The 72,089-nt window shown below is 38.0% G+C and overlaps 2 protein-coding genes and 1 long non-coding RNA gene across 7 annotated transcripts; all 3 read left to right on the top strand.

Annotated features, from left to right (window-relative positions):
- The first annotated feature begins 6,227 nt into the window (after window positions 1-6,227).
- On the top strand, window positions 6,228-7,551 carry LOC127075385 (uncharacterized). The gene is made up of 3 exons (XR_007786422.1): window positions 6,228-6,565; window positions 6,650-6,726; window positions 7,174-7,551. It is a non-coding gene; the product is annotated as an uncharacterized LOC127075385 (long non-coding RNA).
- Window positions 7,552-25,839: 18,288 nt separating this feature from the next.
- Window positions 25,840-59,724, top strand: LOC127075384 (uncharacterized). Of its 5 annotated transcripts, XM_051016859.1 has the most exons (5): window positions 25,845-26,265; window positions 58,761-59,050; window positions 59,155-59,367; window positions 59,444-59,536; window positions 59,637-59,724. In XM_051016859.1, exons 2-5 carry the CDS (start codon window positions 58,766-58,768, stop codon window positions 59,637-59,639), a joined length of 594 nt encoding a protein of 197 aa, XP_050872816.1. In that variant the 5' UTR covers window positions 25,845-26,265; window positions 58,761-58,765; the 3' UTR covers window positions 59,640-59,724. The 5 variants fall into 5 exon arrangements, 3 of the variants coding, with proteins under 3 accessions (XP_050872816.1, XP_050872814.1, XP_050872815.1); XM_051016857.1 differs by having other exon boundaries at window positions 59,444-59,710; XM_051016858.1 differs by lacking the exon at window positions 25,845-26,265 and adding an exon at window positions 58,021-58,382 and having other exon boundaries at window positions 59,444-59,710.
- LOC127137338 (uncharacterized) lies at window positions 32,029-33,246 on the top strand. The gene is made up of 3 exons (XM_051063809.1): window positions 32,029-32,567; window positions 32,916-33,115; window positions 33,161-33,246. The coding sequence occupies exons 1-3, from the start codon at window positions 32,029-32,031 to the stop codon at window positions 33,244-33,246; spliced, it is 825 nt and encodes a 274-aa protein (XP_050919766.1).
- Window positions 59,725-72,089: the final 12,365 nt, after the last annotated feature.

Genomic DNA, 72,089 nt, shown 5'->3' with positions numbered 1-72,089 from the left:
GGTCCTTATCAGATTTTGGAGAGGATAGGGGAGGTAGCCTATCGTGTCGCTTTACCGCCGTCGCTTGCGAATTTGCATGAGGTTTTTCATGTGTCTCAGTTGAGGAGGTACATCCATGATCCGTCGCATGTAGTCCAAGTAGATGATGTACAGGTGAGAGATAACCTGACTGTTGAAACATCACCTATGAGGATCGAGGATCGAGAGTCGAAGCAGTTGCGGGGTAAAGAGATTGCCTTGGTGAAGGTAGCTTGGGGAGGACCAGCAGGTGGCAACGTGACTTGGGAACTGGAGAGTAAGATGAAGGAGTCTTACCCAGAGTTGTTCGCTTGAGGTATGTTTTCGAGGACGAAAACTCTTTTAGTGGGGGAGAGTTGTAACACCCCGATGATAATAAAATAATTATTTGAATTGAGTTAATAATTTATTTATTAATTTAATTAAATAATTGGAAATTTTATTATTATTATTATTGGATTATTATTATTATTTGGAAAATATATATATGTTGGAAATAAGAGAAAGAATCCCATTTGGTAAAAAGAAAGTTTCACGTGAAACAGAGAAACGATCGTGAAAGAGGAAAAGGGCAAAGAGACAGAGCAAGGGCTGAAGGTTGAAGAGAGAAAAGCTTGGAGCTCAAAGATTTGCCGGATTAATCAGGTAAGGGGGGTTTATCGTCGATTAATGGGTATTATGGGATAATATGTAATGGGTAGTGATAAGCCGTTGATTTGACCCTAATTGGGATTGTTGATGCTGAAGAATTGAATTGGATAAATTGTATTTAGACTGTAATTGAATCTGTGTTTGGGTTAGTTGTGAAATTCCGAACGTATAGCTTTTTACGGAATCGGAATCGGAGGTCCGGAAGTCCTCCAACGGCGGAAAATGCGGAGAATTCTGCATTCTGCTTTGAGTTAGCGCAGGAACAGCTTCTGTCTTGCGTTAACCGGTTAACCCAGGGTGTTAACCGGTTAACACTGTTTTGAATTGTGAAAATTTGTTGTTTTGTCTGCGTTAACCGGTTAACCCAGGGTGTTAACCGGTTAACACTGTTGTGATTGCTGAAATATTGCTGTTTGTGCTGCGTTAACCGGTTAACCCAGGGCGTTAACCGGTTAACACTGTTAAGTTTTGGGACAGGAAGCGTGTTGTGCTGCGTTAACCGGTTAACCCAGGGCGTTAACCGGTTAACGCTGTTGCAGAGTGGAAAAATGTTAATTTAAAATGTTGTGTGCCTAATTGGTGGTTGCCTATATCGGTGTGTGATATAGTAGGGATTATTTCCCGCTGTTTTGAGCAGTATAGGTATTAGTAGAGTGTGCTAATACTGTGTTTAATTATTTGACATGATATGATGTGTTAATACATGTGTTGGTGATGTATGATGAAATGCATAATGCTGTGAATGTATATATTATGCATGTAATTGTGAATGGACTGTTTTATGGCTTAGAGTGTGAGCATATGTCCATTGTGGATTTTGTTGTGATGTTGCATTGCTAGATGATTAGCATGCATATTGTGGCCTTTATGGTGGTAGCTAATTCCCGTGGTGAGGAATTAGTGATGTTAGTCGTTTTGGACTGTTGTTGATGTTTGCATGCTAGGTGAATTAGCGTGCATAGCATGGCCCTTGGGGTGGTAGCTAATTCCCATAGTGAGGAATTAGTGATGTGAGTCACTAGGTCTCAAATGAGTGGGACTAGTGAGCTTGGTAGCCGTACCTAGATTGGTCGGTGAAGTTGAACTATATGTTCAAGAATAGTCGGTACCGCATGCATGGAGTATCATTGCATAAATTTGGTATGGCGTATAATATGAATGGATGTATTCCAGTATTATACGTGTGTTGTGTGTTTGTGTTGGCATTGAGTATGAATATGAAGTGTGTTGGTGTTGAATATGGTATTTGAGTTGATGTGTCGTTACTGAATAAGTGATATGATTAGGGTGATTAATGTGTTATTTACTTAACAATACATGAGATTCTATAATGCTTATTATATTGATTGAGGAACTCACCCTTACAACTATTTTTCAGGTAACGAGAAATGAGTTGAGTAGAAGCGAATGCTTGGAGTCTAGTGTAGTCTCCTTAGTGGGTCGTGCTCTGATAGATGTAACATCGGGATGGGATGTTTTATGTTGTTGAATAATTTACATGTGAATGTTACATGTTTTACATGATTGAGGAGATCTCTATCCGCTGCGTTTTATGCAAATGTTTATGTTTTGAATTAATAAAAGAGCATGACCGTTATATTGTTGAATGGTGTGAATAATTATGTGACACCCTTGAATGGCATAATTACTCTGATTGTTATATGTTTATTATTTTTAATTAAATATTTGGGGTATTTTAGAAGGGTGTTACACGACACACCCAAAATCTATAAGCTCAACGATGTATCAGCTTCAACGCATTTAACTAAAATGTGCTTACGACATCGAAGAACCAGAACTCCGAGACCTTCAACTTCTGGAATGGACTCAACGTTCATCCTTAATGATTCACATCCTCTTCTCCAACGAATTCAAAACGAAAGCAACTCAACTCGGTTCATCCTCGCGTGTACACCAAAAATGAAAAAACAGAAACGACATTGAGGCAATAAATTCACCGAAGCGGATCTTCGATGCAAGCAGGTATGATTCTCCTTTTTCTCTGATTCGATTCTCCTTCTTCCTCTGCACTAGTCTTCGTCTCACTTCTTCCGTTGAATTCGCGCGTGAGAGAGAGATGAAGGAGAGTGATTGAAATTCATGAATCTTGCTGTGGAGAACTGATGAATTCTGAGATTGCAGAGTGATGGAGGATGAGTTGTGAGGTTGAGAGACAACTTATGATTTCTGATACGTAATGCTTGAATGATTGAAAAGCTTCTCTCATGTAGCATAACCCTAACCCAACAGAGAGTATAACAGATAATATCCAATATAAACAATATTTAAAGCAATAAAGAATGTGATAAATAAAGAAAGTAAAGCATAAATACAAACACCTAAAGCAAGCTAAAACAACCAAATCTAGGCTCGACTCCTTCTAGCGACTAGGAAACACTCCAAGTGGCAGAGTCTCTCAAGCAGAGTCTCCAGCTGAAGCTAGCGGAAATATACCCGAACATATCCAATGCTCAAACATACAACAGAGTCTCCATCGAACTTTATTTATTCCTGAAGGAAAGGGAAAACATCAATAAAACCCAGGGGAAAGAGAATATAGGTAAGGAAGTCGGTTATGCAAGGGGAAGGTATTAGCACCCATAACATCCATGATACTCCATGGGAACCGTTTTGATTGTTCTTAGCTCGAATGAGTGTTATATCTAAAGATTACTCGCAAAAGAATAAGGGGAAAAGAAGAAGAAATAGATAAAGTGCTTGGTGAGGATTGGGACCCTCATGCCTACGTATCCTTATAGTGCAATAAGGAATTCAGAGCTCCGTAGTTCATAGAACTAGTGATGGGAGGTGAAAAGAAGTTGTGATAAAGGTATGGTCTAAACCAAAGGATTATAAGATTTGAACTCCAAAAAGGGATGAAATCTGAACCCAAGAGTAAAACTAGTATATACTAAGACGTGGAGGAAACTAGGCATACTCACCATATTGTCATAACTGAAAATAAGGAATTAAGTGTTTGGTTCCAAAGCAAACATCTCTTACCCCAAAGGTGGACAAGTGTCCTAAAAGGTTATATATGGAATTCCAAAGAAAAGTGGTATTTGGTTCCAAAGAAAGGAAGTATGTCACTGAGGTGAATGATTATGATTGAAGGTCGATGATATGGATCATGAAAGATATAGATGGTTCCCTAAGGCAAAAGGAATAATTAGGATTATGCTCGCCAAGGATTCACATCCTCATGCCTGTGTATTCTCATCATGCAATGAGAAAGTCGGGACATTCGTAGTTTGTGGAACCACGAAAACAACGGAAAAGACAAGGAAGTGTTTGCCTAAGCAACTAGGACTAACAAGATAAACAACTTTAAGGGTATGATTGCAGTGATGAATAGTATAACTTGTACCAACAGAATGGTAACATGGGAAACCATAAAGGAAAACGCTTTGAACCAAGAGTAAAGAGGTACAGACTAAGATGCAAATGAAACTAGGCATACTAATTGTATTTTCATGACCGAAAACAATGAATTAAGTGTTTGATTCCAAAGCAAACATCTCTTGGTTCATAAGGTGGACAAATGTCCTAAAAGGATTGGTATGAGACCCAAAGGAGAATGATGATTGGTACAAGGAATAATATATCTCTATAGGGAAAAAATAATTTGAAACCAAAGAAGAATGGTATATTAGATCCATGAAGGAATAAACTCTGAACAAAAGAGTAAAAGAGGTACATACTAAAATATGGAGGAAACTAGGCATACCTAATCTATTGTCATAACCATAAACAAAGAGAATTAAGTGTTTGATTCCAAAGCAAACATCTTTTGTTCAAAGAAATGCATTGGTTATGGAATCCAAAGTGATAAAGTGTTTGATTTCAAAAAGATGCTATTGATTGATGAGAATTATAAATAAGGTTGCTCACAGAGAATCTGAATCCTCGTGCCTATGTATTCTCACCGTGCAATGAGAAAGCCAGAGCTTTCGTAGTTCAGCCTACTAGGGTTGATAACAAGAGACTGATGAGGAAAGACGTATGATATATTGATTGTCAGGGTACACAACCCTTCGAGGAAGAAAAAGGAGTGCAAGGTTCACAACCTGCTAGGCAAGGAATCATTACTAGAGTTTATAACTTCTAGTGACAATGAACTGAACTGCCAAGGTCAATAGCCCAAAACGCAAAAAGAAAGGATGCTAGAGTCCGTAGCTCTCAAGGAAAAGGAAAGTATTGCCAAGGTCCATAACCTGATAAGAAAGGGGATTTCCAAGAGTCCATAACTCTATAAGGCTACTCAGAGGGATTGTCAATGTCTATAACCAAGTGCCAAAGTCCATAACTCCATAGGCACAAAAAGAGCTTGTCAAGGTCCACCACCTCATGGGGAAAAGAAAGATTGTCAAGGTCTATCACCTCAAAGGCAAGAAAGATTGAATTGCCTGAGTCCATAACCCTACAAGGCAAGTGGAATGCCAAGGTCTATCACCTCATAGGCAAGAAAAGGTTGCCAAGGTCTATCACCTTATAAGACAGGAAGAATTGCCAAGGTCCAAAACCTAACATGCCAAAAAGATTGCCAAGGTCCAAAACCTAACAGGCAAAGGAGTTAATTGATTGAAAGAGGGTGTACAACCACAAGGTGATGATAGCAAAAGTTCTTCATCATGGAAGTGTTGAAGGATTAATGCTTGTTTGAAGAAGACTAGTCAATTGATGATTCAAATTGCACTAAAGTCTATGAGAAAAGGCGTATAACTTGAGCAACTGGGTCATTCGTCCCGTACCCAAGGATACCATAGACAAGGATATGAATTCTCCACTCTCATCATTCTTTGTTTCTTAAGGCTCATGGCGTATAACTTGAATCAATAATTGACAAGTTGTTGATAGGAGATCCTAAGTGTTGATACTGATGTAGAAGAAGACTTGACAATCACATAATTTGAATTATGCTAAAGTCTATGAATAGAGTTGAATACGATGAGCAACTGGGTCATTCGTCATGTACCCAAAGATATTCAGAATGAGTTAATGGAATTCTCCAATCTCATTCATTCTCTATTTCTTAAGGCTCGTGCCACACAATATGAATTATGACTGACAAGTGTTGACCTTTTTTGTGCTTGAGAAGTAGTCCACTTTGTTAGCTATGCTTGATTGATATTAACTTGAAAGTCTTGATCTTGCATTTGAACCTTGAGGTCTTGAGGTCTTGAGCTCCTGAGATTTACTATATCCAACATAGCTTGAAATCGATGAACTTGCCATATCAAGTGATCAAGGGTCTTTTGATCACTTGAATATGTATGGGGATTATAGCACAATACAAAGGATTTGGTTGACCAAAGTGACCTTGGGTCAACACTAATCTGCGGGATTATAAATAATAGTTGAACTAGGTACACAATTAACCTATTGAATTAATCAACTAAAAAAATCAGACAAATCTAATTGAAGCCCTAAGTTAAGGGATCATACAAAAAAATAGAATTTCTTAGCCTTAAGGGTAAAATGGTCATTATGTACAAATTGATTAAATGGAAAGAAAATTCTATGATTCGATTCTCCTTCTTCCTCTGCGCTATTTAGCCTCTTCTTCGTCTCACTTCTTCTGTTGAATTCGCGTGTGAGAGAGAGAGAGAGAGACGAATGAGAGTGATAGAAATTCGTGAATCTTGTTGTGGAGAATTGATGAATTCTGATATTGCAGAGTGATGGAGGTCGAGTTGTGAGGTTGAGAGAGAGCTTGTGATTTCTGATACGTAATGCTTGAATGATTGAAAAGCTTCTGAGTTTATTCATTTGCAGAATGATGTGTGATATATATAGATCGAAGAACTCACAACGTTAATACTCTGTTAATCTTTTGTAGTTCAAGACAGTTGGAGATCCGATTCCGTTAGTGACTCTGTTAGCATGAAGCGGTTAGGTTAGTTAGTGTTGATAGCAATTCTCTGTGGTGTATTAGATAGTTACTATCGACTCTCATGTGTGGTCTGTTGAATTTCTGCAGGTTGGATGTGTTATGACTTTCTGTCAGCCTTTAGTTACCGATAGTTAGTTAAACTTTGAACTGCTAAACCATTACAGGTTAGTTGATCTGTTACAGTTAGTTAATTTTTCTGTCAAGTGGATTTTACTGTCATTTAGGTTATCACCTATTAATCAAGATCAATTAGTTATCCCTTTTGTTATGAATAATAAAAAAGTTGAAGAAATTTCTTGTGTTAATGTTATAGATGTTAGTTCGTTGTTGGTTATGTGACAGTAACAAAAAGTGTCAGTTTTTTTATATAAGAGGTTGTTAGTAAAATTTGAAATGAGGATTGTGATTTGTGTCAATCTTGTGAGTTGTTAGATGACACAGGTGAAGCTGAATTTTCCTATTGAAACAGTTTGGATTTTATGGCTTATTAGGTAACTGGTAGCAATGTTTTTCTACTGCTGCTAGTTTAAATACAATGCCAACTTGTTATAATCCTTGCTAATGTTTAGTTTTGTCTATTGGAATAACTTGGCTCTGTTTTGAACTTGCAGGATAGTATTAATTCTACAGGTTAAAATTTGATGCAGCTTGGTTGCAGGACGGTGCGGCCGGATTGTGTGATGGATGAAAGAAAACAAGTCTATTTGAATGTAAAATTAGGAGTTAGGATTTGGGAATTGAATTTGTTAGAAGTATTGATGTATAAATTTTGAACAAGTTATATATCATAGAAAAATTGAATGTAAAAAATTGGGTTGTGACATGAATACAATTTGAATAGAAACTTTATTAAAAATATGAAAATGGATTGAAATGGTTGAATGTTTTGATTTGGAAAAAGAACCTGAGTTATGGTTGGATTATGTAATGAATTAATGTTGTATGGAGAGTTAATTATGAATGAAAGTTTGAATGGTGTATTGATTGTATGGAATGTGGGATGTAATGAATTGAATTGTTTGGATTAATGTGGAAAAAAATAATTGAATGTCATGTTATTTTTTTCTTCTGAATATTGGATTATGGACAAGTTGATTGTGCATAGATTTTGAGTGAGAGATTGAGAAATAAAAGCAATGTTAAGTAAGGTTAAAAAAGTTAGTCATGGAAAAAAACAAATGAAATGTTTTGGCTTGTTAAACATGGTGTGGGTTGAACCAAAAGAGAGCTTGAAGATCACTACGGGGCTTAGGGAAAATGGTTGACTTTGGTCAATTAGTTGACCAAAAAGTCAATAGTTGACCAAAGTCAGTTGTAGATTTTAGACTAAGTTTTTATTGTTTGTGGAATGGATTTGTAAAATGCCTTGTAATGTAAAAGTTCTTGAATAAAACTTGTTTTCTATTTAAATGGAATTATGACTTGCATGACTTGTTTAAAACTTCAAACGTCCAATGAATGCAATTGAATCAAAAGAACCAATGTACACATATGACTCAAGAGTGAATAGCCTATAATGCCTTATGAATCTCAAATGGACCAAATGAAAACTCAAACATCAAAAGATCAATGTACCAATGCAAATATGGACTATGGATGGATGCCTGAAAAAAACCTTGAACTAGATGAAATTCCAAGCATAGATGCATCTAGAAACCTTTTCCCAATGAACTAGGGTTTCAGATGCATAAGTGAAAGCTCATGAGGTCAATGAACAGTAAAGTCAAGAATTAGGGTTTTGAATGCATAAATGAATGTCATCATTGTAATCTTCTTGAACCAAGTCCAAGAGAGCATAAAATTAGAGTTTATGCATAATGAATACCATGATGCAATCTCCTAGAGCTCAAACACCAAGAATTAGGGTTTGATGCCATGGTATGTCAAGATGTCTCCTTGAACCAAAGATCAAGGATCAAGGAAATAGGGTTTCTATGAAGCATAAGGTGACAAGTCAAGCCACAAGGAAAATTAGGACCAAAACTCCCCTGATTAGGGTTTTATGAGGCATGTCCCTTGATCAGGTCCTCTGGATGGGTAAAGGTGCTTTGTAAGCAAGTCTCCAATGTCTGAGCTCCTAACTAGGGTTTAGGTAACCAAAACAAGGGCCAAAGGGTATCCACAAGGGCTCATAACCACATCAACAAGAATTAGGGTTTCACCCCCAATAATCAGATGAAAGGCCAAATCATGTTCTAGGAGTTTTACCCATGCACAAACCCTAGCCTTGCAAGCCACCGAGCTTTGAATATATAGATTTGTTGGTTCTATATGTTGGCATCAATTTTGGTAAAACTTAGTGTTATCACAAGATGTCACACGTGTTGTCTTGACATGTGATATCAGCTTCCTGCAGGTTGTTTAAATATGGTTGTTGATCGCGACTTTATGAGTCGATTGGGGTACTAACTGCAAGTGCACAGTTATATCGCGTAGTTTAAAAAGATATCGATCCCACAGGGACTTATGAATCGATATATCGTTTTCTAAGGTTACTTCGTAAAGCTAAGACGGATGATACTTTGATTGTTTGGGGGAAAAGTTAAGACTAAAATAAGATCTAGGTTAAATATCAATTAAGCGGATATCGGTATGTAGTTCGTCGTAATTAGGGAATCAAGTCTTCGTTGGTTTCTTGGTTTTAAAACAAATCTTTTCAGTGGACACCATTGATTAAAAGTCTTCTCTCAAACTCTCGCTCTGTTGAATAGACCATGACTTTAAACTAACGTAGCTGTCACTTATTAGTTAAGTCCAAAATCACTTTTTGAAAAAAATAGAATCTATAGAAACTCTTTTTAAGAAAATACTAATCGTTTAAACACCCTCGTCTCAAACTCTCGCTCTGTTGACTTAGATTATATAATTAAATTCAAATGCTTAACTCTCGTCCTCACATTTAACTTTTAAAAATACTTTTTGAAAAAGATTAGAATTTAATTAACTCTAAAAATTGCTCTCGCCCTGATTTAGAATTAATGTCCAATTTACATTGTCCAGTCAAAAACTCAAACTTTCGCTCTATTGATTTTAACTTCTTTAGTCTTTTACTCTCGTACAAAAACCTTGGTATTAAACCTGTAAATTGAGACCATAAAAAGAGTGATTTTATTTTTAAACGTAATTAAACCAGCTTAGTTTTGATTCCTTCATTCCACTTACTTTACATACCGATACCTAAATAAATTAGCCGGACATGCTAAACAGATCTAAACAATCATCATGCTTAAATAAATCCATCTCAGGCAAACAATATAAATAAACAATAATGCAGGGCATATATAAATTCAAACAATAATTAAAGAACCTGAATAATTAATGGCAATCTTGAACACTCCACCACAGACCGGTTGAATTTGTTCTTGAATTCTTCAATCGGACAGGAAAATAAAAAGTGAAGGAATAAAAATCTAGGATCTCACGTAAGGTTAGATCTAGTAAAAGATACACAATAGTTTCCGGTGTAGAAACTATTGTGTGAAAAATTAATTAAGTGCTGAAAGACTGACTGGAAAAGAAAATAAAAATTGCAAATAAAGTAAAAACTGTAAAAAGGTAATGCTGTAAAGTATGCTTGCACGGCCGAAAGTGAAAAAAGGAACGAAGAAGGAGCGCTTTAGGGTTGGAAGGAAGTGACTATTTATACTAGTCTCTTTGTAACGGTTTCCAAAGCTTTCCGTGTAAAATTCTCACGTTCCAAGAGTCAAACGAAATAGTAGGCTTCAACTGCCTCTGTTGCGTTTCTGAAGCCAAAAATATAGGAGAATGGTGTGACGTCCGTCACACCATGTGTTACGCTCGTAACACAAGGCAGCAGGGCGTGACGCTCGTCACACCTTGTGTTACGCTCGTCACGGGCTCAGCGCTCATGGCTTGTATTTTTGGGCTGGGCTTTAGTGAAATTGCTTCTCTTCATTTCTTTTTGCACCTCCTTTTCTTCCTTTTTCACTTATGCTTCAAATAAGCTACCTGAGATAAATAGAAGGAAAAATACCCAGTAATATCTAATAAAGTGAAATAAATCGAAACAAATAGTAATATAATTTAATTAAATCGAGTCCAAAAATGTGATATTATTTCATGTTATCAGTTGTGCAGGAGTTAACCAAGATGTCAGACCCGATGTTAAGACATGTGCATACAGAACATTCAGTTTAAATGTTATGTGTTTTGTTGTTGCGCTTTTCATGTAAATCTTTGTGTGCTTATGTGGAGATTGCATGCGTTATTCAAGGAGTAATTCTATTTAAAACCAGAATGTTCTATTTTCCAAAAAGGAATGATTAGCTGCTGTTTCTTAGGAGATACGCAATTAAAATAGAATTAGGGTTTCATGCTGCACAGGCCCATTCAAAAAGCTTCTATTTAAAGGCCATGTAAAACCTGTTTTAGATACACAAGATACGAAGGATGAAGTGAGAGAGTTTTAGGGTTTTAGTCTTATGTGAACTCCGTGTTCCATCTAAAAAGGTTGAGAAGACACCATATGAGATATGGAGTGGTAAGAAACCACATATGTCTTACATGAAGATTTGGGGTTGCGAAGTTTATATGAAACGACAAATTTCAACTAAGCTTGAGTCCAAATCTGACAAATGCTTATTTGTGGGGTATCCTAAAGAAACAAGAGGGTATTACTTCTACAATCCTTATGAGGGAAAAGTGTTTGTCACTCGAACTGGAGTTTTCCTAGAAAAGGATTTTATTTCCAAAGGAATCAGTGGGAGGAAAGTAGAGCTTGAAGAAATTCAAGAATCACAAAGCATTGATAGACCTATGGAGGAATTAGAGCAGGAAACACAAGTAGTTGTGGAAGAGCAACCTGCTCAAGTAGAACAAGACCAACGTAGGTCAAGCAGGATACGTCACCTATCTGAGAGATATGGATATCTCATAACTGATCAAGGTGATGTATTACTCATGGATCAAGATGAGCCTGTGACCTACCAAGAGGCCATAACTGGTCCCGAGTCTGAGAAGTGGCTAGAAGCCATGAAATCTGAAATGGATTCCATGTACACAAACCAAGTTTGGACCTTGGTAGAGCCTCATGTAGGAGTTAACCCTATAGGATGCAAGTGGGTCTTCAAAAAGAAGACTGACATGGATGGTAAGGTACATACCTATAAGGCAAGACTGGTTGCAAAAGGATATAAACAAATTCATGGGGTTGACTATGATGAAACATTTTCACCAGTTGTAATGCTTAAATCTGTTCGGATTTTACTTGCTATCGCTGCATATCATGATTATGAAATATGGCAGATGGATGTCAAAACTGCTTTCCTTAATGGGAATCTTCTTGAGGATGTGTACATGACACAACCTGAAGGATTTGACATACCAGAAGAAGCCCAAAAGATATGTAAGTTACAAAGATCAACTATGGATTGAAGCAAGCTTCCAGAAGCTGGAATCTTCGTTTTGATGAAACAGTAAAATAATATGGATTCATCAAGAACGAAGATGAGCCTTGTGTCTACAAGAAGGTTAGTGGGAGCATGATCATTTTCCTGGTATTATATGTAGATGACATATTACTCATTGGAAACGATGTCCCTACCCTGCAACAAGTAAAGTCTTGGTTGGGGAAATGCTTTTCTATGAAGGACCTAGGTGAAGCAGCCTATATATTAGGAATCATAATCTATAGAGATAGATCACAAAAACTGCTTGGCCTAAGTCAGAGTACGTACATAAACAAAGTGCTGAGACGCTTTAATATGCATGATTCCAAGAAAGGATTCATACCTATGCAACATGGCCTATGTCTACCAAAAACACAATCCCCTTCAACTAAGGAAGAAAGGGACCGCGTGAATAAGATTCCATATGCATCTGCAATAGGATCTATCATGTATGCCATGTTATGTACTCGATCAGATGTCTCGTATGCTTTAAGTGCAACGAGTAGGTACCAATATGATCCTGGTGATGCTCATTGGGTAGCTGTCAAGAATATCCTTAAGTATTTGAGAAGGACTAAGGACGCATTCTTGATATATGGAGGTCAGGAAGAGATGGCTGTAATTGGATACACCAATGCCAGCTTCCAGACAAATAAGGATGACTTTAGATCGTAATTTGGTTATGTGTTTTGCTTAAACAGTGGCGCTGTGAGCTGGAAAATTTCAAAGCAAGATACAGTTGCTGATTCTACAACCGAGGCCGAGTATATTGCTGCCTCAAGTGCAACAAAGGAAGTTGTTTGGATCAAAAAGTTCATTAGTGAACTTGGTATAGTTCATAGCATTGTGGATCCCATTGGTCTCTATTGTGATAACAATGGTGCTATCGCACAAGCTAAGGAACCTAGATCTCACCAACGATCCAAACACATACTTAGGCGTTATCACCTCATTCGAGAGATAATAGATAGAGGAGATGTGAAAATATGCAGAGTACCTACACTTGAAAATATTTCTGACCCACTGACAAAGCCTCTTGCGCAGCAGAAGCATGATGGTCATACTAGATCTATGGGCATTAGGGGTATGCCTGATTGGCTCTAGTGCTAGTGGGAGATTGTTGGTATAATCCCTAGAGGCCAATATTTTTGGTACTTGTATCGAATTATTTATTAATAATAAAATGCTTTTTCTTTATTATGTTTGTCTAATAAAGTCCCTAGAATATATAGTCCGTTTTGTTGGAGAATTGCCATCCAAGGCGCAGCGGAATTTAAAAATTTCTCCATTTAGTGATCCTTACGAATGGGCATGATCAGTGATAGAATCGTTACCTCTTGTGGTGATTCAAACCTTTGGTGCAGATCTCTGATAATGATCAAAACCTTTGATACAGATCCACGGGGCGATCACGAACGTTGAACGATGACAACGTCTCTACTCAGTCCACACGAACGGATTCCTTCAATCGCAGTGCTAGCTGTTATGAATGAAGACTTTGAGTGAGAGAAAGAGGGAAACAAAATTCCAAGTCTCTACTAGAATTTCTGCCTGAGTGGATTGGAGTGACAATGCTTCTACCCAAGGGGTTCTATTTATAGAACCACTTGTGTGGGCTTCAAGCTAAAAAGCCCACTTAAGTGTATTTTGGCCCATATCTTATAATATGCCCAAAATCACTTAAGTATTTGGTACCTTACCATATTTCGTCTCCCACTTAAGTGCACCGTACCTTACGGTGTTCCTTAGTTACTCTATCTCTCATCAATCCGTCCTTTGTGTGTGACCCTATAGGTTTTCGCGACGTTGGCAATTATATTAAATCACGCATTTAACATAATAAATAGTGAGCGGTATCTAGCAACACATCACTGCTACCCAAGTCACGAAAATGTCATGTGATCTGACAAAACCTCCTGTGATAATAATTATGTGTATAATTACCCCTTTGCCCTTATGTCTATATTGAACACAAGGTATAGACCGTGTCACCCTTGTCCAGTTCAATATTGGGCCCATAGACATTTATCCTGTTACGCAGGATTGGCAAATTCCATCTAGGACACTCATGTCCCTCAGAATGCTTCGTGGAGTACCCATCAATTGTCTTTATGGTTATCCAGTTACGGACAATGTTGGATCAACAACAAAGCACTCGACTCTACATCTAGGATCCATAGTGGTTTCAGGTCGAAGAGTGGTATACACTATTATCACCATGAGAATAACTTATGACACTTTGCATAACTTTCTATATAGTATTCTCATAGCGGGTCAATCCGGTATAAATATTACTCCTAATATTCATACCTATGTTTAAGACTTGATAACTCTTTATCCATGAGATGTGATCATCAGTCTACAAACATAATAGTCTTAATGCTTTAATGTTATCCCACTTCACACTAAAGCTCGACTACGGATACTTTAAGAATAGTGTCCTTATGTTTAATGTGTTCTCATGATTAAGTCACACTTAATACATTAAACGGACTATCTATTCCAGGGACTTTATTAATCAACAATAATAAAGAAAATGCCTTTAAATAATTCGATACAAGTACCAAAAGTATTGGCCTCTAGGGCTTACACCAACAATCTCCCACTAGCACTAGAGCCAATCAGGCATACCCCTTATGCCCATTGATCTAGTATGGCCATCATGCTTCTGCTGCGCAAGAGGCTTTGTTAGTGGGTCAACTATATTGTCAAGTGTAGGTACTTTACATATTTTCGCACAACGTCTAAGTATGTGTTTGGATCGTTGGTGAGATCTAGGCTCCTTAGCTTGTGCGATAACACCATTGTTATCATAATAGAGACCAATGGGATCCGCAATGCTAGGGACTATGCCAAGTTTATTGATCCAAACATCTTCCTTTGCTGCACTTAAGGCAGCAATATACTCGGCCTCAGTTGTAGAATCAGCAACTGCATCTTGCGTTGAACTTTTCAAGCTCACAGTGCCACCATTTAAGCAAAACACATAACCAGATTGGAATCATTCATATTAAAGCGTCTCAACACTTTGTCTATGTACTCTGACTTAGGCCAAGCATTTCATGATCTATCTCTATAGATTCTGATAGGCTGCTTCACCCAGGTCCTTCATAGAAAAGCATTTCCCCAACCAAGACTTTACTTGTTGCAGGGTAGGGATATCGATTCCAATGAGTAATATGTCATCTACATATAATACCAAGAATACGATCATGCTCCCACTAACCTTCTTGTAGACACAAGGCTCATCTTCGTTCTTGATGAATCCATACAGTTTTACTGTTTCATCAAGGCGAAGATTCCATGAGTAGGTCACAGGCTCATCTTGATCCATGAGTAATACATCACCTTGATCAGATATCCATATATCTAAGGTAGGTGACGTATCCTTCCTGACCTACGCTGGTCTTGTTCTACTTGAGCAGGTTGCTCTTACACAACTACTTGTGTTTCCTGCTCTAATTCCTCCATAGGTGTATCGATGCTTTGTGATTCTTGAATTTCTTCAAGCTCTACTTTCCTCCCACTGGTTCCTTTGGAATTAAAATCCTTTTCTAGGAAAACTCCAGTTCGAGCGACAAACACTTTGCCCTCCGAAGGATTGTAGAAGTAATATCCTCTTGTTTCTTTAGGATACCCCCACAAATAAGCATTGGTCAGATTTGGGCTTAAGCTTAGTTGAAATTTGTCGTTTCACATAAACTTCGCAACCCCAAATCTTCATGTAAGACATATGTGGTCTCTTACCACTCCATATCTCATATGGTGTTTTTTCAACCTTTTGGATGGAACACGGTTAAGTGTGTAAGCTGATGTCAATGGTGTATGTCCTCAAAAGGAGTTTGGAAGATTGGTGTGACTCATCATGGATCGGACCATGTCCAACAGGGTTCGATTTCTTTTCTCAGATACACCCTTCCATTGGGATGTTCCAGGAGGAGTAAGTTGGGATAGGATCCCACACTCTTTCAGATGGTCATCAAACTCTATGATTAAATACTCATCACTTCGATCTGATCGAAGAGTTTTAATATTCTTACCTAGTTGGTTTTAACTCGTTAGGTTTCACCCTTTTGTATTAATGTTATTAATAGGCATTTCAAGATCAAGGACATATAGTCCATTGTTTATTTGTGCAGTAGCATATAATATATCATTCAAATAAGTTGAGCAACAATTGTTCTTTATTATAAATAAAAAACCAAACTTGTCCAAACAAGCAATGGAAATAATATTCCTGCTAATTGCAGGTACATAATAACAGTTCTCTAACTGAATTATTAAACCACTAGGTAAAGTCAATACAAAAGTTCCTACGGCTAAAGCAGCAACCTTTGCTCCATAGCCAACTCGTAGGTCGACTTCACCTTTTGCCAAATCTCTACTCCTTTTTAGTTCCTGCACATTTTTACAAATGTGAGAAATGCATCCAGTATCTAATACCCATGATGCAGAAGTAGATAAATTAATAACAAAAATACCTGAAGTTGAAGTCTCTACTCCATTCTTCTTATCTTCCAGGTACTTTGGGCAGTTCCTCTTCCAGTGTCCGGTCTTACTGCAATGGAAGCAGGTGCCTTCTTTTGCTATGCCTCCACTAGGCTTCAAAGCAGCAGTGGGTCTGGGATTGGCAACTTCCTTGCCCTTCCCCTTATCACTCTGTTTAGTGGGCCTTTTGTTCTGTCTCTTTCCATTTCCGATCATCAGAATGGACTTCCCTTTTGACTTCAGATTCTGCTCGGCAGTTCTTAACATGGCGAGCAGTTCAGGAAGAGATTTGTCCATATCAATCATATTGAAATTTAGGACAAATTGACTGAAACTATCTGGCAACGATTGTAAGATCAAATCAGTTGCAAGTTCCTTTTCGAGGGGAAAACCCAATCTCTCAAGGTTTTCCACATACCCAATCATCTTGAGTACATGGGGACCTACAGGGGCTCCCTCAACTAACTTGCTTTGAAAAAGGGCTTTTGAAACTTCAAACCTCTCATGCCTTGCTTGCTCTTGATAGAGCAACTTCAGGTGTTCGATCATATCGAACGCTGACATGTTCTCATGTTGCTTTTGCAATTCTGAGTTCATGGTAGCCAGCATGAGACAAGTAGTTTCATTGGCATCATCGACATGCTTCTTATAAGCATCTCTTTCTGCCTTAGGTGCAGAACTAGGAGGTTCCTCTTCAGGAACAGGTGTCTCCAAGACATACAGCTTTTTATCATGTTTGAGGATAATCCTCAGGTTTCGGTGTCAATCCAGAAAATTTTTCCTTATCAAGGATTGATCGCAGGATGTTGTTAGAGGTGTTTGCTGTCATGGTAATCTACACAAGGATTAATGAAAATATAAGTATCATTGACATATTTAATTAGGCCTTTAATTATACATGCTCCCACTATTTTATTCAAAACAAATGACCCTCATCATTTGATTCGGAAAATCCCGTTGGAAGATTTTCTAGTGGGTCGAGATCCATATTTCACTTCGTTCTAAGTCCGCGTAGGCGGATTACACAAAACTAGGTTATTTAGGTAGGAACTCCTTCCAATTGTATCTCATACAACTCTCGAAAATTTCAGTTGGGTGAATAACTCCTTATTCCAATCCATCATATGGATCATTCCCAACTCTTGCTTCTAAACATATATATAATCTTATTATAATTTGTTTAGTTAAGTTTGACCCATTGTTTTAACAGTTGGATATTACAATTATCCCATCGCACCTTACTAATATAGAACATGCACCTCGCGTAGGCGAAACCTACATTATTCGATACTAGTCTTGATGAGTGTTAAAACTTGGAAAGCTTAAAACTTAATATTTATTTTGAGGGAATTGCAATTTTTCTGATTTCACCGGCTTGTTTATCATATAAACCGTCTCTCACATGCATCAACATACATTCACATGCATCAACATACATACATACATAATGAAACAGTTATGGCCCCTAGCGCAATTGTTCTCCCAAGTCAATGAGAGAACCTAAGCTAACCTACAACGATCTAAGCTTCTCCAAGCAAGATCTTCAAGGTTGTCCTCCTTTGGCACTGACTTCTTTGCTTTCTTCATATCATTACATTACATGAAAGAAACTCGTTTTACATACGAGGGAGTGAGATGAGAAAAGAAGTTACATTTGGGAGATTAAGAGAGAGGCACGACACGCAGGTCGTATTTTAAAACCCAAAACAAAACAAAGGAAAACTAAGGCCATAACCGATCACCACAAGACAATAATAAACACTTTATTATTATTATTATTAATTCCTTTAATTAATTAAAATCAAATTAAATTTCGACGACCGATCACACTACGCAGAGTTAGCCGGGGGTCCGCTGCCCGGGCAGCGCCCCTGCTCGAAAATTTTAATGAACAATTCATTTAAAATTGACGTCGTTTTTCGTATCAACACTTGATACTTCAAAGCACTTTTTCTAGCCGAACGGGTGAATTTTTCCTTGCGTTAACCGGTTAACCATATGCGTTAACCGGTTAACACTGTTTGAAAACTTTTAGAAAATTCTTTTCTGCCTTGCGTTAACCGGTTAACACTGTTTGAAAATGTCTTGGAAAACTGTTTTCCACCTTGCGTTAACCGGTTAACCAAATGCGTTAACCGGTTAACACTGTTTGAAAATCTCAAAAAAATTTATTTCGCATTCCGTTAACCGGTTAACCATATGCGTTAACCGGTTAACACTGTTCCAAAAATGTTTAGAAGGATGTATTCAGTTTCTCGTTAACCGGTTAACCATACGCGTTAACCGGTTAACACTGTTCGGAAAAGTGTTTAGAACGCACAACTCTTGTGCAGTCAAACCCCAATCGCATAACTCTCTGACAACACAACCCTTGTGCCGTCACTAACCCTGATGCACCAATTTCAGACCGTCAAACACATCTCGATTGTTAATTCAGTATGATTGATCAACACGTCATTGCTTCACCATACTAATGTCGGATCAAGAAGCAAACAATCATTGATCGCTCAAAGGAAAACAATCATCGAGGGTTTGAATGAACGAAACGAGAACACTATATCATATATAATGTATTTTGCATCAGGATTACATATATCACATATATGTAACTTGATCGATCTCAATTTAACCTTTGATTCATTCTGTCTTTAATCATATTATTACAGAACAAAAACAGTTATCAGATTCATGGTTTCGTAAGTGGCTCTGATACCACTGTTGGAGAATTGCCATCCAAGGCGCAGCGGAATTTAAAAATTTCTCCATTTAGTGATCCTTACGAATGGGCATGATCAGTGATAGAATCGTTACCTCTTGTGGCGATTCAAACCTTTGGTGAAGATCTCTGATAATGATCAAAACCTTTGATACAGATCCACGGGGCGATCACGAACGTTGAACGATGACAACGTCTCTACTCAGTCCCCACGAACGGATTCCTTCAATCGCAGTGCTAGCTGTTATGAATGAAGGCTTTGAGTGAGAGAAAGAGGGAAACAAAATTCCAAGTCTCTACTTGAATTTCTGTCTGAGTGGATTGGAGTGACAATGCTTCTACCCAAGGGGTTCTATTTATAGAACCACTTGTGTGGGCTTCAAGCTAAAAAGCCCACTTAAGTGTATTTTGGCCCATATCTTATAATATGCCCAAAATCACTTAAGTATTTGGTACCTTACCATATTTCGTCTCCCACTTAAGTGCACCGTACCTTACGGTGTTCCTTAGTTACTCTATCTCTCATCAATCCGTCCTTTGTGTGTGACCCTATAGGTTTTTGCGACGTTGGCAATTATATTAAATCACGCATTTAACATAATAAACAGTGAGCGGTATCTAGCAACACATCACTGCTACCCAAGTCACGAAAATGTCATGTGGTCTGACAAAACCTCCTGTGATAATAATTATGTGTATAATTTCCCCTTTGCCCTTATGTCTATATTGAACACAAGGTATAGACCGTGTCACCCTTGTCCAGTTCAATATTGGGCCCATAGACATTTATCCTGTTACGCAGGATTAGCAAATTCCATCTATGACACTTATGTCCCTCAGCATGCTTCGTAGAGTACCCATCAACTGTCTTTATGGTTATCCAGTTACGGACAACGTTGGATCAGCAACAAAGCACTCGACTCTACATCTAGGATCCATAGTGGTTTCAGGTTGAAGAGTGGTATACACTATTATCACCATGAGAATAACTTATGACACTTTGTATAACTTTCTATATAGTATTCTCATAGCGGGTCAATCCGGTATAAATATTACTCCTAATATTCATACCTATGTTTAAGACTTGATAACTCTTTATCCATGATCCATGAGATGTGATCACCAGTCTACAAACATAATAGTCTTAATGCTTTAATGTTATCCCACTTCACACTAAAGCTCGACTACGGATACTTTAAGAATAGTGTCCTTATGTTTAATGTGTTCTCATGATTAAGTCACACTTAATACATTAAACGGACTATCTATTCCAGGGACTTTATTAATCAACCATAATAAAGAAAATGCCTTTAAATAATTCGATACAAGTACCAAAAGTATTGGCCTCTAGGGCTTACACCAACATGTTTAATGTATCAAGTGTGACTTAATCATGAGATCACATTAAACATAAGAACACTATTCTTAAAGTATCCATAGTCGAGCTTTATTGTGAAGTGGGATAACATTAAAGCATTAAGACTATTATGTATATAGACTGATGATCACATCTCATGTATCATGGATAAGGAGTTATCAAGTCTTAAACATAAGTATGAATATTAAGAGTAATATTTATACTGGATTGACCCGCTATGAGAATACTATATAGAATGTTGTGTAAAGTGTCATAAGTTATTCTCATGGTGATAATGGTGTATACCACCCTTCGACCTGAAACCATTATGGACCCTAGATGTAGAGTCGGGTGTCTTATTGTTGATCAAACATTGTTCGTAACTGGATGACCATAAAGACAGTTGATGGGTACTCCATGAAGCATGCTAAGGGACATGAGTGACCTAGATGGAATTTGCCCATCCTGCGTAACAGGATAATTGTCTATGGGCCCAATATTGAACTGGACAAGGATGACACGGTCTATGCCTTGTGTTCAATATAGACATAAGGGAAAAAGGGTAATTGTATACATAAGTATTATCACAAAAGGATTTGTTAGATCACATGACATTTTCGTGTCTTAGATAGCAGTGATGTGTTGCTAGATACCCTCACTGTTTATTATATTAAATATGTGATTTAATATAATTGCCAATGCCGTGAAAACCTACAGGGTCACACACAAAAGAACGGATTGATGAGAGATAGAGTAACTAAGGAATACCGTAATGTACGGTGCACTTAAGTGAATTGTAGAACATCGTAAGGTACAGTGTACTTAAGTAGAATACGAAATATGGTAAGGTACCACGCGCTTAAGTGATTTTGGTATATTATAAGATATGGGCCACATACACTTGAGTGAGCTTTTTTAGCTTGCAGCCCACGCAAGTGATTATATAAATAGAACCCTTATGTAGAAGCATTTGTGCAGTTGCAATTTCGTTTCTCTCTCTCTCTCTCTCACTCAAAGCCTTCATTCGTAGCAGCTAGAACTAAGATTGAAGGAATTCTTTCGTGTGGACTGAATAGAGGCGTTGTCATCGTTCAACGTTCATGATCGCTCCGTAGATCTGCATAAAGGTTACAATCGCCACAAGAGGTAACGATTCTATCACTGATCATGCCCATTCGTAAGGATCACTAAAGGAGAAATTTTAAATTCCGTTGTGTTTTGGATTGCTCTTCTCATTCAGATATGTCCCTAGGATCATAAGGATTTTCCCCCTAATTGGGAGGACCCTTAGGTGACTTGCTCCTAGTCAGGAATGTCTCAAAGTGGTATGCCCCTGATCAGACCATTGTTTATATTTCCTTGGTGCTAAGTATTGAATTGTGAGAAAAATATTCTTTTTGAAAAGTAATTATAACATCATGCTCATGCAAGTTTTTGAAATTGAAAATTGTTATGGAAAACGGATATGGTGTATACAGATGATATATGTCCATGAGGTTGGCACAAAGGAAGATGTGATAGAACAAGATGGTTAATAACAAACATTCAGAGTTAGCTTAACAACGATTTTTCCCAGTATGCTTTCATAGTGGACCTAGCTTCAATTAGAATTTTTGAAGGTTGTAACGTGGCCTGATTCATGGTTTAACAAAAAAAAGATATAAGGCTCAAATTTTAATTGTATCCTACCCCTTCTCCTTGATGTTCTCCATTCCTAAATTCAATTAACTCAATAAATGCTTTCAATCTGCAAGAGAGTTTTGATAGTAATGATGATGAAGGTAATGGTTCAAGCACCGATGAGATTCTTGAGGTGGCAGTCACCTACTTTCACTTACAAGCTTGTTTCCGTTTTTCTTTTTTTTCTTTTTAATCCCTATTTTTGCATGGACCAATTATTTTGAATTGTGGTCCATCGGGATGCCCTAACTTTTGCCTAAGTCAACTCCTTTTTAGTTTTTGACTTAGCAAGATTTTAAACAACTCTTGTGATATTTGATTTTGATTTCAAAAGTTGTGACTACCATGTTAGCTAATGTGAGCTTTGACTTCATTGCTTCCTCGAAGTTGAATGGTGTGAGGAATAAGATGTGCTTAAACCTATTATCCTTGTGATTAGATGGAATAATTCTCTTGAGACTAGAATGCATCATTGGATTAATTGAAACTACCCTGCCCCTGGTTAATATTAAGGGTTTTTATAAATTGAAAAAGAAACACCAACGTCTGGCTCGATGGGGTTGACTACGAATTAACTCTTTATTTCTCCAGTGTTTAGGGAAGCGAAACAATATCTTACATCGTCAACCAGGTCTTACTATTAAAAGCATACTCATCAAATTCAGTTATTTATTACATCATTCTCCTCTTAAGTTTGTTAAGAGGTAAAAGTGAAATGGAAATTTTTGATTTTTTAGCAAGTGATGGCATAGAAGAGAGTGTAAACTAATGGATTGATTCAAAAATATGCATGCTCGTTTTATTAAAATTACTTTTTAAAGAGTACAAATTTTAAATACAAACAACCCTTAGCAAAAAAGAAATTACAACTAGCAATGATAAAGTCTATTAATTCCAGGGATGAGCTTAATTGTTGATCCATTGTCTTTAGGGGATGCTTTTTTTGACGTCCTTGCACATTGTTAAAGTAAGTGTGACCATTCACCAATGGGACTCCTTCTTTGAAAGTCAATTGTAGGTCTTGTACTTTGTGCTCACATCGGGCATTCTCGCCATGACTTCTAGGGTATAGACCAGGAGAGAGATCATTCGGTTGTAGTCCTACTAGGGCACCTCTGATTAAGTCATGAGACGTTAGTATAAGATCCAATTTCCTTCCAAGCTTCCTTTGTTGTGATTAATGAGGCGCATATGGCTGCTACTAAAGAAGATATTGTTGCAGACCTTGTTACGGTGACATCATCCAGGTTCGTTGTATTTAAAGCATTGGATAGACCGGTGGCTTGCAAGGCAAAGGGTTACCTTCTCTCTTAAATGGTACTTGCTCTTCTTGAGACATGTGGCAAGTTCATTTGCGAGCATCGGGAGACTTGCTAGCTGGATAGGGGCAAAAGTGGAAAGGATATGCAAATGTATATGTATGTATGCAAATGCACGAAAATGAATGGGTATGCAAAAATATTTTTTTATTTTTTACTTTGAAGGTATGCTAAAAGGTTTTCTTTTAGATGCAACACAAGTGTCGCGTTAGGATAATGACAGGTAAGAGAACCCGCACAGGTTTAGAGATTGTGATGGATATAGAATCCACATATGGGTTTAAGGATAATGTCGAATATAAGAAGACCTTGTTTAAGAAGGTTCCTTATAGATAGGGATAATAATTGGCATGGGAAACCCAAACAGTTTCGGGATATGTAAGATAATATGCAAGCATGACCTAGTTAAGGGTAGATTCCTTATGATATGTCAGATCTAGGCTTAGACTACCCAATCCCCTCACTTGTAGGATATAAAGCTTTGGGTAAGATAATAGTCCTAGAGTCGTGGATTATACCCTTGTTTTACCATGAGAAGGAGCAAGCCTTCCTACGGTAATCCTTCGGGATAAGTCTCGTCTAGGCGGGACCTTAGTAACGACCTTTGCACGTTGATAACATAAGGTCACCCTAAGTTAAGAGGGTTCTAGAAGAGGTCCCCAGAGTCATGGATCGAACTCAAAGTTTTATCATGAGGAAGTGTTGGCCTTCTCATGACAACCCTTTTGAATTGATCTATTCTGGGTGGAATCGTCATCAAAGACCCTACGGGATGAAAACCCCGGTGGCCGAGATAGGACGACCCCTTACTTAAGCTTATATTTTTTCTGAAGCCCAGGTTTTGGCTCCACACCTTTAAAAATCCCAATCAATATGATATGACAGGCATAATAATATAGTAAAGAATAAAGTGAATAAATAAATAAAAAAACATAAATAAAGGAAAGAAAATACACATAGAAACAAGCATAACCCTAAAACCCAAGGTTAGGATGGACTCTCTTTAGGGAAAGTATAAGAACTCCCCAGCAGAGTCGCCAGCTGTCGCGGTTGGAAAATTGACAGAGTCGCCACCATTCTTTATTCGTTCTTAAGGAACATGGAAATAATGATAAAACCTATTAACTAAAGGTGAGATGCTAGGTTCGGGAGTCAGTTAAGTAAAGGGAAGGTGTTAGACACACCTTACTTCCATTGTACCCAATGAGATCCTCCTCTAATTTTAAGATTAGTGTGTCCTTAAGATGATTGCTTTAATATTTATTAGTTGTTTAATTATTTATTTATTTACAAAAATGTTTATTATTTTAATAAGGGAAGCCCTAAAAATTGTTTTTTGATTATTATACTCGATAGAGTCTTCCAACTCTACGCCTACGTACCCTCAAATTTATTGAAGGATCAGAGCCCCGTAGTCCGTCTTAAAAAATGTTGGTTGGTTTGTTGTTTTTTTCCCTTAAAAGTTCTCACGCATCGGGGACGGAGAAGTAATTGATTTTAAAAAATGCCTCAATTCACTAAAGCGGAGGACTTATAGTTTAAGGTGAGTTTATATTGATTTTATCCCTTTTATCCCTTTCAAAAATAGTATTTTAATTTATTTAAGAAAATAAGTTAGGAGTCATAATTATGTATTAGACATAACCCTTTATCCGGATTTTATCCCCGATTTATCCCTTGACTTATCCCCTTTAATTAATGCAACAAAAAAAAATCTCGTTAATTTGATTATAAAAAAATATTCATAGTGATACGATATATGATTATTCAATAATAAAAGTTTAATCTAGAAACTCCCAAAGAACATATCTCTTATCCTAATGTTTGTCCCTTGTTTTTATCCCTTAAAACCCTATGATTTTATCTCATATTTATCCCCCAAAAATTTATATTCAATAAATCATAATTCCTCATTTTATTAATCCCTAATTAATTAAATATGTATTATTTTATATTAAACAAGAAAATTATTAAATCAATTAATTATAAAGATTTATGATATACTTTATCCCTTAATCCTAATTATTATCCCTAACCTAGAATGATTAAAATCCCAAATTCCTTCTAGAAATAAACTTTGTTTCTATCCTAAGATAGATCTAATTAATCCTAAGTAAATAAATATTAAATTATTAATTATATATTATTATTTTTCTATGTTAATTATAATATCAAATTTTTTTGATTTAATGTATGGAAAGAAAAGTTAAGGAACCAATTAATTGCAAAACGTTCTAATACATGAAGAAAAGTAACTATACTTAAGATTAAAATATATAGAACTCAAGAAAACCAATATATGACAAACTAATATTGTGTGACCCATTTTTCTATCATATTCATGTGACTAGCAAGTGAGAATGTGCTATAACAGTGCAACAGCCAATAAGGTCCCAATACAAATATTTCAATCCAACGATAAAAAAATAAAGACATAAAGAGATTTATCTATACAACATAAATTTCTATTTTCATTTTGAATGAAACAAAATACTATCATGTTCGTATCTGTACTAAGAATAAAGTGTACCTTTCTATCTCTCTCTTATGTAATGATGGAGAAGACGTGCGGTAGCGGCGGATCAGAGAAGTATTGGCAAGGGGCAGCGCTGTTGAGGGTGCCGAATGCGATATCAGATACGTGATTGTTTGGATCTGTTTCCGGTATGAGAGGCATTGAGGTTCGTTCTTTTTTCCGGCGGCCACGTGCTTGTGTTCGTTTTCCGCGACAGAAGGTATGTCACAGATCCAAGATTTTGTTTCTTCTTCTTTTTTTGGTTGTTGTTGCTTTTCCGTGATTTTGTCGGAATTTCATGATACGATATGGATGTTGTTGCAAGGTTGAATTGAAACTGGGAATTTGATTACACAGTGAGAATAAAGAGAAAAGTTTGAGTATATGTTTTTTTATCATGGTTTTCTACCTGATAGAAACAAAATATTATTATAGCCTTTTTTAGTGCCCCAAGAATTGGTTTGTGGTTAGTGCTTGAAGTTGATTCCACGCTGGAACAACTATTCTATTGTTACAGTTCATTGCAAATTCAAGAGACATAGTATTGTGCTTCAAGTCTTAATAGATGGTGCATAATCAACATTAGCTTAAACACATGAATGATTTGGACTTGCCATCATAAAAATTTGAGATTTCATTCCTATCAATAACCAACTTGATAAATCTCCAAAAATTACAACTATATAATTTTAAGAAAATTAGTAACGATCAATGTTTCATCTTCAGCTATATTTAATGAAAAATTGTATGTTCACAAGATTTCGCAACAAAAAAAGTGAGATTAGTTTTAGAGTAAAATATACAAACATACTTAAATTCAAACTCCTTATTAAACTAGTTTTTACGATGATTTATCTAAACACACAGAATATCAATTGGTGACCTTTTTTAGTGTGAAAAGCATGTTCCACGTGTATCTGAAATGGTGAAGTGGGTTATGATTAATCATAATTTGTGTTAGAAATTGATAAAAAAAAAATTATGAAAGAAAACGTAATAACTGAATTTGAAAAAGTAACCATCAAATAAACATCATATGGTTTTAAAAAATCTATAAGAAATAAACTCTTTAAAATAAAGTTGGGACTCCTAAAAAATCGTGTTTAGGACTTTGTGTGTGAAATTCTTTGTATAATTGTCCCCCCTTCTTGTGAGAAAATGATTTTGTCGGAATTTCATGATACGATATGGATGTTGTTGCAAGGTTGAATTGAAACTGGGAATTTGATTACACAGTGAGAATAAAGAGAAAAGTTTGAGTATATGTTTTTTTATCATGGTTTTCTACCTGATAGAAACAAAATATTATTATAGCCTTTTTTAGTGCCCCAAGAATTGGTTTGTGGTTAGTGCTTGAAGTTGATTCCACGCTGGAACAACTATTCTATTGTTACAGTTCATTGCAAATTCAAGAGACATAGTATTGTGCTTCAAGTCTTAATAGATGGTGCATAATCAACATTAGCTTAAACACATGAATGATTTGGACTTGCCATCATAAAAATTTGAGATTTCATTCCTATCAATAACCAACTTGATAAATCTCCAAAAATTACAACTATATAATTTTAAGAAAATTAGTAACGATCAATGTTTCATCTTCAGCTATATTTAATGAAAAATTGTATGTTCACAAGATTTCGCAACAAAAAAAGTGAGATTAGTTTTAGAGTAAAATATACAAACATACTTAAATTCAAACTCCTTATTAAACTAGTTTTTACGATGATTTATCTAAACACACAGAATATCAATTGGTGACCTTTTTTAGTGTGAAAAGCATGTTCCACGTGTATCTGAAATGGTGAAGTGGGTTATGATTAATCATAATTTGTGTTAGAAATTGATAAAAAAAAAAATTATGAAAGAAAACGTAATAACTGAATTTGAAAAAGTAACCATCAAATAAACATCATATGGTTTTAAAAAATCTATAAGAAATAAACTCTTTAAAATAAAGTTGGGACTCCTAAAAAATCGTGTTTAGGACTTTGTGTGTGAAATTCTTTGTATAATTGTCCCCCCTTCTTGTGAGAAAATGGTTTTTATTTACGGTGAAAATTAGGTCAACAAAAAAGGAAACTATTTAATTGTGATAGAGCACAACCAATCAAAAATGAGATCTGAAAAAATTGATAAAATACATTGAATCTGGACACTTTTGATATATATATTTTTTTAATATTTTTTAACTATTTTTGTGAATAAAATGCAAAAAGGTGAAAAAATCAATTTTTAAAAAATATATAAATTAAAATACATCGAAAGTAAGAAAGATGAGATTTGAACACATGACTTTTCCATTCTAACTTCTTAAAAGTCCTCTTTTACCAATTGGACCAATATATTTAGTTAAAACAAAATGGATTCATAATATTAATATGTTAATGAGAGTTAATTATATTAACAATATTAAAACCTCTATAATTTCATCAATTTATACTTTTATTAAGTAAATACTACCCCTAATTAATTGATTTTTTTAAATCAATATATTATCCTGATTACTAACACTACTAATTTTCCCAAAAATTAATAGTAATACTCTTTTTAGCATGCTCCTACAAATTATGTTTTTTTTTAAATAATTTAAATAATACCCCTAAACTAAAATCAACTCCTAAGAGGGACTAAAAAATCAAAATGGTCTATCTTTTGACTTTTTAGGTCACTTGACCAGATGACTGGTATGCTCTGGATGTGTTAGTGTTTACCGAAAATAAAAATTAAAAGGTGGTCAAAATTTTGGGTACGACACTCCAGACACATGACTGGAAGCAAAAACCTACTGGTTGACCTCTAACCTCATGTCACCAGCTATGTAACTTTTGGTGATGAAGCAAAGGGTGAAATCAAGGGGATTGGAAAGTTGAATTGTCCTGGAGTTCCTAACCTTGGTAATGTGCTGCTTGTTAAAGGATTGACTACAAACCTGATCAACATCAGTCAACTGTGCGATCAAGGTTTAAATGTGAACTTCAAAAAAACTGAATGCTTTATTACTAATGAAAAAAATGAGGTGATCATGAGAGGAGTCAGGTCTAAGGACAACTGCTATATGTGGATTTCTCAAGAAACTAGTTATTCATCAATATGTGCTCTAGATAAAGAAGAAGAAGTGAAACCATGGCATCAAAAACTGGGTCATCTGCATCTTAAAGGAATGAAGAGGATCATATATGTCGAAGCTGTCAGAGGAATCCCAAAATTAAAGATTGAAGAAGGAAGAGTATTTGGTGAATGTCAGATTGGAAAGCAGACAAAAATGTCACATCATAAGATCAAACATGACACCACATCTAGAGTGCTGGAACTTCTCCACATGGACTTGATGAGACCTATGCAGGTGGAAAGTCTTGGTGGGAAAAGGTATGCTTATGTTGTGGTGGACGAATTCTCCAGATATACCTGGGTGAATTTTATAAGGGAAAAATCTGATGTGTTTGATGTGTTCAAAGACCTTTGCCAAAGACTTCAAAGAGAAAGAGAAAGTCATGTTATCAGAATCAGAAGTGATCATGGGAAAGAATTTGAGAACAGTAAATTTGCTGAATTCTGTTCATCTGAAGGTATTGGTCATGAGTTCTCTTCTCCCATTACCCCTCAACAAAATGGTGTGGTGGAAAGGAAAAATAGAACTCTCCAAGAATCTGCTAAAGCTATGATTCATGCTAAGAAGTTGCCTTATCACTTCTGGGCCGAAGCTATGAACACGGCCTGTTATGTTCACAACAGAGTAACCTTGAGAAAAGGGACCTCAACCACTTTATATGAAGTATGGAAGGGAAGAAGACCTACTATCAAATACTTCCATGTGTTTGGTAGTAAATGCTATATCCTGGCTGATCGTGAACAAAGAAGGAAAATGGATCCCAAGACTGGTGAAGGAATATTTTTGGGCTACTCAACAAACAGCAGAGCCTTTAGAGTTCTTAATTCCAAAACAAAAGTTATGATGGAATATATCAATATTGTTGTTGATGATCAAGAGACTGATGTCACAGACGATGTTGAAACATTTCTGAATGATGCCCCAGCTGAAATCCTGGACAAAAGTAGTGAGAATGAGTCCACTCAAGCTGAACCTGAAGCTGATCAAGTAAATAAGGGACCCTCTATCAGAATTCAGAAGGATCATTCTAAAGGTCTCATTATAGGAGACCCAAATAAAGGGGTCACCACTAGATCAAGGGAAGTGATCTCACATGTCTATTTTGTGTCCAAGATTGAGCCTAAGAATGTTAAAGAAGCCTTAACTGATGAATTCTGGATCAATGCCATGCAGGAAGAGTTAGGCCAATTCAAGAGAAATGAAGTATGGAAATTGGTTCCAAGACTTGAAGGAATAAATATTATTGGAACAAAGCGGGTTTACAAGAATAAATCTGATGAAAAAGGTGTGGTTACTAGAAATAAAGAAAGATTGGTAGCACAAGGATACACTCAAGTTGAAGGAGTTGACTTTGATGAAACATTTTCTCCTGTAGCTCGCCTGGAGTCCATTAGATTATTGCTAGGAGTGACATGTATTCTGAAGTTTAAACTGTTCCAAATGGATGTGAAAAGTTCCTTCTAAAATGGCTACTTGAATAAGGAAGTATATGTTGAACAACCAAAGGGATTCACATACCCAAATCTTCCAAAGCATGTGTATAAGTTGAGGAAAGCTCTCTATGGGTTGAAACAAGCTCCTAGAGCTTGGTATGAGAGACTCACAGTGTTTCTCATTGACAATGGATACAGAAAGGGAGGCATTGATAAGACTTTATTTGTCCAAGATGAAGGAGGAAAGCTCATGGTGGCTCAGATCTATATGGATGATATTGTGTTTGGTGGGATGTCAAGTAAGATGGTTCAACATTTTGTTGAGCAAATGCAGTCTGAATTTGAAATGAGCCTTGTTGGAGAACTGGCCTATTTTCTTGGCCTGCAAGTCAAGCAAATGGAAGATTCTATCTTTCTATCTCAAAGTAAATATGCCAAGAATATTGTTAAGAAGTTTGGCATGGAGAATGCAAGCCACAAGAGGACACCTGCTCCTACTCATCTGAAAGTGTCTAAAGATGAAAATGGTGTCAGTGTGGATCAAAGTCTTTACAGAAGCATGATGGGGAGTCTGCTATATCTCACAGCAAGCAGACCTGACATTGCATTTGTTGTAGGTGTATGTGCTAGATATCAAGCTGAACCAAAGGTGAGCCATATAAACCAAGTGAAAAGGATCCTGAAATATGTCAATGGCACTAGTGACTATGAGATGCTATACACTCATGGATCTGAATATGTGCTGTCTGGATATTGTGATGCTGATTGGGCTGGAAGTGCTGATGATAGGAAAAGCATATCAGGAGGATGCTTCTTCTTGGGGAACAATTTAATATCATGGTTTAGTAAGAAGCAAAATTGTGTTTCTCTGTCTACTGCTGAAGCTGAATACATAACAGCTGGAAGTAGTTATTCTCAATTGGTGTGGATGAAACAAATGCTGACTGAATACAATGTCACGCAAGATGTCATGACATTGTACTGTGACAACCTGAGTGCTATAAACATCTCAAAGAATCCTATTCAGCACAACAGGAAAAAACATATTGATATTCGTCACCATTTTATTATAAAACTCGTGAAGGATAAGATTGTAGCCTTAGAGCATGTTGCTACTGAGATGCAGTTAGCTGATATTTTTACAAAGGCCTTGGATGCAAATCAGTTTGAAGTCCTGAGAGGAAAATTAGGGATTTGCATTTATGAAGACTTGTAGCAATTAATATGGAGTGGAAAAAGTAAGCAAATTAGTGTCTATGTGGATAAAATAAAGCGCCCCCATTATGGTAAATCATCACCTAGTTTTGGAAATACCATCTATCACGTCTTCACACGCTACCCCCATAACCTCACTACCTACTCCAACTCTTCCATCTTCCTGCTCCTTCTTCACTTACCTCTACTAGGGCAACTGCACTTTTTCCAGAAAAACTCCAAAATGTCACAACATCAAAATACTTCTGCTTCAAAAATTACTAAGTCTACTCAAAAGGTTAGCGCTCCTCCTATGAACATTCCCGATGATGAGATTCTGGATGTGGTTCCTCTCTCAGTTATTCCTTGCGAGGCCATTGATTTGAACCATCCTATTGATGCCTCAGCTTCGGCATGCTCTGATCAAGGTAACTCCTCTTGTATTCCTTCTGGTTCAACTCCTACCACAAATTCTAAGGAAGATATACACCACACTGATCGTGTTATAAGAAACCTAGTCACTAGAATCCTTAATGAAGGACATTCTGTGAAGGGATTTTCTACTCCCCTGTCTCAAATTCACCCCTCTCCTGAGGCTGAACAACATAGTGAGAAGGATGACGATTCCTCCAGTTCTAAAAAGGACATGGTTGCTGAAGGGTTGTGCTCTCTAGGGCAAACTGTGTCTGATAAAGGAAAATTTGTGCCACCTAAAACTGCCAATGCTTCCTACTCTAAGAAGCATAATGATGCATACAATGTGATTAACCTAGAGGATGATAGGTCTGATGATCAAGAGTATAGCTTACTTCATCACTTAAAGCCAAGTGTGGCTAAATGCATGAAGACTCGAAAAGGAAGATCTATGGCTGAACTTATGTCAGCTAGAAAAGCTAAGAAAACTGCTGGTATTGGTCCCTCCAAATCTTGGAGCAAGGTTGAAGTAAAGAAGAGGAAGGTCAGAGAAGATTCTGAGTCTGAAGAGGATGTTGAGGAAGATGTCCCTGACATCTCTCCTATGAAGAAAACCACTGCTAGGAAGTCTCCTGTTAAAGTTGTTGTTGTTCATTTGGATAACATCTCTTTCCATCTTGAGGATGAAGCTGCCAAGTGGAAATTTGTGATTCAAAGAAGGGTGGTTGTGGAAAGGGAGTTGGGAAAAGATGTTGTTGATGTCAAGGAGGTCATGGACCTGATAAAGGCTGTTGGGTTGTTGAAGACTGTGGCTGGGTTCTCTCAATGCTATGAAGGTTTTGTTAAGGAATTCAATGTCAACATTCCTGAGGATATTGCTGATAAGAACAAGGAATTTTGTAAGGTGTTTGTGAGGGGTAAGTGTATCACATTCTCTCCCACTGTTATTAATAATTTTCTAGGAAGAAAAATTGAGGGTGCAGGTGAACTGGAAGCTACAAACAATGAGGTCTGTAGAGAGATTACAGCTAGGCAGGTGAAAGGTTGACCTATTAAAAAGCATCTTCCTGCTGGGAAGTTGACTGTCAAGTTTGCTATATTGCATAAAATAGGAGCTGCAAATTGGGTCCCTACCAACCATATTTCCACCACTGCTAATACCCTTGGAAGGTTTATTTTTGCTGTTGGAACTGAAGGAGAATTGCGGTCCAAAACGCAGCGGAAATTAAAATTTTCTCCTTTAGAGATCCTTACGAATGGTCATGATCAGTGATAGAATATTTACCTCTTGTGACGATTGAAACCTTTGGTGCAGATCTCTTGTGACGATCAAAACCTTTGCGCTGATCCACGAAGCGATCACGAACGTTGAACGATGACAACGTCTCTACTCAGTCCACACGAACGGATTCCTTCAATCTCAGTGCTAGCTGGTACGAATGAAGGCCTTGAGTGAGAGAGAGAGAGAGAGAGAGAGAGAGAGAGAAAACGAAAATAATGCAACCGCTATGAATGCTTCTGCACAAGGGTTCTATTTATAGAACCACTTGTGTGGGCTTCAAGCTAAAAGCCCACTTAAGTGTATTTTGGCCCATATCTTATAATATGCCCAAAATCACTTAAGCCTATGGTACCTTACCATATTTCGTATTCTACTCAAGTACACCATACCTTACGATGTTCTATAATTCACTTAAGGGCACCGTACCTTACGGTATTCCTTAGTTACTCTATCTCTCATCAATCCGTCCTTTGTGTGTGACCCTGTAGGTTTTCGTGACGTTGGCAATTATATTAAATCACGCATTTAACATAATAAACAGTGAGCGGTATCTAGCAACACATCACTGCTACCCAAGACACGAAAATGTCATGTGATCTGACAATTCCTTCTGTGATAACACTTATGTGTATAATTACCCTTTTGCCCTTATGTCTATATTGAACACAAGGTGTAGCAGTGTATTCGTCACTTTATGATTTATTGATTAAATCAAAAGCAAAGCATACAAAGAAATCGAGTCGCCACCGCACTTTTATTTATCCAAAGGAATGGCTAAAAAGCGAACAAAAGCCTAAGAAGTTTTACACATAGAAAACTAATGAAAAGATCAGAGAATATGGGTAAGGGGTAAATTACGCAATGGGAAGGTGTTAGGCACCCAAAACGTCCTAGGTACTCCTAGGGAGCCCTTTTCACACTTGTTGTACGAAATGTTATTTGTTATGAAATATTTATTGTGCAAACATGGTTGAAGGGATAAGAAAAGAATATACAAGTTATTATTTTTGTGTTTGAACGGATGAACCCGTTGCCTACGTACCTTTCCATGGAAGGTAAGGATCAAAACACCGTAGTTCGGCTAAAAGATTTCCAAAAGTATGAGTGGGGTTCATTTTAAACAAAAGCCCTAAGGTCTTTCGTTATCCACGGGAGAAAACTCAACCTTATATAAACAACAAGTCCACCATGTGAGAAAAGCTTCAACTTGCTAGTGAGGGGTTAACCCTATAATAAGCAAGGAAGTCTTACAATTCAATCACTAAGGACCAAGGTGAGGTTAACATCAACCAACTAGGATAAATCAAACCTATGGCTAATGTATGAAAACTTATCAAGAATGGACAAAGCCACAAAGCAATTGAATGAGTTGGATTAACCAATTAGGATTTATTCACAAAAGATGGTCAAAGTATAATTAGAATTCAATTCAAAGAAGTATTATGAAATGGAGTTTGAAAAATCAAAGGCCTAAAGCCTAGGTTTCTAATTTGAAAAGAAATGAAAATGTTTGCACAATATTTTTCAGGTTGAGATTAGCATGCAAATGGAGGTTTAAAGAAACAAAAGGTGGGTGGGTGAGGGAGTAAAACTTCTTAGATGTTCACCTCTTGAAATCATATGTAGATGATTCAAGTGTGTCCTTTGGAATAGGCAACAATGCAAGTAAGCAAATGAAAAAAGCAAATGGATACCGGATGCCAATCAATGGACTTACACCAATCTCACAAACAAACATGGATACCGGATACCAATCAATGGATTTACACCAATCTCCTAAAACAAAACAATGATACCGGATGCCAATCAATGGACTTATACCAATCTCACAAACAAACATGGATACCGGATACCAATCAATGGATTTACACCAATCTCCTAAAACAAAACAATGATACCAGATGCCAATCAATGGACTTATACTAGTCTCACACCATATCATTGGAACAACTGCCAAGTAATGGACTTATGCTTGTCTCCTCCATGGACAAAGCAAAAATGCTATAAAGCAAAGTTTATGAAATGATATACAAATGATGATGATAAATGCACTAAGGCACACTCAAGCAACTATGCACAGATGAATCAAGTAATCAGACAAACAAGTCAGTTAGCACACACTATATACAAGCAATTAGGCTCAAGCAAGGTTAGACTTTAAAGTCAACTGGAATGGGGTAAGTTGTGCTCTTAACCTTAACATTGAGAGTTAAGGTGAAGCAGATGAAATGGAGATGAGGGGTGTGCCTCATAGCTCTTATCCCTGGTCAGGGAGAGCATTGAATAATAGAAGGTGTGGGAGTTCAGAAAGTTGGAACTCTTCTCCACAAGTAGACTCTATAAGATCTTGGGTTAATATCCACAATGCATCAACATGTTATGTGAGCAAAGGGATGACACACTGAATAGTAGGAGATGGACTACACATCTCTTTTATCTACGAATTGCCTCATATGAGGACTTTTCCTGCTTGGCACAAAAAATAAACAATCACAAGCATTGCCTCTTAAGGAGGACTTCAGACAGGTGCCTGCCCACATAACAGGACAGGTCTTCCAGACTACATGAAGAAGAGAAATTATACCTAAGTGGTTAAGCAACCAAGCAAAAGCAAGTTCACAATGAACTTAAGCTACTTATGTACCTGTTGAAACATCAAACAAATCAGTACAACTATAAAGACAAACAACCAACAGTTAATATCAACAGTCAAACCCAATAAGCAAAGGCATAAGCCACAAGTCAAGCTCAAATGAGTTAACAACCCTACAAAACACACAATGTTAGTAGACAAAGGTAAACATCAAATGCTCAAATGATGGAGCATCATGAACCATATAACTTGGATGTTCAACCTGAAAACAAAGCTCAAAGATGAGAGGCAAACCACTAGGGTCAAAGATGGAGAAAAAATTTAAAACATAACCTGAAAATTAACATGAATCAACCTCAATCAATTAACAACACAATCCAAAAGGTCCCATGTCAATATCATTCACCAAATTCATTTTACAAACCAATCATGGCAAGGTATGCAAGTTGTGAGCACATTGAGACATCAGAATGAACAAATGCACATTAATTCAAAAATGGTTCAAATAATCTTGAGAAAATTCATGGATGAACAGAACATACAACATGATCAACACACCAAAAATTAGAGCAATTGGACATGATTAGGCATGGTAATCAAATTGTATAAGGCAAGGCTATCAAAACAAGCTCAAATATGACACAAAATGACACATCAACTTAGCACAAGCCTAAAACAGAAATGAAACATGGTAAAAACCTCAAATCAAAGCCAAAACAATCTTCAATATGTCTAGAAAAAATGTGTAAAATTTCACATCCATTGGATAAACCATAAGCACTTCACAATCCATTGAAGTTCAAAGCAATTCAAAAGCTCACAAATGGCAATCCAGAAAGAAAAATCTCAATCAAATCAGAAACCAATCCAAAAATTCCATAAATAATCATGATCATTCACAACATCCACAAGAAGCATCATACAAAAAATCACATCAATTGGAATTCATTTGGCATGGCAAATCAATTAATCAAGTTGGACAAGCAAAGGTGTGACACAAATTGTCACACCTACCTTAATATGATCATAAAACAGAAACCATAAATGGTAAAAATGCAAACTCAACACCAAAACGTCAAGTAAGATGTCTAGTTTAAGCATGTCAAATTTCATAGGCATTGGATTAAAACTCAACATTTCACAAAAGATATGGAAAGCAAGGTACAAAAAGGCATACATGTTAACAAACCCTAGGGCAAAATAAAAACCAGCCAAGCACAATTTGTGAAAAAATGATCATAAAATTCTAGACAAAAAATGGGACATAACACAAAAATCCTCATATTTTTTGAAGCAATTATCAATTAGATATGGATTTTATAAGATGAAGAAAAAATAAAAAAAAATGCATGTGGATCATGTACATGATTATGGAGGGAACATGGAAAATAATGCAAGGCAATTTGAATTTATGCTGGAGACCGGATTCGAACCTAAGCGAAATTTGAAAGTCCAGGCGCGCGCATATGAAACGCAACCGTTTTGTCCAAAACCCTAAACTCATGCAATGCCTTAATCCGCAGGTAATCATGAAGAACATGCAGCTAAATCCGCAGGAAACAGTATGAAGGTCATAACAAAATTCGCAGGAAAAACACAGGCATGAATGAACACAATGAAGATCTTCAAGATCTTCATCCTCAAATTTCCAGAAAAAATCATCATGTCCAGAAATTAACATTGAGCATATCATTGTAAAGTTCAAACATCATACATCAATAATCAACAACAATTTCGTCCAGGAAACAACATACATGCGCGGATCAAATGAAACAAGAATCATCATCAAAAATTCAAACTAACATATCTCACTCAATTTGGCACGGATTTCAGTGATTCAAAGCCTAAAATACTCAGCATTCAAAGATCTATCACATTATGGCAATGAAAATCAAGATTATGAGAATTGATTTGTAACCTCTTGTAGAAACAGAACTGGATTTAGCTGGATCTGTGCCTTTGCAATGCTCAAACTCTCCTCTAGAACACTTGTGAAGATGAATGGAAGGAGAATTGCAGCTCAGTTATGCACGATTCCACAGAATTTTTGATTTTCCATTGTTGCTTCCATGCTTCAAATGCTTCCACCTTGCACGAATTCCACTGATTTTGTGGAGGATCCTGCTCAAGAACAACTCAACAACAAGAATTAAGCAAGAAATTGGATTGGAAATGAAGAAAAATGGAAGAAAATTTTGAGAGAAAAGTTTTGTATTCTAGATCTAGATCTGAAAAATGAAGTGTTGTTAGCAGAAAATTTGTTAGGGTTTGCTATATATACTTCTTCTTAATCACTTCCCTAATCATGTTTAAGCATATGACAACTGGAATTAGCAAAATGAAGGTGTAAATGCAAATTAGCAAATTCACCTTATGCATGGTGTGCATGATGAACAGTGCACGTGATTGAGTTCAAATTCACTTAAAAATGCATTTTGGAGCTATTGGCAATGATAGAATGTTCCAACAAATGGCCAATTTTAAACTTTGAAAATTCCCTCCAAAAATCAAGTGAAATATCAAATATTCATGTGATCATAATTCATGAAATGCAATGCATGATTTGGATAGTAGAAGTCAAGAGAAGAATTTAGCAAAAAGAACCACTTGAATTGGACATTTGGTTGAGAAGTTATGCACATTTGAATCTCCATGTACACCTTGCCATGTTTTGATCATATCTCCTTAACCACACATGAGAAATGGATGATTTTGGACTTTTTGGAAATGGGAGAGAAGCATCTACAACTTTCATGTTCAACAAAATTTCATTTGAAGCTTTCTTGGTGATGTAATTTGAAGTTGAAGTTAGATGAAAACCTTTCCATTTTTGGCAATTTTGAATTATAGGTCACTTTCTATTTTTGGAAAGTTTTGACCTGACTTTATTTTCTTCAATGTTGATGTTTGAAATGTCAAATGAGACTTGTTTGAACATGAATGAAGTATTTCTAATCACTTCCCACCTCCAAAATCCACAGTTGACCTGGCAGTTGACTGGCTAGGGTTTCAGTTGGCTGAAGAATGCCTTGATGAGATTCAAGCCTCTACCACTTGGGATTTTGATTCAAAATGATATCATAGCTCATATACACTCTTGTGAATGAATATGGTGTCCAAATTCTCAAGAATGGCCACCATCTATTGCTCAATGACTGCCTTTGACTGCCTTGACCTGTGGTTGCTTCATCTGCAAGTAACAAGGTTAGATGACATATTTTTGTACTTTTGGTTAGTGATAAAGAGAAAAGCAATGATATACATATGTCAAACATGCTTGGTGATCAAGAATCACACTCAAAAGATGACCCACCCACAAGGAGGGAAGCAAGGTGCACAATGATCCTTGAGGCAATGATATGATATGATATGATGCCATGAGGGATCTTAGGGACAAAATTGGGGTCTTACAGATGCCCCTATTTAAGGTCATTCTAGCCGGAGGAGTGAAGTTTAGAAATCTTCATCTCGACGTGGTAGAATGGGCTTAAATAACAGAAATGAGACAAATTTTGGTCCCTAAGAGACCTCATGATGCAGATGTATGCATGCAAAGACCAACAAAATTATGTGGGGAATATGGGTCCACAAAGAAAAGACGATCCATCGGAGTAATACACTCACCAGGAACAGAGACTCTAACAGGACTCTCATGGGGATAAGAAAAAAGAATGCGTGAGCAGGACACGACTCTGGATTAGGGTAAAACTGACACTGCGTGAACAAGACACGACTGGACTGGAGACCTCACTGGGAAATGGAGGACTCAAACTGGGAAAAGAAAGAATTCCAAAGGAAGACACATCTATTGGAAAGACTCAAGCTGACTCAAACTATCCACAAAGGATACCTCGGATAAAAATCCGGACTCGGACTGGGGAAAGATTCACACAGAACCTCCCTGCCGGGGAAAATGCATATATTGGCAAAACGCCAATACAACAAAAGGGGTAAAATCACCACAAGAAACTCCACTGGAGAACGTCTGACAAAGAGACTCTCCTGGGGAAACAACAAAGAATGAGGTGTTACCGGTATAAGGGTAACAAACTCAGGAAGAATGAATATCTAAGACCGATATAAGGGTGAGAGATATCAATCAACCAAACATCTGAGAAAGACCTGAAAAAGGTACATCAACTCAGGAAGATCTGACTCCACAGGGGACCAAAGTCATAATAGGGAGTAGAAAGGAAGGAACACCAGAGATACCGGTTACTGGGTATATAATAGGTGACCGACCAAGGCGTGAATTGGTATATATGCCAAGACACTCATCATCCGAAAGGAGGGCTTGAAAAAGCAAATCGACTTACAGGATGGACATTCGAATCCACAACAGGAAAACGAATCTTACTCAGTTGGGGACACAAACCCAAAGAGCGCATGAGATATAATATCCGTTACCGTCAGAACGTGGATAGAATACTCGCATGAGATATATTATCTATTACCGTCAGAACGTAGATAATATACTCGCATGGAAGGAAACACCAGGGATACCGGTTACTGGGTATATAATAGGTGACCTACCGAAAACGTGAATTGGTATATATGCCAAGACACTCGTCATCCGAGAGGATGGATATTCGATTCTACAAAGAATACGAATCTTACTCTACTGGGGAAGATCAACAAAGGATTCCAACCAAAGAGTGAAAGAGATATATTATTCATTACCGTCAGAACGTGAATAATATACTCGAAAAGGAAGAGACACCAGAGATACCGGTTACAGGGTATATAACCGGTGACCAACAAAAAAGAGAGACAATCGATACCAAAAACAGGGTAAACGAAAGATAACTCACGGGGGATAAATTGCAAGCATCCGACAATTATCCAAGAAACAGAGAATATTCGATTCCACAAAAAGGAAAAACACGAATCTTACTCGACTGAGGAAACACAACAGGCTTCGACTGAAGAGTGCATGAGATATATTATCCATTACCGTCAGAACGTGGATAACATACTCGCATGGAAGATTATCCACAACCGGTTACTGGGTTAATAAAGGATAAATCGACCGAAAAGAAAGGCATCGGGATACCAAACTAGGTATATAAAGATGACCGATCAAAGGGAGCAACAACATTACCAACAAAAAAGGTACATGAAAAAAGACTCACCGGGGATGAATTGCATAAACAGCAATTATCCACAAGGACTTGCTGGCGACTTCAAAGGGGATAAAATTGCAAGCATACGGCAATGATCCAGAAGACTGCTGGGGATACAATTGCTAGCAAAAGGCAATTATCCAGAAGCAAGGGAGGAATATCAACACCGAATAACGGATGAAGATAACCACAAAGAGTAACCATCATCGGTTAGGATGAACAACAAGGTTAACTCTGCAAAGAGGAGAAATTAGGGTTTACAACTACCGAATACGGGGTAGAATACCAAAACTCTGGCTGGGGATAGAGTTGCTAGCATCCGGCAACTATCCACAAAAAGCACAGACTCCGTTGGGGAATAAAACCACAACAACATAGGATTTACAACTACCGAATACTGGGTAGAAGACCACAAAACCCACCATCAACCAGAGTGAACCACAAAGGTTACATCTGCTAGGGGAAAAGAGATAGGACTTACAATTACCAAATACTGGGTAATAGCCAACAACTCTGATGAGGATAAAAGATAGGGTTTACATCTACCGAATACGGGGTAGAAAACCAACACTCCACGTGGGGAATGAAAGAATGACAAAACCACACGGGAACCAAAATAGGGTTTGTAACAAACCACCAACTGCTGGAGAGCAGGGGAATAGGATTTACAACTACCGACTACTGGGTAGAAAACCAAATCGACTCTTGCTGAGGAATAAAAGGTATATAACCACAAATTCCGCCAAGAAGGCAAGAAACATAGGACTTACAGCTACCGGTATAAGGGTAGAGGCCCAAACTCTGCTGAGAATAAAAAGAATTACTGTCGGTTACTGGGCAATTCATTCATTTATTCCACAGGGAAGCACAAGAAACAGCTGACAAATAGCCAATTCGGAATCAAACCGAAAAGACAGACTGAATCAAAACTCGTCCTATGAGGATATAACTCAATAGGAAAATCCATCCCAATATATGTGTTGGGAGGAAACGGAAGAAACCGTCATCCACGAGGATATATCTCAGTGGGGAACTGCAGAAGGAAAGACAGACACTTTCTGCTTATGGGGCTGACTCTATATTGAGAGATTAAACACCCGACATCTGCTTGGGAAGATCTATTGGAGATCTATATCACCCATAGCAAGGAACAACAAACAAGAGATATATGGCAAAAAATGCAACATGAATATTTGAATGTCGACAGTTATGCATGAATATGCATAATTTATGTTTGATGAATGCTGACAAAACAGACATATCTAACACAAACAAGTTCAGGAATCAAACGCCCGGTACTACACTTCCAGAGGAAAAACCAATCGGAAAGCCAATCTGCTGGAGATCTACATGCCGAAAAGCAAAGATCTGCGGGGAGGAAAAAGATCAGAGATATCACCAAATCTCTGAGTGATGGATCAACAAACAACCCAACTGGCGAACAGAAAGTCACAACAGGCAACAACGGCCACAAAGACAAATCTGTTGGGAAAAAGGAGAAATCCTGAGATATTTGCAGGGAGATTCTCAGTATCAACTGGAAAACAAGAGTTCATTGCACAAGCGAGAACTGCTATGAAAGCAACTCCACATAACTCCGCTGGAGAACAACCCACTGGGGGAGAACAGATCATCCATGTAGAGTCTACTGCACAAGCAACTCTACCTGGGGAGAACACAAGTAGCCACTCCATCGAGGATACACCCACTGAAGGAAAAACAGATCACACAAGTAGATTCTGCAATAAGCCACTCTACTGAGGATCAAAAGCAATCAGGAAATCAACCAAATCTGAGGATGATAGATCACCAACCGACCCTACTGGGGAAAATAACTCTGGCGGGGATCCTGATTCTGTTGGAAACACCAACTTTGGCGGGGACCCTGGGGAAATCATACATATATGATCCATCATACCACAAATCTACTGGCAGATCAACTGGGGAATCCACTGAAGAATCCACCGGGGATAAGGAGGAGAGTTGGGGATCAACCACCAAATGCTATACCTTCCCACAAGGAAACCAACAACTGCTGAGGAGGAAAATAATCACTGCTCTGCTGAAGGGCTAAACGCTCTGGTGGAGAGATATAGCATAAAAATGCAAAATATCATATCAACAACCCTGGCGATAGTGCTGAGGAGAGAAGCAACAACTCCGCTGGCGACTGCACTGGGGAGAGAAGCAACAACTCCGCTGGCGACTGCACTGAGGAGAGTGATGGGGTACCGGGGTCTCAAACCACCTACTACCGAATCTTCCAAAGGAAAGCAACCATGCTGAGGAGAGAATACTGTTGGAAGAGAAAACGAAGTCTCAACAACACTCTTCTTAGGCAACAACCTCAACAACAACACTGGAGAAAGAGGATACAACCATGCCAGGAATATGAACAAATGTCTTACCTGCTGGAAATCATGCCACCCTTGGGAGAGCACTGAGAAATTCTTAAGTATCCTTTCATCATTGTGAATGTTCACTTTGTTTAAAACAACAATTTGAAAAAATTTATTTGTTTAAAACAATGACATTTTATCAATTAAATCATGCAAAACATTTGTTGAATTGAAACAAATAAGAGTGCAAATAATTGGATAAAAATCTCAAATTGATTTGATGGAATGGTAGCCTGCAAATGGCAAGACTCCATAGATCTGTACAAATTTGAAATCAGTGATATATATTGGAAGAGGGCTACATTGAACATAATGATCCTTTCTCTACCAATTTGAATTTCGATGTATTCGAAGCTTCAGTCGACGACGAATCAAGAACCTCTGACAAAAAGACAGTTGCAGAACAGAAAGTCTTGTCAGGATGCAATTACTTGCCAAATCCCTAATTTTTGCCTAGATTTCCCCAGGATGAGATACTCAATCTAGAGGGATGCAAATATTCTTTTCAAGTCTCTAATTTTTGCCTGGATCACCCTTGCGGGTTCTCCACCGAGACACTCATTTTTGCCTAAGCCGCCCTTTCGGGTTTTCAACTTAGCGAGCTATTCTGTTTTTGTTTTGCATACTTTTTTCTTAGGCAAAGTATTTCTTGACTGCATCTGAATTCACAGGACGAGTGAAATCCTCCCCATCCATTGTTTTAAGCATCAAAGCACCGCCTGAAAAGGCTCTCTTAACAACATATGGACCTTCATAGTTTGGACTCCACTTGCCCCTGGAATCGGGCGCGAAAGACAAGACTTTCTTGAGCACGAGGTCACCTTCTCGAAACACACGAGGTTTGACCTTCTTATCAAATGCTTTCTTCATTCTCTGCTGATATAACTGACCATGGCACATGGCAGTCAATCGCTTCTCTTCAATCAAATTCAAATGGTCATAACGACTCTGAATCCATTCAGCATCAGTCAACTTGGCTTCCATCAAGACTCTCATTGATGGGATCTCCACCTCTACTGGGAGAACAGCCTCCATGCCATAAACAAGAGAGAAAGGGGTTGCCCATGTTGAAGTGCGGACAGATGTACGATAACCATGCAAAGCAAATGGCAGCATCTCATGCCAATCTTTATACGTAACTGTCATCTTCTGGATAATCTTCTTGATATTCTTATTAGCAGCTTCAACAGCCCCATTTATCTTCGGTCTGTAAGGAGAGGAATTATGGTGTGCAATCTTGAACTCAGCGCACAATTCATCCATCATCTTATTATTCAGATTAGACCATTATCAGTAATGATCTTATCTGGCACACCGTAACGGCAAATCAGCTGGTTCTTGATAAACTTCACAACCACCTGCCTAGTCACATTCGCATACGAAGCGGCTTCAACCCATTTGGTGAAGTAATCAATTGCTACGAGAATAAACCTGTGCCCATTGGACGCTTTTGGTTCAATCATGCCTATCATGTCGATTCCCCACATAGAGAAAGGCCATGGTGATGAAATCACATTCAGAAGTGTCGGAGGAATATGAATCTTATCCGCGTAAATCTGACACTTGTGGCATTTCTTCACATATTTGCAGCAGTCAGACTCCATTGTCAGCCAATAGTAGCCTGCTCTCAACATCTTTCTTGCCATGGCATGTCCATTGGAATGAGTACCAAATGAACCCTCATGGACCTCAGTCATCAACAGGTTTGCTTCGTGTCTATCCACGCATCTGAGCAAAACCATATCAAAATTTCTCTTATACAGCACTTCACCACTAAGGTAGAAACTGCCTGACAACCTTCTCAAAGTTTTCCTGTCTTTCACAGATGCCCCAGGCGGGTAGACCTGGTTCTGGAGGAAATTCTTGATGTCAAAATACCAAGGCTTGTCATCATTCACTTCTTCAACTGCAAATACGTGAGCTGGTCTATCCAAGCGCGTCACTGTAATGTTGGGAACTTCATTCCAAAACTTGACCACAATCATGGAAGCAAGCGTAGCAAGAGCATCTACCATCCGATTATCCTCTCGAGGAATATGATGAAAGTCAACTTCTGTAAAGAACGTTGAAATCCTCCTCGCATAATCTCTATATGGAATGAGACCTGGCTGATTCGTCTCCCATTCACCCTTGATCTGATTGACAACCAGGGCCGAATCACCATACACATCAAGATGTTTGATTCTCAAATCAATACATTCTTCCAGTCCCATAATACAGGCCTCATACTCAGCCATATTATTCGTGCATTTGAAAGTTAGCCTTGCTGTAAACGGAATATGCGTGCCATAAGGAGTAATGATTACTGCCCCAATTCCATTTCCATACTGATTCACAGCGCCATCAAACACCATCGTCCATCTGGAACCAGGTTCCGGACCTTCATCAAGTGTAGGCTCATCACAATCTTTCATTTTCAAATACAGAATCTCCTCGTCTGGGAAGTCGTACTGAACAGACTAATGATCTTCAATCAGCTGGTGCGCTAAATGGTCAGCCAAGATACTACCTTTGATAGCTTTCTGAGCTCGATACTCAATATCATACTCAGATAACAGCATCTGCCAACGGGCAATCCTCCCAGTTAGAGCAGGCTTCTCGAAAATATACTTGATTGGATCCATTCTGGATATCAACCAAGTTGTATGATTTATCATGTACTGGCGCAAACGCTTAGCAGCCCAAGCCAAAACACAGCATGTCTTCTCAAGCATAGAGTATCGAGACTCATAATCAGTAAACTTCTTACTGAGGTAGTAGATAGCAGATTCTTTCTTCCCTGATTCATCTTGTTGACCGAGTACACAACCCATCGAGTCTTCAAGAACAGTCAAATACATGATCAGAGGTCTTCCTTCTACAGGCGGAGACAAGATCGGAGGTTCAGACAGATACTCTTTGATACTGTCGAAAGCTTTCTGGCAATCCTCGGTCTAATCATGAGACTGATCTTTCCGGAGGAGCTTGAATATCGGCGCACATGTGGCAGTCATGTGGGATATAAATCTGGAAATATAGTTCAAGCGGCCAAGAAAACCTCGGACTTGCTTCTCAGTTTTGGGCCCAGGCATCTCTTGTATTGCTTTGACCTTTGCAGGATCAACCTCAATACCTCTTTCGCTGACGATAAAACCCAACAACTTGCCAGAATGGACTCCAAATGTACATTTGTTCAGATTCAGGCGAAGTCTGAACTTCCTCAGACGCTGAAAAAGCTTCAACAAATGCTCAACATGTTCAACTTCTGTTCGGGACTTAGCGATCATATCATCAACGTTGACCTCTATCTCCTTGTGCATCATATCATGAAACAAGGTAGTCATAGCTCGTTGATACGTGGCTCCGGCGTTCTTCAAACCGAAGGGCATCACTCGATAACAGAATGTTCCCCAAGGTGTGATGAATGTTGTCTTCTCCATATCCTCGGGTGCCATCTTGATTTGATTATATCCGGAAAATCCGTCCATGAAGGAAAAGACTTTGAATTTAGCTGTATTGTCTACCAACATGTCAATGTGTGGTAGAGGAAAATCATCTTTTGGACTAGCTTTATTCAAATCACGGTAATCAACACACATACGGACTTTTCCGTCTTTCTTAGGCACAGGCACAATATTGGCCACCCATAGAGGATATGTAGAAGTCACCAGAAACCCCGCATCAGTTTGCTTCTGAACTTCCTCTTTGATCTTCACTGCCATATCTGGATGAGTTCTTCTGAGCTTCTGCTTCACAGGCACGCACTCAGGCTTCAAAGGCAGGAAATGTTGCACAATATCTGTATCTAGACCAGGCATGTCTTCATACGACCAGGCAAAGATATCGGAATATTCTCGTAGCAAACTGATCAACCCCTTCTTGACAGACTCTTCAAGAAGTGCCCCAATCTTCACCATGCGAACACAATCTTCAGACCCCAAGTTGACTGTTTCCAGATTCTCGAGATGCGGCTGAATGATTTTCTTCTCGTGCTCAAGGAGACGGGTAATCTCATCAGGAATCTTTTCAACATCATCTTCCTCTGCCTCAAATACAGGGAATTCAAAATTGGGAGATGGCGTTGGATCATTATGTTCAATGGGTTTTAGAATCAACCTGCATAATGATTTTGGTTAATGAAAAACTTTAGAATTTTAAACAAGCAAACCATTATGCAGATGAAACAGATTGCTTTTATTCTTGTTTTTTTATGGTTTTTTGTGATCACTGATTTCATGCAAAAGCAAAAAGTGAAAACAAATGGAAAAACAAATGTTTAACAATGCATTAATTGAATGAAATATCATTGTATAAATGCTGCCAACAATGTCATCACTTCTCCTTTTGGCATGGGAGAAGGCTTTTGAACAAAGTGAACAAATTACGCTGACTTATGAATGACCGTAGGAACATCTACAACGACCCAATTATGGCAGACGCCACCAGGTATGATGAAGTTGCTCAAATCCTCTGCATCCTCTTCCAGAATAGCAGCAGCTTCCTCAGCTTGATCAACATGGATGAAACCTCCACTCTTGAACATCCCTTGCTCGTTAAATGCCCCAGAGGAATAGCCAATGCCAGCCCGGGATCTGTTGTCTTCAAGCTCAATCATCTTCCCCAAACCAGCAACTGCACCACATTCAATGGCCAGTTTCGCATCACGGTAGGAAGCAAATGAAGGAGACTTCTTCTCAATTGGTTCAGCAATAGACAAAGCTTGGAACGGCGTTCCAACTTCATCCTCAGCATCAATATATGAGAAAGAAGACAAGTGGCTAACCAGGAGAGCCTTTTCTCCCCCTACCACGACCAGTTTCTTATTCTTAACGAATTTCAGCTTCTGGTGTAGGGTGGATGTCACGGTGCCAGCCTCGTGAATCCATGGTCTACCAAGGAGACAACTATATGATGGGTGGATATCCATAACCTGGAAGGTAACTTGGAACTCACTAGGTCCAATCTTGATTGGGAGATCAACTTCCCCAATCACGGTCTTACGTGACCCATCAAAAGCTTTCACAACAACACCACTCTGCCTCATGGGAGGCCCCTGATATGACAATCGAGAGAGTGTGGTCTTGGGCAATACATTAAGAGATGACCCAGTGTCAACTAGAACGTTGAACATAGCGTCGGTCTTGCAGTTCATAGAGATGTGTAAAGCCAAGTTGTGGTCTCTTCCCTCCTCAGGGAGATCAGCGTCACAGAAGCTCAAAGTGTTGCAAGCAGTGATGTTTGCAACGATACTATCAAACTGTTCAATAGTGACGTCGTGATCAACATAAGCCAGGTCCAAAACTTTCTGCAGAGCCTCCCTATGGGGTTCTGAATTCAGCAACAAAGATAACACGGAGATCTTGGAAGGCGTTTGTAGAAGCTGGTCTACAACATTGTACTCACTCTTCTTGATGAGCCTCAGCATCTCATCACATTCTTCATTCACAGTGCCACTCGGGCCAACAGAAGAAACAGGAGTCTTTTGTACAGAGGAGGATTTGGCATAAGGTGCCGAATTCTGAACACTTACAGCAGTCCCCACTGGACGCTCAGCAGAATCAGAAACAATGTGATGCTTTGGGGGTGCAGAAAACACACGACCACTCCGGGTCAACCCGCTCACATCAGCAATATTAACCACGGAGGTTGAAGGCAATGGCACTTCTTTCCCATCTTCCACAGCAACGGGATTATACCGGAAGGGAATTGCTTTATCCGAAGAATAAGGCACAGGGCCTGCAGGCTTGATTATCAGAGAAGGAGAGACCTTCGGCTTGCTAGCATCATAACGGATGACAACAGGCTCAGGCAACTTGAACATAGGAGAAATAACATTGACTTCTGGTTCATCTTCATCAATATTACGGTTCTGAAGAATCTCTATAGTACCTTCATCCAACAACTCTTGAAGCTCTCTTCGCACTTGGCGACAACCCAGTCTATTGACGGAGCAAATGCGGCATCTGTCATGGTCATGCTCCATATGGCTGTACTGACACAGCAAACGATTCAACTCGACCAATGACTGTCGAATATGACTCACATATTTGACTTTATACTTCCCAGGGCACCCCTGGACCATGTTCACTGGTTTCCCATGCTCGGGCAATGGGTTCTTTGTAACATTGGGGCCTGAGTCCTCGAAGCTCAGAATACCACATCGCATAAGGTCTTGAACCTTAGTTTTCAATGGAAAGCAGTTCTCAATATTATGTCCCGGAGCACCGGAATGATAAACACAGTATTGATCGGGCTTGTACCACCACTGCGGGTTAGCAGGCATAGCCGGAGGATCCCTGGGAGTAACCAGTTTCCTCTCCAATAAGGAAGGATATATTTCAGCATATGACATAGGAATGGGATCGAAGCTGATCTTCTTCCTATCATACTTCAGATTGGCTTGGTTGCTGGTACTGCCACGAGGCTGGTAAGCCTGTTGCTGTGGACGGTGCTGCTGTTGATACTGAGGTTGTTGCTGATGCTGATTAGGCTGCTGATACTGAGCATTATCTCTGAAGACAGGTGCTATATGAGCCACCTGGTGCTGATGACGCGCCGGCTTCCTCTTGACAGAGGGTCTTCTTGGTTTAGCATGGGATTGCACAGCATGTGCCTCCCCATCTTTCTTCTTAAACGCCCCATACCGTTTAGAAGAGCTCTCATCCTTCGACAGACGTCCTTCACGGACTCCTTCCTCCAGACGCATCCCCATGTTCACCATCTCGGTGAAATCAGAGGGAGCACTCGCAACCATCGGCTCATAATAGAATGAGCTAAGAGTCTTCAAAAAGATCTTAGTCATTTCCTTCTCTTCCAGCGGAGGAGTAATCTGAGCTGCTAACTCTCGCCACCTCTGGGCGTACTCCTTAAATGTCTCTTTATCCTTCTGAGACATGGCCCTGAGTTGATCACGGTCAGGCGCCATATCAACATTATATTTGTATTGCTTGACGAAAGCCTCGCCAAGATCGTTGAAGGATCGGATGTTTGCACTATCAAGGCTCATATACCAGCGAAGAGCCGCACCGGACAAACTATCCTGGAAGTAATGAATCAAAAGCTGATCATTATCTGTTTGCGTAGACATTTTCCTGGCGTACATGACCAGGTGAGCGAGAGGGCAGGTGTTCCCCTTGTATTTTTCAAAGTCAGGCACTTTGAATTTGATTGGAATCTTCACACCGGGAACAAGGCAGAGTTCAGCAGCAGACTTGCCAAACAGATCTTTCCCTCGGAGGGTCTTCAATTCCTTACGCAGCTCAAGGAATTGATCATTCATCGCATCCATCTTCTCATTGACATCTGGGCCCTCAGACGGCTCAGAATGATAGATGGTGTCGTCTACCCTGGTAATGGTATGCACGACAGGAGGAGCAGCAACTAGGACCGGGCTAGATGCTGGCATGGAAGCAAAAGTTGGTGCTGGAATATCTGGCATGAAACCCGGAGGCATACCCCACGGAAACCCGGCTGGCATGGCATTCGGCATAAAATGAGCACTGGCAGCTGGCACAGTCGGAGCAACGACTTCAGATATAACCGTCCTCTGGGGAGGAGTTGCGGGAGGTGGAGAAGGTTGAGTTTGAGCAGACAGAAACTGCTCCATCAGAGCACTCAGACGAGCGACCTCTTCCTTCAGCTCTCTGTTCTCTTGTTCCAATTGATCCATCACTCTTGCAGAATTGGCTCTGGTATAGTATCGGTGAGTCAGCTTGTCTTCAAAATAAATGAAGAGCACAGAGTTAGGCCACAAACAAGAAGACCAGAACAACACCTGCTTATGCAAAATGATGCATGCGATGCTCGTGCGTATGCTTTGTTTTTATTTTCAAGGAACTTTTAGGGTATTATTTGCAATTTTTGAATATTTAAGCATTTAATAGCATATGGAAGAATATCTCATCAAATATATATGGAACAAAGAAGTACAGCATTTTTGATCATTACAAGGGAAAAGGAAAATAAACATCCTATGGATCCCTAGAAGCTCGGGATGCTGGAAGACGAGATGCACAAAGCTTCTTGATCTCTCTCTCACATGCTGCTTCCATATCTGCTTTCTCTTTTGCAAGGCGATCACACTTCCTCTTCCAGAACTTGGAAGATTGAGGAGGCAGAGAAGTCCAAGTATCATTCGGATCATCGATCACCCGATGTTCGAGAAACTCAATTAGAGCGTCCTTCTCCTTAAGCTGATGGAGCAACTCCTCTCTTTCACGGATCCAAGCACGTGAAAGGTCTTCTTCTCTCAACTCCTCTACACCCTGGTTGGGGAGGGTTGAAGGCCCAGCCACATTCAATGGTGTAGGTCTCGGATGATCATACGACATCAGATACTCAGAAGCTCTCTGTCTGACCCAAGAGGTATATGGCTCTAAAGCAATGCAATTCTTCAGACCCAATTCATTCCTTCCCTTCTTATGGATCTTGTGCCAAGCGCGGACAAATCTGGCTTTCAGGCCTTGGGGATCTTTACCCTCCTGAAAGAACACACCTTCTAACAGAATGTTATGAGGTTTATCCTTTAGGGGGAACCCAAGCTGACGACGTGCTAAGATAGGATTGTAGCTGATCCCACCACATGTACCGAGAAGAGGCACATTAGGGAATTCACCACAATAATCAATAATCTGCACAGTATCATACACGCGATCATACCAAGAGATATCATCATTAGTGAGAGACATAAGTCTCTGAGACCACCGTAGACATCCCTTGTTCTCCTTAAAAGCAACCGTCTGCGGTAAGTGAGAAATAAACCACTTATACAACAGAGGCAAACAACACACAATAACTCCTCCACCCTTCGCATTCCTCAGATGCAAAGAGACATAGGCATCACCCAACAGAGTCGAAACGGGATTAAGAACTGCGAAGATCCTAATGGCGTTCACGTCCACAAATTTGTCGATGTTGGGGAACAATACCAAACCATAGATGAGCAGCACGAATATGGCCTCAAAGGCATCCTCACTCCGGGCCTTCCCATACACGGTAGCTTGAGCGATGAGGAAATCAGAAGGAAGACCCTGAATTCCACCTTTGGTGGTCATATGCGCTTCAATCAGGGATTCATCTATGTGCAACAAGTCTGCAATCTCTCGAGAAGTCGGAATACCCTCTAAGCCACTGAACGACACCTGATCCAGAATCGGGATCCCAATAAGATGAGCATACTCCTCAAGCGTAGGCAACAGCTGGAAATCCGGGAAAGAGAAGCAATGATACAGAGGATCATAAAACTGAGCCAGAGTACTCATCAGTCCCTCATCAACCTGAGTAGTCAACAGAGGCAGAAGCTTCCCATAACGAGCTTTGAAACCCAAGGGATCTAATACATAAGATGTCAGATTCCTTAACTCTTTCACATCGGGCTGTCTAAAGCTGTACTTCTTTGTATGCCTTTTTGGTCTTTCCATGTCTGAAAATTTTGCAAATAAACCCTTTAAGTTCCTTGAAATTTTTCTCATTTTGATGACATGAATGCAGATGAATGCATGAATGCATGAATGCATGAATGCAATAATCACACTCAAGGATCAAGCAAATCACACCAGACAAAGGTCATGGGAAAGCTCATTGTATCCCTAATATCAATCATCCATTTTGGTGGATTATGGTTTTCACCTTATCAACACCCAAGTTCCATTGATATTAACGGTACATGAACCTGCTCAATCATCCTTAATATCAATCATCCAGTTTGGTGGATTATGGTTTTCACCTTATCGACACCCAAGTTCCATTGATATTAAGGATGTCTGAACGACTCAACCACGAATCACGGGTTTGTTGAGAGTCACGAGCATGGAGTCCCGGTTAAGAACCACCCAAAGGGAGTGTACTAGGGTTTAAACCTGTCAGGCATGTTCTACCAGAGGTTCCCATAATCATCGTTCCATCTTTCGGATATTATCGGAGGAACGAATACTCGTATTCCAAAAATATTCTCAAGAGAGACTCTTATGAGTGTAGTATCGCGTAACAATCGCATCAGATCTGACATCTGAACGACCTCCGCACTACGTCCTAGAAATAGGCCAAGATGGGCTTGGTAAACTAAGGTCCTTGGCTTCTAAGGCACATGATTGAAAGAATAATGCCTAACCACAAATAACTTGCGTGACATTATTAATCCAACATGACCTCCACCAAGTGAATGGACTCGCAAGTCAACTGGCTAAGGAATACTCCACACCAGTCGACAAGACTATGCCATTCTCCTATCCTAAGGTGCACTCGAGTTCGGGTATAGAACTCATCTCACAGAGATCACCAAGCAAACAACAATTGTATATCAAGCAATTCAAACATTACAATCAATACAGTTATCCCAAATTGTACAAAAATATGTCATATAACAAATAACAATATCACACAACAAGGGTGAAAAGTAGGCAAAACCACCAAGGAAGGTCTAATGATCCCCAACAGAGTCGCCACTTTTCTGTAGCGGTGTATTCGTCACTTTATGATTTATTGATTAAATCAAAAGCCAAGCATACAAAGAAATCGAGTCGCCACCGCACTTTTATTTATCCAAAGGAATGGCTAAAAAGCGAACAAAAGCCTAAGAAGTTTTACACATAGAAAACTAATGAAAAGATCAGAGAATATGGGTAAGGGGTAAATTACGCAATGGGAAGGTGTTAGGCACCCAAAACGTCCTAGGTACTCCTAGGGAGCCCTTTTCACACTTGTTGTACAAAATGTTATTTGTTAAGAAATATTTAATGTGTAAACATGGTTGAAGGGATAAGAAAAGAATATACAAGTTATTATTTTTGTGTTTGAACGGATGAACCCGTTGCCTACGTACCTTTCCATGGAAGGTAAGGATCAAAACGCCGTAGTTCGGCTAAAAGATTTCCAAAAGTATGAGTGGGGTTCATTTTAAACAAAAGCCCTAAGGTCTTTCGTTATCCACGGGAGAAAACTCAACCTTATATAAACAACAAGTCCACCATGTGAGAAAAGCTTCAACTTGCTAGTGAGGGGTTAACCCTATAATAAGCAAGGAAGTCTTACAATTCAATCACTAAGGACCAAGGTGAGGTTAACATCAACCAACTAGGATAAATCAAACCTATGGCTAATGTATGAAAACTTATCAAGAATGGACAAAGCCACAAAGCAATTGAATGAGTTGGATTAACCAATTAGGATTTATTCACAAAAGATGGTCAAAGTATGATTAGAATTCAATTCAAAGAAGTATTATGAAATGGAGTTTGAAAAATCAAAGGCCTAAAGCCTAGGTTTCTAATTTGAAAAGAAATGAAAATGTTTGCACAATATTTTTCAAGTTGAGATTAGCATGCAAATGGAGGTTTAAAGAAACAAAAGGTGGGTGGGTGAGGGAGTAAAACTTCTTAGATGTTCACCTCTTGAAATCATATGTAGATGATTCAAGTGTGTCCTTTGGAATAGGCAACAATGCAAGTAAGCAAATGAAAAAAGCAAATGGATACCGGATGCCAATCAATGGACTTACACCAATCTCACAAACAAACATGGATACCGGATACCAATCAATGGATTTACACCAATCTCCTAAAACAAAACAATGATACCGGATGCCAATCAATGGACTTATACCAATCTCACAAACAAACATGGATACCGGATACCAATCAATGGATTTACACCAATCTCCTAAAACAAAATAATGATACCAGATGCCAATCAATGGACTTATACTAGTCTCACACCATATCATTGGAACAACTGCCAAGTAATGGACTTATGCTTGTCTCCTCCATGGACAAAGCAAAAATGCTATAAAGCAAAGTTTATGAAATGATATACAAATGATGATGATAAATGCACTAAGGCACACTCAAGCAACTATGCACAGATGAATCAAGTAATCAGACAAACAAGTCAGTTAGCACACACTAATACAAGCAATTAGGCTCAAGCAAAGTTAGACTTTAAAGTCAACTGGAATGGGGTAAGTTGTGCTCTTAACCTTAACATTGAGAGTTAAGGTGAAGCAGATGAAATGGAGATGAGGGGTGTGCCTCATAGCTCTTATCCCTGGTCAGGGAGAGCATTGAATAATAGAAGGTGTGGGAGTTCAGAAAGTTGGAACTCTTCTCCACAAGTAGACTCTATAAGATCTTGGGTTAATATCCACAATGCATCAACATGTTATGTGAGCAAAGGGATGACACACTGAATAGTAGGAGATGGACTACACATCTCTTTTATCTACGAATTGCCTCATATGAGGACTTTTCCTGCTTGGCACAAAAAATAAACAATCACAAGCATTGCCTCTTAAGGAGGACTTCAGACAGGTGCCTACCCCCATAACAGGACAGGTCTTTCAGACTACATGAAGAAGAGAAATTATACCTAAGTGGTTAAGCAACCAAGCAAAAGCAAGTTCACAATGAACTTAAGCAACTTATGTACCTGTTGAAACATCAAACAAATCAGTACAACTATAAAGACAAACAACCAACAGTTAATATCAACAGTCAAACCCAATAAGCAAAGGCATAAGCCACAAGTCAAGCTCAAATGAGTTAACAACCCTACAAAACACACAATGTTAGTAGACAAAGGTAAACATCAAATGCTCAAATGATGGAGCATCATGAACCATATAACTTGGATGTTCAACCTGAAAACAAAGCTCAAAGATGAGAGGCAAACCACTAGGTCAAAGCCTAGGGTCAAAGATGGAGAAAAAATTTAAAACAGAAGCTGAAAATTAACATGAACCAACCTCAATCAATTAACAACACAATCCAAAAGGTCCCATGTCAATATCATTCACCAAATTCATTTTACAAACCAATCATGGCAAGGTATGCAAGTTGTGAGCACATTGAGACATCAGAATGAACAAATGCACATTAATTCAAAAATGGTTCAAATAATCTTGAGAAAATTCATGGATGAACAGAACATACAACATGATCAACACACCAAAAATTAGAGCAATTGAACATGATTAGGCATGGTAATCAAATTGTATAAGGCAAGGCTATCAAAACAAGCTCAAATATGACACAAAATGACACATCAACTTAGCACAAGCCTAAAACAGAAATGAAACATGGTAAAAACCTCAAATCAAAGCCAAAACAATCTTCAATATGTCTAGAAACAATGTGTAAAATTTCACATCCATTGGATAAACCATAAGCACTTCACAAACCATTGAAGTTCAAAGCAATTCAAAAGCTCACAAATGGCAATCCAGAAAGAAAAATCTAAATCAAATCAGAAACCAATCCAAAAATTCCACAAAAAATCATGAGTATTCACAAGATCCACAAGAAGCATCATACAAAAAATCACATCAATTGGAATTCATTTGGCATGGCAAATCAATTAATCAAGTTGGACAAGCAAAGGTGTGACACAAATTGTCACACCTAACTTAACATGATCATAAAACAGAAACCATAAATGGTAAAAATGCAAACTCAACACCAAAACGTCAAGTAAGATGTCTAGTTTAAGCATGTCAAATTTCATAGGCATTGGATTAAAACTCAGCATTTCACAAAAGATATGGCAAGCAAGGTACAAAAAGGCATACATGTTAACAAACCCTAGGGCAAAATAAAAACCAGCCAAGCACAATTTGTGAAAAAATGATCATAAAATTCTAGACATAAAATGGGACATAACACAAAAATCCTCATATTTTTTGAAGCAATTATCAATTAGATATGGATTTTATAAGATGAAGAAAAAATAAAAAAAATGCATGTGGATCATGTACATGATTATGGAGGGAACATGGAAAATAATGCAAGGCAATTTGAATTTATGCTGGAGACCGGATTCGAACCTAAGCGAAATTTGAAAGTCCAGGCGCGCGCATATGAAACGCAGCCGTTTTGTCCAAAACCCTAAACTCATGCAATGCCATAATCCGCAGGTAATCATGAAGAACATGCAGCTAAATCCGCAGGAAACACTACGCCAAAAACTGGAATAGACAACGCCCCTTGGAGGGCGCTTTATTACAAAAGCGCACTCTAAAGTGAAGAGAAAAAATAAGGAGCATACTATTGGAATAGACAGTGCACTTTAGAGGGCGCTTTTGTAACAAAGCGCACTCTAAAGTGAAGCGAAAAAATAATGAGGAAATGGAGGGACACCAATAGAGGACGCTTTATTGAAAGCGCCCTCTAAGGGTAACCTTAGAGGGCGCTTTTTAAAAGCGCTCTCTATGTACATGTACATTTCCAGTTTATAAGGCGCTTTTGGAAAACCTTAGAGAGCGCTTTTAGAAGCGCCCTCTTAGGCCCCCTTTAGAGGGCGCTTTTGTAACAAAGCGCCCTCTAAAGTGAAGCCAAAAAAAAATGATGAGGAAATGGAGGGACAACAATAGAGGGCGCTTTAGTGAAAGCGCCCTCTAAGGTTACCCTTAGAGGGCGCTTTTAAAAAAGCGCTCTCTAAGTCCATGTACATTTCCAGTTTAGAAGGCGCTTTTGGAAAGCCTTAGAGAGCGCTTTCAGAAGCGCCCTCTTAGGCCCCCTTTAGAGGGCGCTTTTTTTACAAAAGCGCCCTCTAAGGTCCCCTTTAGTAAACATTAAAATTATAACATATACTGCATGTCTCTTTATTTTCCCTCTCTATAAGCTATTTCGTTTACGTAACTGGGTTTTCTCTCTACTGCGATTACTCTCTACTGCGATTACTCTCGTCCTCCGTTCGTTCTCCCTCCCTCACCGTCATCGTCGTCGTCGCCTTTTTCTGCTGCTGCGTTCACGTTCACTGAGTTATCTGCGTCCACCGTCACTGTTCACTTTCTTCTCCATCGTTACCGTCACCTTGAAGGTATTTCTCTTCTCCACCGTTACCGTTCACTTTCTTCATGTGTTTGATTAGGGTATTTTCTAAACTTAGTTTTACATTTTGTGCATTATGTTGATTAATGTTGTTTATTTCTGATTGAAAACTGATATCATTTGAAGTGTGTTTGAGCTTGTGCTTGGAAGTTTGATGATTATGGATGCAAGTTTGTTCATGTTCCAAACACCATAAGTTTGCATTGGTCTTTTGCATGCAGTAGGTGTGTGTGAGTTTGTATTCAATAATGATAAAAAAAGAGAGTTTAGATTGTTGTAACATGAGAGAAATGGAAGGTATATGAATGTGTTCACGTATTGAATCATTGTCTTACTTGGGTCTTATTGAATCATTTCTATATTACAGATAAAATGGCTAACCAAGACGATACCCATGACGCGAATGGATCACGTAACAATGTTGAAAAAGAAATCAAACGAGGATTGACTGTTATGAAGTCAATCATTCGTGCAAGAGACAAGGGTGTAAAATTTGAAGTACATTGGAGTGCTGAAGACCAACTAATTGAGCCTAACGGTTCAATGTTGGCAAGTTACATTGGTTTCCTTGTTCGACAACATATTCCGATTACATGTGATAATTGGAGAAGTCCGGACTTGAAGGTTGGCAAAGAAAAAATATGGTCGGAGATACAGGTACTTACCATATATTGTTATATGTTTTTTTGTTGACTATTTGTTGACCATATATTGTTATAATATTATTTTATAATAACACACTCCATGTGTATGTTTTTTAGAGATTCTTTCACATCGATGAAAGCCGACAAAAATATTGTATTCAATTGGCCGGAAAAAGACTCCGAGGATTTCGATCCTTTTTGTCCAACAAATTTCTCAAGGATGAGGAAGGAAAATTTGTTGAAGCAGAATGGCCAATGAAGTATGCCGAGATTATTTCAGCCGATGAATGGAATAACTTTGTCGCCAAACGAAGAAACGAAAAATTCCATGTAATGTCTATTAATTATGGTATTATACAATTGTTAAGTTACTTGGTTCTAATATGCCTTAAACTTTTTTATCCAGGAAGTAAGCGACAAAAATCGGAAAAGGGCATCAAAACCCGCGTATCCGTACAAAAAAGGGCGTACGGGATATGCACGGTTACAACAAAGAATTGTGAGTATATTCAAATGCTATGAGCTTATACATTGTCACAATATGTTATAATTGATGATCTTATAATCTAATTCAATGTGTAACTAACTGAGGAGAAAAGTGACGCAACATCTCTTCCGGAGCACGTATTATGGAAGGCTGCTCGGGTTGGGAAGGATGGGGCTGTCGTTGAAGCGGTCCAAAATGTTTATGACGAATGTGTAAGTATATGTAACATTATTTCTTTAATTATATCGAAAATTTTGTTAGACATATAATTCATTTTTAATCTCCTCTAATAATATTTCAGGAGACTTTATCCCAAACCTTACCTTCAACCGAGGTCCAGGATTGCAGGAGCGTACTTAGTCGAGTACTAAATGTTCCTGAGTATTCCGGTCGTGTGAGGGGTAAGGGTTTTGGTGTGACTCCGTCGTCATTTTATAAAAAACCAAAAACAAAAAATCCTACCAACAAAGAGGTGATGGAGACCTTGGCGGAGTTAAGGGCACAAGTACTCCAACTGCAAAACGAGAATGCAAGGTATAGAGAGGAAAGGTGCGCTTCCGAGGCAAAAGATACTAGTGACCGAGCTAGTATCAATTGTCAACCGAAATTTCCCGAGGTAATTATATATGTTATTATAAAATTAAAATAGCACTTTTTTACTTGACACATATACACGTTAACAATAACATTTATTATTGGTTTAGGGCATTTCACCTTGTCAGCTGTATCTATCGTCACCAACTTATCGCATAGTTGGCAAGGGAAAAGTGCACAATACTTCGGGTGAATTACTTCACCATAATCCCCTCCCGGTGGGATATATGAAAGTTTCGGTTGACCTTGTATTAGATATGAACGCCCTTCTACCATTACCTGACGTTGTTTCAGAGACAACGTTGATGCGAGATGCAGTCGGATCCTTTGTTGGTTGGCCGTCAGATCTAATTTTCCCTGATGCCGAGGTATATATGTTCTAAATGATTATGAATATTTAGTATTCACATTTCAATTCAGCTACAATTATGATATTTAATCAATCCTTATTACATGGTAATGTTAGACTCCTACAAGACCCACACATAAAGTTGGTAAAGGGATTTCAAGACGCATCGAGTCGGTTGCATCTCAAAAAGAGGTACAAATATATATACCCATTGAATTATATACGCAACGATTCTGTTGCATCACAAAAAGTCATGATTTATTTTATATGAATTTTTAGGTTCCCGGTCGAAAGTTGAAAAGCGCTGCTAAGGATATTCCAACGACGTCCGGGACAAAATCTCAAATTATGATGCGTCTTGAGAAAATGGTGGATGAGTCCGATATTATGCACGGGGCCATTCGTAGTATAGATTTTGATGAAGGTGTTTTCGGAGCTACTCATTTCGAAATAATTGCAAAGGAGGACATGCAACAACTTTTTGAACACGACGAATTGGGCATCGCTGTCATTCATACATACATATGGTACTCCGATCAATCTATAATTTACTTAGTTGAACAATTTATTTACACATTTCAATGAGTAATCTAATGTTTATTATGTTTCTATTTAAGGTATATGTATGTAACATTGATGCGGGGAACTGAATTGTGTAACCGTTTCAATTTTATTGCTGCTTCCCGTATCAACGCAACGTTAATAACGAAAAATCCAACATCCGTAAAGAATGATCTAGTCGATAGATTCATGGCGGCCGGCGATAATACTACACCCAGTTTGTATTTTTTACCGTTTAATTCTGGCAACGGGTTAGATTTTCTTTCTAATAATTTCATTCTAATCTATGTATATCTTTTACGTAGAAAATTTTCATTCATCTAAATTTTTGTTTTATTTTACAGTGGTCACTGGGTGTTGGTTGCTATGGATCTTTCGAGACTAATAGTGTATTATCTCGATTCGTTATCGGGTGATTGGAGTAAATATCCGAGTATGAAGAAGACGGTTGACGCGTAAGTGAAATTCCCCTAAATATTCGTGTGTATTTGTATATTTAATTATGTCTGTCAGATTGATCTCAATATACGTTTTTATTTTGTTAGGGCAATAATAAAATTTAGATCGAAAAAGAATTATCGTAATAGGAAGGACATTACCTGGGTCAGAGTTCAGGTATATATTAAGTATCTTATTTTTGCTTATAATAGTGTTTGTTTTTTTGCTTATAATAGTGTTTGTAAGAAATTAACTATATATATATTGTTTGTTTTTCTGTGTAGTGTCCTCAGCAAAATAATTCGGTCGATTGCGGATTTTTTGTATTGAGATTTATGAGAGATATCATTGCGTTGAATCGTATAGACATCCCAAAAATGGTATGGAATAATAACTTAGGGTTTATTTTAATATTATCGGATATTTCATCTAATTTGTTACTAAATCATGAATATGTTTTATTCTCTTAATTGTAGTACTTTGAGGAATACAAATCTTACTCAAGAGCTCATTTGGATGAAATGAAGGATGAATTGTGTCAATTCATTGTTGATCAAAGAATCATATAGCTAGGTTGTATATTGTTGTACATATATGTATGGAATGTTGTTGTTGTATGCTGTTGTTGTATATATGTTGTATATTGTTGTTGTACTTTTACTAAATCATGAATATGTTGTTGTATATTGTTGATCAAAGAATCATATATTAATGTTGTATATATGGAGGATTAATGTTGTATATAAATGGATTCATGTTGTATATGTCAATGGATTAATGGTGTATAACATTGGATTAAAGGATGAAATCAATATGAATTTTACACTTTTGCAGCATGCGAACAGGTTACCAATTAAATATCCACTGTTTTTCAAACAATTTTTTTTAAAATAACTAACACTTTTGAGGGCGCTTTGTCCAGAAAGCGCCCTCTAAACACTTTACATTGACAACTTTAGAGGGCGCTTTTTCCTGAAAGCGCCCTCTAAACACTTTACATTGACAACTTTAGAGGGCGCTTTTTCCTGAAAGCGCCCTCTAAACACTTTACATTGACAACTTTAGAGGGCGCTTTTTCCAGAAAGCGCCCTCTAAGGTGTCCCTTTATGGACCACTCCAGAGGGCGCTTTTTTCTGAAAGTGCACTATAATGTGGCCACTTTAGACAGCGCTTTCTCCAGGAAAACAAAGCGCTGTCTTTACCTATGCCAGCGCCACTTTAGAGGGCGCTTAAAAGCGCTGTTATAGGCCAAAATAAGCGCCCTCTTTTCCCTTATTTGGCGTAGTGAAACAGTATGAAGGTCATAACAAAATTCGCAGGAAAAACGCAGGCATGAATGAACACGATGAAGATCTTCAAGATCTTCATCCTCAAATTTCCAGAAAAAATCATCATGTCCAGAAATTAACATTGAGCATATCATTGTAAAGATCAAACATCATACATCAATAGTCAACAACAATTTCGTCCAGGAAACAACATACATGCACGGATCGAATGAAACAAGAATCATCATCAAAAATTCAAACTAACATATCTCACTCAATTTGGCACGGATTTCAGTGATTCAAAGCCTAAAATACTCAGCATTCAAAGATCTATCACATTATGGCAATGAAAATCAAGATTATGAGAATTGATTTGTAACCTCTTGTAGAAACAGAACTGGATTTAGCTGGATCTGTGCCTTTGCAATGCTCAAACTCTCCTCTAGAACACTTGTGAAGATGAATGGAAGGAGAATTGCAGCTCAGTTATGCACGATTCCACAGAATTTTTGATTTGCCATTGTTGCTTCCATGCTTCAAATGCTTCCACCTTGCACGAATTCCACTGATTCTGTGGAGGATCCTGCTCAAGAACAACTCAACAACAAGAATTAAGCAAGAAATTAGATTGGAAATGAAGAAAAATGGAAGAAAATTTTGAGAGAAAAGTTTTGTATTCTAGATCTAGATCTGAAAAATGAAGTGTTGTTAGCAGAAAATCTGTTAGGGTTTGCTATATATACTTCTTCTTAATCACTTCCCTAATCATGTTTAAGCATATGGCAAATGGAATTAGCAAAATGAAGGTGTAAATGCAAATTAGCAAATTCACCTTATGCATGGTGTGCATGATGAACAGTGCATGTGATTGAGTTCAAATTCACTTAAAAATACATTTTGGAGCTATTGGCAATGATAGAATGTTCCAACAAATGGCCAATTTTAAACTTTGAAAATTCCCTCCAAAAATCAAGTGAAATATCAAATATTCATGTGATCATAATTCATGAAATGCAATGCATGATTTGGATAGTAGAAGTCAAGAGAAGAATTTAGCAAAAAGAACCACTTGAATTGGACATTTGGTTGAGAAGTTATGCACATTTGAATCTCCATGTACACCTTGCCATGTTTTGATCATATCTCCTTAACCACACATGAGAAATGGATGATCTTGGACTTTTTCGAAATGGGAGAGAAACATCTACAACTTTCATGTTCAACAAAATTTCATTTGAAGCTTTCTTGGTGATGTAATTTGAAGTTGAAGTTAGATGAAAACCTTTCCATTTTTGGCAATTTTGAATTATAGGTCACTTTCTATATTTGGAAAGTTTTGACCTGACTTTATTTTCTTCAATGTTGATGTTTGAAATGTCAAATGAGACTTGTTTGAACATGAATGAAGTATTTCTAATCACTTCCCACCTCCAAAATCCACAGTTGACCTGGCAGTTGACTGGCTAGGGTTTCAGTTGACTGAAGAATGCCTTGATGAGATTCAAGCCTCTACCACTTGGGATTTTGATTCAAAATAATATCATAGCTCATATACACTCTTGTGAATGAGTGTGGTGTCCAAATTCTCAAGAATGGCCATCATCTATTGCTCAATGACTGCCTTTGACTGCCTTGACCTGTGGTTGCTTCATCTGCAAGTAACAAGGTTAGATGACATATTTTTGTACTTTTGGTTAGTGATAAAGAGAAAAGAAATGATATACATATGCCAAACATGCTTGGTGATCAAGAATCACACTCAAAAGATGACCCACCCACAAGGAGGGAAGCAAGGTGCACAATGATCCTTGAGGCAATGATATGATATGATATGATGCTATGAGGGATCTTAGGGACAAAATTGGGGTCTTACACAAGGCATAGACCGTGTCATCCTTGTCCAGTTCAATATTGGGCCCATAGACATTTATCCTGTTATGCAGGATGGGGAAATTCCATCTAGGTCACTCATGTCCCTCAACATGCTTTGTGGAGTACCCATCAACTGTCTTTATGGTTATCCAGTTACGGACAACGTTGGATCAGCAATAAAGCACTCGACTCTACATCTAGGATCCATAGTGGTTTCAGGTCGAAGAGTGGTATACACTATTATCACCATGAGAATAACTTATGACACTTTGCATAACTTTCTATATAGTATTCTCATAGCGGGTCAATCCGGTATAAATATTACTCTTAACATTCATACCTATGTTTAAGACTTGATAACTCTTTATCCATGATCCATGAGATGTGATCATCAGTCTACAAACATAATAGTCTTAATGCTTTAATGTTATCCCACTTCACACTAAAGCTCGACTACGAATACCTTAAGAATAGTGTCCTTATGTTTAATGTGTTCTCATGATTAAGTCACACTTAATACATTAAACAGACTATCTATTCCAGGGACTTTATTAATCAACCATAATAAAGAAAATGCCTTTTATTATTAATAAATAATTCGATACAAGTACCAAAAGCATTGGCCTCTAGGGCTTACACCAACAGGAACCAAAGTGAATTTTGACTATGGTAGATTTATGTTTGAACAAATCATCAAGCATGCATCTACTAATACAGTTAAGCTTCCTATTGCCTTTCCCTCTATGATCTGTGGGATTATCCTGAATCAACGCCCTGGTATTTTATGCTCTAATGACTTACCTAGTAGAAGAAAACCTGCTCTGTCTGTGCACTATAAATTGTTTGAAGGCAGTCATGTCGAGGATATTGTCATGACATCTGCCATGAAAAAGCCAGCCTCAAAAGTTGGAATAATTGCTGAGCTTAAGGAGACTTGCAAAGAGCTGGGTGAAGGGATAAGGGTAGAAATAGCTAGGAAACAATCGTTGGAAGCCTTGATTGCAAGCTTGAAGCAGGATGAAGGTGAAAATATTGAACATGCTAAGGAAGCTGAAGCCCATACCTCCAGTGAGAGGTCTACAGACAATGATGAGACACGTGGCAATTCTGTTTCTGGTGCTGACAAAGCTGCAAGCTCAAGCTCTACTGGTTAGCTCCTTTGACTTTGGTCCATATTGATGTGATGGTTTTCTTTGATGCTTTTGATGGATTTCCTTGTTTTTGGTATTACTTTATTGATCTGTTTCTCAGCTTGCTTACAGCTGATTATGTACTTGGTTTTGTAACCCTTTAACTTTTGACATTTCTATTAATGACTAAATAGACATTTATTTTGTCTCTTTGGTCTCTTTTGGCTAAAAAGGGGGAGAAGTAGCTATAGCTAGATGATATTTGACTGATACAAAGAGGGAGAACTGTCTGGTGTGTAGTTGTGTGGCACAGGGGGAAAACTCTCTGTGTTATGTATGTGGGAAGCAGGTTGGTGCTTGGTGTGGACTAGCTGAAGGGGGAGGTGGTGTGTTATGAGCACAAGCGCATGTGTGTTTACTAGTTGCTGTTTTTGCTAGTAATGTGTGTATGTTTACTTCTGCTGCTGAACTGATACTTTGATTGATTTCTTGTGAACGTATGATCTGATGTATGTTTTAGCCAAAATTTGCCAAAGGGGGAGTTTGTTGGTTCTATGTGTTGGCATCAATTTTGGTAAAAATTAGTGTTATCACAAGGTGTCACGCGTGTTGTCTTGACATGTGATATCAACTTCCTACAGTTTGTTTAAATATGGTTGTGCAGAAGTTAGCCAAGATGTCAGACCCGATGTTAAGACATGTGCATACAGAACATTCAGTCTGAATGTTATGTGTTTTATTGTTGCGCTTTTCATGCAAATATTTGTGTGCTTATGTGGAGATTGCATGCGTTATTCAAGGAGTAATTCTATTTAAAACCAGAATGTTCTATTTTCCAAAAAGGAATGATTAGCTACTGTTTCTTAGGAGATACACAATTAAAATAGAATTAGGGTTTCATGCTGCCCAGGCCCATTCAAAAAGCTTCTATTTAAAGGCCATGTAAAACCTGTTTTAGATACACAAGATACGAAGGATGAAGTGAGAGAGTTTTAGGGTTTTAGTCTTGTGTGAACTTGTGAATTTTGAGCCATTCATTCATCTTGTTGATGTATGAATTAGACTGAGTTTTGTGTTGTAATTTGTCCATTCTAAGCTTTGAAGTACGAGTGTATTTGTTTACTTGATTGAAGCTTTTAAGCAAGATCAAGTATGTGTCCTTGAAGTGTATCTTCTTTCTTTTTGTATTTGTTCTAGTATCACTGTTGTGATTAAGGGGGAGTGAGTAGGGTCTCATATCTAAGAGTTCTTAGATAGAAGCCACACGGGTAGAGATTAGGTGAAAAGACTGTAACTTGAAGTTGTTTACTGAGAGTCTTTGAACTAATTCATTTTAGTGGATTTCCTTCCTGGCTTGGTAGCCCCCAGACGTAGGTGAGTTTGCACTGAATTGGGTTAACAATTGCTTGTGTCGCTTGTTCAATTGTTTCTCTGTTTTTATCCTGTTTATATTTCACTTGTTGTTCAGATATTAGTGTCGTGACATTACCTTCGACATCTCATATCTGATACTAGAATTTCAAGATTAACAATTGTCAACATGAATGAATGCATATGAATAAAATATGAATGTGGGAAGATGAATCTCAAGTGAAGGGTTGAGTGAAAAGATGAAAAGGGTAGGGAAATTTTTTGGGTATGACAGTGAGTTGCCGATGGTGTGTAACTTTCTAGAAGTGTTTCCAAATGATATCAGTGAATTTTTGACAGAACGTGAAGTGGATTTTACTATAGACTTAGTACCTGGTACTAATCTGGTTTCGATGGCTTCTTATAGAATGTTTGATTCAGAGTTGAGTGAACCGAAGAAGAAGTTGGAAGATTTGCTTGAAAAGAAGTTTGTTCATCCGAGTGTTTCACCTTGGGGTGCACCGGTGTTGTTAGTGAAGAAGAAGGACGGTGGTATGAGGCTATGTGTTGACTACCAACATCATAATAAGGTGACTATAAAGAACAAGTATCAAATTCCGAGGATTGATGATTCGACGGATCATTCGGTAGCTGCTTGTATGTTTAGCAAGATAGATTTGCGTTCAGGTTATCATTAGATTTGTGTGAAGCCTTAAGATATTCCGAAGAGCACTTTTAAAATGAGATATTATCACTACGAGTGTTCGGTAATATCGTTTGGGGTGTCTAATGTGCCTGGAGTGTTCATGGAGCACATGAATAGAATCTTTCATCCGTATTTATACTAGTTTGTGGTTGTGTTTATAGATGATATCTTGATATATTTGAAGTATGATGAAGAGCATGTCGAACATCTGAGAGTTGTATTGTAGATATTGAAAGAGAACCGGTTGTACATGAAGTTGTCCAAGTGAGAGTTAGGGTTGAAAGAAGAGTGTTTCCTTATGCATGCGATTTCTAGTGGTTGTATATTGGTTAATCCATCGAAGATAGATGTTGTGTTACAATAGGAGGCTCCAAATTCTATTCTAAAATTAGAAGTTTTCTTGGGTTGGCTGGTTACTACAGGAAGTTCATTGAAGGTTTTTCGAAGTTAATGTTACCTTTGACTCAATTGACTTGAAAGGGTCAAGCCTATGTTCGGGATATGCATTGTGAAGTGAGTTTTCAAGAACTCAAGAAAAAGTTGACGTCCGCTCCAGTTTTGATTTTTCCGAACCCAAGTGAGTTTTTTGTTGTATATTGTGATGCTTCGAAGATGGGTCTAGGGGGTGCTTTGATGCATAATGGTCAGATTATGGCTTACATGTCTCGACAATTGAGATTTCATGAGAGGAATTATCCTACACACAATCTTGAGTTGGCAGCTATGGTGTTCGTGTTGAATATTTGGAGACATTATTTGTTTGGCTCCAAATTTGAAGTGTTTAGTGATCACAAGAGTTTAAAGTATCTATTTGATCAGAAGGAATTAAATATGAGGCAGAAAAGATGCATCGAGTTTCTGAAGGATAGTGATTTTGGATTGAGTTACCATTCTGGTAAAGATAACTTTATAGTCGATGCATTACATATAAAGTCATTGCATATGTCGAGGTTGATGGTTAGAGAGTTGGAATTGATCGAGCAGTTTAGAGACACGAGTTTAGGATGTGAAGAGGCTCCTAATAGTGTGTAGCTAGATATGTTTAAACTGAGAAGTGGCATTCTTGAAAAGATTAGGGAGGGTCAGAAGACCGATGTGGGATTAGTTGACCGTCTAGTGTTAATCAATCAAGATAAGGGTGGTGACTTCATAATTGATGAGAATGACCTGATGAGGTCCAGAGACAGGGTTTGTGTACCATATGTACCCGAGCTTAAGAAGAGTATTCTTAAGGAGGGTCACCGAAGTGGGTTGAGTATTCATCCAGGTGTCACTAAAATGTATTAAGACTTGAAGAAATTGTTTTGGTGGCTAGGAATGAAGAAGGGGGTAATTGAGTTTGTCTATGCTTATTTGACGTGTCAGAAGTCGAAGATTAAAGATCCGAAGTCGTTGGGTCTAATGAAACCGTTGAATATTCTAGAGTGGAAGTGGGATAGCATTTCCATGGATTTTGTGACAAGTTTATCAAGGACGAAGAAATGATGTGATTCTATTTGGGTAATTGTTGATAGACTGATAAAATCAGCTTATTTTATACCGATGAAGATTTGTTATCCTTTGAAAAATTGTTTGAGTTGTACATTAAGAAGATTGTTAGTCTTCCATCAAGGATAGTGTCAGATAGAGATCTGAGGTTCACGTGGAGATTTTGGCAGAGTTTGCAATAAGCTTTGGCTACTAAGCTGAAGTTGAGTTCCTCTTATCACCCACAGGCTGATTGTCAAATGAAGAGGACTATCCAATCCTTAGAGGATCTATTGATAGCTTGTATGCTAGAACAAGGAGGTGCTTGTGATAACTACTTGTCGCTTATTGAGTTCACTTACAATAACAGTTTCGATTTAAGTATTGGGATGGCCTTGTTTGAGGCGTTATATGGTAGGAGGTGTAGGATACTTATGTGATTGTATGAATCAGGCGAGAGTGTCATAATTAGACCTGAGATTGTAGAGCAAACATATGAGAATATCAAGATGATCCAAGAGAAGATGACAATTTTGCTGTGTCTAGAAGAGTTACCATGATAAAAGGAGGAAAACACTTGAGTTCCAAGAGGGAGACCATGTGTTTTTTAGAGTTACTCCAGTAACAAATGTTAGTCGAGCTTTGAAGTCTCGAAAGCTTACGCCACATTTTGTTGGTCCGTACCAAATCTTGTAGATCATATGAGAGGCGACCTATTAGATTACCTTGCCACCACCGCTAGCTAATCTTCATGATGTGCTTCATGTGTCTCAGTTGAGGAGATACATTATGGATTTGTCTCATGTGATCCAAGTGAATGATATACATGTGAGAGAGAACCTAATTGTTAAGGAATCGCCCTTGCGGATAGAGGATCGGGAAGTGAAAAGGTTGTATGGTAAGAAGGGTGAAGGTACTGTGGGAAGGACCAACTGGTGGAAGCATAACTTGGAAGCTAAAGAGACATATGAGAGAGTTGTATCCGACTCTGTTTCCTTCAGATAATTTTCAAGGGATACATTTTTTCTAAGTGAGAGAGAGTTGTAACATTCCAAATTCGATTACAAATAATTTAATTTAATTGATTGGATTTATTTTATTTAATTATTTGGTGTTGGTGTGATTTAAAATAAATTATTTGAATATGTGTTGTTGGGGTGTGATAGAAATAGTAGGGTGTGGTGAGAAGGCGGATTAAATTAGAAAATAATTAAAATAATTGGAATTTTAATTATTATTATTGATATAATAAGAAATTGAAGAAAATAGAAGTTTAGGCCAATTGTAGGATTTGAGGAAAGTTTGTGGTAAGAGGAGAAAAGCTAAGATTAATTTGGGCAAAACTAGTAATTAAGCAAAAGTGATGGAGTACTATATATTCTAAAAGTTCGAAGAGAAGTTAGGTTTTTAGAGAGAATTTGTCAGTACGCGAAATTTGGGGAAAAGGCAAAAGGAAAGAAAAAGCTTTTGGAAGGAAGAAGAGCAAACACTAGGATTTTGAAGAGAGAAGTCATAGACGTTACTTGATTCATCGTCAATTGTTGGAAAACCAAGGTAAGAGGGAGAAAGAGCTACCAATTAGGTGTATTTCATGATGGGGTAGTGATGAGGAGTCCTTAACCTCATTAGGGTTCTTAGGTTTTTCTTCTTATGAATGGTTTATGATGAATATCTGAAAATTGTTAACGGATTTTGTGCTTATATGTGTTGCTATGATGAATCCATGTATGAACTACCATGAATATGTGTGTATGAGGTTTTTCCATTGATAAAGGTGAGAAAATTTGATTGTTATTCATGAATTGATGAAATTTATTGTTCAATTTGATGATGAAATTGCCATGAATTATGATGAAATAAGTGATGTATATGGTGTTGATTATGATGATATGTTTCACTGTTATTCATGTTTTTGGGTCTATTAAAATTGGATGAATTGATTAGAATGATGAAGGGAAGTTAAGGGATGAAGAGGATACTTACTGTACGTTAAAGTTGGGTTTCTGGGCATTTTTCACTAAGACAAATCGATTGATCCTAGAGGGAAATCAATTAGTTCGCTGTTCGCGAGATTATGAGTTTATCGGATTAACTAACTGCAAGTGTACAGTCTATCGCATAGTTTTAAAAGATAGTGATCCCACAAAGACCCAACTATCAATCTATCATTTCTAGTTGCTACGGTGTTTATCTAAGGCGAATGGATTAAGTAAAGGAGAGGTAAAAATAAATAACTTTAATAAATTCAGAAAATAATACCGGGATGTGGCTCTCATCAAACAACAGTATTCTTGATTACTTCTGAATAAGATCGTTGTATGTGGCAATACTTTCTACTTTGAAAAGAATGTAATTGAACAGGAACTATCGCTTTCACGTATTCATAACCAAATTTAACTCTCTAATTTATACTGTCCACTGTCACGTGTGACCTGTGCTTAATGCGTTAAAGTAGTAAATCCTATCTTAAGAAATCAGATTCTTTACTTACCTGAAAAGTAATTTTAATTGGAAAATTTAACTTAAAAGGGTTCCAGGCTTTCGCTTTGGTAACCGGAGCCTAAACCTAGAAACGCTTCCACAAATAGTTTTAGAACCTCCTTCTAAAAGTATTAGACTTTCCTAGTTAATTAACAAAGTGCTTTCGTGGTATTCATTAATAAAAAACAAACCAATCTTATTATTTAATGTCATACGACTTTCGATCTTACCAGACGTTTTCACATCTCTACTTTCGTAGTGACTGATTTAATTGAGTTTAGAAAGATTGTATTAAAACCAAAACAAACCACAATAGAAATCCTAAAGAAACAATTGTTAGAGTACTATT

Source organism: Lathyrus oleraceus, chromosome 4, assembly GCF_024323335.1.
Source record: "Lathyrus oleraceus cultivar Zhongwan6 chromosome 4, CAAS_Psat_ZW6_1.0, whole genome shotgun sequence".
Lineage (NCBI taxonomy): Eukaryota > Viridiplantae > Streptophyta > Magnoliopsida > Fabales > Fabaceae > Lathyrus > Lathyrus oleraceus.
The sequence above is the reverse complement of the archived record's forward strand: the minus strand, read 5'-3'. Positions and strand labels throughout refer to the sequence as shown.

Excerpts from the sequence above, each read along its gene's own strand:
- LOC127137338 (XM_051063809.1), top strand. The coding sequence starts at position 32,029 with ATGTCACAACATCAAAATACTTCTGCTTCAAAAATTACTAAGTCTACT. Across the intron at positions 32,568-32,915 it reads ATTAACCTAGAGGATGATAG|AAGGGTGGTTGTGGAAAGGG; the intron begins GTCTGATGATCA and ends TGTGATTCAAAG. Across the intron at positions 33,116-33,160 it reads TTGTAAGGTGTTTGTGAGGG|GAAGAAAAATTGAGGGTGCA; the intron begins GTAAGTGTATCA and ends ATAATTTTCTAG.
- LOC127075384 (XM_051016857.1), top strand. The coding sequence starts at position 58,766 with ATGGCTAACCAAGACGATACCCATGACGCGAATGGATCACGTAACAAT. Across the intron at positions 59,051-59,154 it reads AAATATGGTCGGAGATACAG|AGATTCTTTCACATCGATGA; the intron begins GTACTTACCATA and ends TATGTTTTTTAG. Across the intron at positions 59,368-59,443 it reads GAAGAAACGAAAAATTCCAT|GAAGTAAGCGACAAAAATCG; the intron begins GTAATGTCTATT and ends TTTTTTATCCAG.